The 72,089-nt window shown below is 35.0% G+C and overlaps 3 protein-coding genes across 4 annotated transcripts; all 3 read left to right on the top strand.

Annotated features, from left to right (window-relative positions):
* The first annotated feature begins 25,416 nt into the window (after window positions 1-25,416).
* LOC141721010 (transcription factor bHLH113-like) lies at window positions 25,417-28,625 on the top strand. Its single transcript, XM_074523741.1, has 5 exons — window positions 25,417-25,866; window positions 26,033-26,152; window positions 26,322-26,393; window positions 26,703-26,825; window positions 28,297-28,625. Exons 1-5 carry the CDS (start codon window positions 25,615-25,617, stop codon window positions 28,462-28,464), a joined length of 735 nt encoding a protein of 244 aa, XP_074379842.1. The 5' UTR covers window positions 25,417-25,614; the 3' UTR covers window positions 28,465-28,625.
* A 2,836-nt stretch (window positions 28,626-31,461) lies between these two features.
* LOC141667503 (DNA repair protein REV1) lies at window positions 31,462-44,947 on the top strand. Of its 2 annotated transcripts, none has more exons than XM_074474030.1 (27): window positions 31,462-31,754; window positions 33,018-33,162; window positions 33,373-33,488; window positions 33,608-33,684; window positions 33,935-34,569; window positions 34,955-35,098; window positions 35,230-35,362; window positions 35,448-35,536; window positions 35,652-35,702; window positions 35,787-35,990; window positions 36,419-36,538; window positions 38,088-38,180; window positions 38,404-38,463; window positions 38,571-38,657; window positions 38,761-38,844; window positions 38,957-39,029; window positions 39,260-39,328; window positions 39,522-39,623; window positions 40,048-40,299; window positions 40,417-40,490; window positions 41,009-41,586; window positions 41,966-42,026; window positions 42,676-42,776; window positions 43,118-43,296; window positions 43,383-43,457; window positions 43,563-43,668; window positions 44,532-44,947. In XM_074474030.1, the coding sequence occupies exons 1-23, from the start codon at window positions 31,600-31,602 to the stop codon at window positions 42,715-42,717; spliced, it is 3,444 nt and encodes a 1,147-aa protein (XP_074330131.1). In that variant the 5' UTR covers window positions 31,462-31,599; the 3' UTR covers window positions 42,718-42,776; window positions 43,118-43,296; window positions 43,383-43,457; window positions 43,563-43,668; window positions 44,532-44,947. The 2 variants fall into 2 exon arrangements, with proteins under 2 accessions (XP_074330131.1, XP_074330136.1); XM_074474035.1 differs by having other exon boundaries at window positions 43,118-43,255.
* Window positions 44,948-46,831: 1,884 nt separating this feature from the next.
* LOC141707585 (protein FAR1-RELATED SEQUENCE 5-like) lies at window positions 46,832-48,136 on the top strand. The gene has a single exon (XM_074510818.1). The coding sequence runs from the start codon at window positions 46,832-46,834 to the stop codon at window positions 48,134-48,136; it is 1,305 nt and encodes a 434-aa protein (XP_074366919.1).
* The last annotated feature ends 23,953 nt before the right edge of the window (window positions 48,137-72,089 follow it).

Consider the following 72,089-nt stretch of genomic DNA (forward strand, 5'->3'; position numbering starts at 1 on the left):
GGTAGGCTTCTGGGAATGCAGCTTCTTGAGCCTTCTTCAACTCTGCTAATAGCATTTTCTCTTCATTGTTGATTATCCTGACTTTGTTAATCAGAATGTCTACTTCAGATGCTCTTCTGGAAATTAGATAATTAAAGTTGACTTGCATACATCTGTCTACACCAGAATCATTAAGATTGATCACTATCCTTTTCTCCAAAAACTGGTCCTTGACTGGGATCTGTAGCACCCTGATATAATTGATAGTCTTTTCCAAGGTCTTTCTGTAAGTGAAGAAATTGTTGTTGAGAGAGTTCCTTAATCCAGTGAGCAGGTTGTCAAACTCTTGTGTCATTCCTGGACCTTGAGCAGCCATAAGGAGCCTCTCTTGTTCTAGCCCTTGTTCTTGACTTTTGAGTGTTGATTGTGCTAGCCTTGCATCTATCTCCCCCTTAGTCTTGGTGATAGGCATGAGTAGGGGAGTAGGAATCTCAGGTCTAACAGCTTCAGGCAATGCTGGCAGTGGTATGTTGAGTTTTCCCATAATGGCTCCCAAAGCAACTGTATTCTGCATTTGTAGATGCTTATGGGACTCCACTAGGGCCTGAATATCATGTTGTTGACTCTCAACCAATGTAGTTAGAGCTCTGACTTGTGAAGATAAATCTGAGTTGGAAGCTTGAAGTGAAGAAATTTGATCTTGAAATTCTCTTATTTGAGGAGTAGAGGTTTTGGTGGAAAAGGACTCAAAGTGTTCATCAACAGCTTTTCTGACACCTTCCATGAGAAGAAATGAAGGCTCATACCTAGTAGAATGAATTTGATCTAGCTTGACCCTGGTATCATTTGAATTTGTGATATGAGCTTGAATTTGATCAAACGGGGCCTTGAAAGAGCTCTTCATTTTTGAGACTTCCTTCTCTATGGAGGCCAGATCCATCCTTGACATTTGCTCAGAGAAAGACTGGAATTGATTTTTGATGTCCTTTTGAGAAGGCACAATGTCATCCATCTTTTCCTTGATCAACCTCCTGACTTTATCTTCATGTCCAATCAGTTTTACTTCAAGGGCCTTTCCAAAGAGATGGAAAGCCTTGAGTTGAGCTTTATGCACATCTATAATGGCATCATAGACTTCAAGAGGAGTGATAGTTTTAACATTGCTTCCCAAGATAGTTATGTATTCTCTCCTGAATCTTGCCAAAACTTCATCCATTTCTGCCACATGGTCACCAGACACCCAGGCATCTACATTTCCATCTTCTTCAGCCTCTTCTAATATCTTCTCCTTCTGTTGTTCAACCTCTTCATTGAAGCATAGCAGTATAGCTTGATAGTCCTGGTTCCCCATATCTGAAGTGAGCAATTGCTGAGAAAGATTGGCCAAGCCTGATATTTGATCTACCAACATATCATCAACTGTAGAAGGCCGAGCTTCCATATCTTGTAGCCATTGAGCCATGACATGTGGTTGGCTGGATTGAGATGTTGATGGCTGCTGAGAAATGTCCAAAGAACCACCTGTGACTGAAGTCACAGTTTGACTCACAGATAAATCTGTGATTTTGACAGTTTGTTGTTCACCACATATAGTAGGAACCTCCATTGGAATTGGATAGGATTTGATTGGGTTACTGTCATGTACACCAGCCTCAAACCTTTGTGCACCTTGCAGAGCACTGTCACATAAATGTGATGAACTTGCCTCTCCCATAACAGGGTCATTGGCAATTGTACTCCTAGCTTCAACTGTCAAGGCAATTTCAGCTAGGGTTTTGAGGGGAGTTGTTCCTTCTAGAGGAACCTCCAATTGAATTGGAGAGGATTTAGATAGCTCTCCCTCAAGAGTACTACCCTCAAACCTATTCATCTGTGAAGATGATTGTGCACATGAAGGTGCAAGAGTGACCATGGGGTCTTCAGTAAAAATTGATGAAACCCCCATATTTGTGATGGTGTCAGCAAGGTCTACCCCAGCTAGTAGCCTCTCACCATCTAGATGTTGGTTCTGAGTGGTGAGCACAGTTTCATGAACCATGTCACTTGAGTGTTGGTGCACTTGAGAATCAGATTCAAGTGCTCTATATGATGAAGAAATTTGAGAGATTAGAGAAGTTTGCTCAGTTGTGAGTGTTGGCAACTCCCCTTGAATGGATGAGGGAGCTTCAAGTGATGTGCCCTCACTGTGTGTGCCATCCTTATTTCTTCTACCATACACTCTATGTGCAGGTTATGCTGACTCAGTACAGGATGCATTGGGGTGAATGCTCTTTTCAATAGATACACCCTGTTGAGAGGATGCATCTAGTGACTGTTTACTCCCCATTTGTTCAATTGTGCCCTTTTGGGAGGACACAGAGGTGTTTTGAGTGGTCAACTCAGGTAACTTACTCTTCTTTGGTTTCTTGACCAAGGGTGACTCTAGTTCAGTTTGAATTGTTTCACTCTCATTTACAACAACAAGGGTTGGTTTCTTTCTCTTCTTTTTACTCACTTCAGTCTTTTGAGAAACTAAAGTGGTTGGTTTGCTAACATCTAGTGATTTAGAAGAGGAAGCTGCAGCTTTGGAAGGTCCCTGTTGGTGTGTCTGTGTTTGTGCTTCCACAGGCTCAGGAACCATAGCAGAACTAGAAAAATTAGGAGCCCTCATGTCTGGCATAGGGTAAGGATAAGTCCTGAATCTTTCCAACATAAATGGAGTGATTCTAAGACTTACACTCACCTTATTCTTTGAAGTAAGTGAGCCAAATATTATTTTGGACACTTACTTATAATTGCCAATTCTACTACTATCAATACCAGCTAACAAATGTATGTCATTTACTTTATGAGCTAAAGTAGACATAATAAACCTTGGCAAAAAGATTTCTTTACCTCTATTCTTCAAAGGCATAGTAAGTCTGGTAGCCAGCTCCTCTATAATTAGAGCCCCAACATTCAGATGCCTGTTGTGAGCTATTGAGAACACTAGCTTCTGCACCACACTTGAGATGTTGTCAAAGCCAGTTTTTTTGCAAGTGAAAGCTCTCACTACAGAATCAAACACAAAGGACCATTCCTTCCTAAGGTTTGTCCTGTTCAGGCTTGCCAAGTTGATTGAGCCACTGTAGTTGATGAAGTCCATGAATTCACTCAGCTCATCTGCAATTGGCATCTCTCCATAATTCTCAGTTGGCAATCCCAGGTCTATATTCACATCAGCAGCTAAAAACTCAATTTCCTGGCCTCCAATTATGCATGTGACCACCATAGAAGTGAATCAGCTCCTCCTGCATAGCATATATCCAATCAGGATCCAATAGGGCTTCTTCAGTTTTCTTGGGCTCTACTTGAGATGGAAAACATGCATGTAGGCATTCATTAGCAGTTACACTCCTAGTTCTCACACCAGCTGAGGGATCACCAATAATAGCTTCTACTGTATGACTCATATCCCACTTTCTAGTGTGTGTCTTTTGACTAGTGCCTTCATCATTTTCTTCAATATTACCATGACTGTCATTTCCATTCTCTTCTTCTCCCCCTGAGTTTGTGCCATCAAATTCAGGTGTCTGAAGAGAGCTTTCATTCCCATGATTTTGTTCAGAGGTCTTTTCATTTGTCACTTGTTGTGCCACAACTTCATCTTTCTCATCAGAATCACTATCAATGGTTAGATTTTCAAATGCAAGGGTTTCAGCATCATTTACATCAAGGCATTCCAAGCCTGGACACTTGTCATCATCAAAAGTCACATATGTACTTTCCATAATTTTCTTTTGATCAATCACATAAACTTTGTAGGCTGTTCTTTCCAATGAATATCCCAGAAAAATTGCTCAAAAACTTTAGAGTCAAATTTTCCCACATATTCAGAGTTGTCTTTTAGAATATAACACTTGCTTCCAAACACATGTAGATGCTTCACTGTAGGCTTCCTGTTAGACATGATTGAGTAAGGTGATTTGCCATGAGCTTTGTTTATGAGATATCTGTTTTGAGTGTAGCATGCAGTATTAACAGCCTCTTCCCAAAAACTAGTTGGCAACTGAGCATCTTGTAGCAAGGTTCTAGCAGCTTCAACCAATGTTCTATTTTTCCTCTCAACTACTCCATTCTGTTGAGGTGTTCTAGCTGCTGAGAATTCTTGAACAATAACTTTGCTTTTGCAGAATTCACTTAATGTTGAGTTTCTGAATTCTGTTCCATTATAACTCCTCAATCTTTTCACACTAACTTCTCATTCAGCTTTCTTCTCAATCTTCTTGATGTGCTCAATTATAATGTTTGGAGTTTCATCTTTAGAGTACATGAACTCAACCCAAGTGTATCTTGAAAAATCATCAACCATGACAAGGGCATATTTGTTCCTTGAAATGGACAAGACATTTACTGGCCCAAACAAGTCCATGTGAATAAGTTGCAGAGGTGCACTTATGGAATTCACAGTTTTTGACTTGTGACTAGATCTTTTCATCTTTCCTTTTCTGACAAGCTTCACAAACTTCCAGTTAAGCAAATTCCAGACTGGGCATGTCTCTCACAAGCTCCTTCTTGACTAAGGTGTTGATTGCTTTGAAATTCAAGTGAGATAGCTTCTTATGCCATAATTTGCTTTACTCTTCTGATGCCTTGGTGTAGAAACAACACACTCCATCCTTATGTGTTGAGTCTAATTCTGCAACAAACAAGCTTCCCTTTCTTACTCCTTTAAGAGCAATTTCACCAGTCTTTTTGCTAATAAAAGCACAATCTTCTTTGTTGAAAGTAACTTGAAAACCTTTGTCTGCAAATTGACTAACACTTAGGAGATTTACTTCTAATCCAGCAACTAGTGCTACATCTTCAATGACAACATTTTCAGAAACAATCTTGCCATATCTCATTGTGAATCATTTGTTGTTGTCTCCAAAGGTCACCAAAGGGCCACCCATCTCCTCAAATTATGGTAGCAGGGCCTTATCACCTGTCATATGCCTGGAACATCCACTATCAATGATCCACATGACCTTCTTTCCTTTGCCCTGCATACAATGAGGATTAATTGTGTTTAGTTACCCAAGCTGTGTTGGGAACTTTCTTCTTGTTAACTGATTTTGCAGAAGTAGAATGAGAATTTTTAGATAAAATGGAATTCGTAGACTGTTGAGCATTTTCCCTTTTAGATATAGAACCAACTTTTGATTCTATGAGATCAATTCTCAATTTGTGGCAACTCTTCATCACTTTGATGTTGCAGGGAATGCAATCAAACTTGTCACAGAATGAATAGGGATCATTAGCCTTAGCTTCATTGTACTTACAGACTCCTTTAGGTGGATTGCTAACAATCTCTTTACAAAGATGAGTTGGGTGATTCATTGATTCACAATTCTCACACCTCTTTCTAGGAGCATTTGCAACATAAGCAAAATTATTGCTTTTGTTTATCCCAGTCTTTCCATTTCTATTCTTCTTTTTTCTTTTTGACCTGCTCAGCTTTAATCTCCTTCACAGACTCCTTAGTTTCTTGATTGGCTTTTGCTGTTTCAACAGAGATGGAAGACTGAGTTGTCTCATCATTTTTCTTTTCTTTGTCCTCATCAGCTATCTCTTATTTGATGATCAACTCTTCTTCACTGAAGTTCACTTCACATGCCTTGAACAAAGGTGATTTAACTTTTTTCAGAATAATTGGAACATCCTCAGTTTCAGTTGATTTTCCTTTATCACTGACATACTTCTTTTTGTTGTTCAAACCCTCATAATCAAGACCAATAGAAATGTTTGCACATGGCTTGTTCTTTTCATGATATTGGCCAATCAAATCAGAGGCATTTTTGAAGAATTTCAACTTCACTTCATTCTTCTCCAGCTTTTCTCTCAATACTGCTTCAATTTCACTTGCACACTTCAATTTGTTCCTTTAGTATGCATTTTCTTGCTTAACAGTATCAAGCTCAACCAGCAACAATTCAATCTCTTGTTTTTCACTCTCAAGTTTTTCATTGATCTTTTTCAATCTGCTAACTTCCTCATTTGTAGCAACCATGCTTGTATGAATGTGGAACATTTCTGTGCTCATCTTTTCAACAGTTTCCTTATATTGACTCACATTTAAATCAATTGTGGTAAGAGTTGGTACCTGTGATTTAGATGATGAAGAGTCTCCTTGCTCCAAGGCCATGAGTGCATAGTTTCCAACTTCTTCATCTTCATCATTATATGAATCATCCCAGCTCTTGCCCTCAGCAATATAAGCTTTCCCTTGTTGCTTCTTTAAAAAAGCATCATACTTTGCTTCCAATTCAAGATAGGCTTTATCTTTCTTTGCCTTCTTGGGGTTCCTACATTCTGTAGCAAAATGGCCCAACTCATCACAGTTAAAGCACCTTATTTTTGATCTATCAACAGATCCAATTTTGTAGCCAGTTTTGCTATCAGGAGTGTACTTCCCTTTTCCTTTCCAGCTGCTGTCTTTGTTGAAGGACTGTCCTTTGCTCTTGAAAAATCTTGGTTTCTTCACTCTAATGTTAGAGAATTTTCTAGCCAAGTAAGTCATTGATTTATCTAGCTCATCAAGCTCATCAAGAGTGTAGAACTCATCTTCTTCATCCAATTCTAGTATGACTTGCTCTTTAGTGTCATTGGCTCTTTTCTCACTTGTAGAAACTTCTGTAGTTTGAGATCTTTACTCATCATTGGAGGTCTGGCCATCATTCACAATTAGTGCACTTGAGCCGTCCAGTACATATCCTTGACCAGCCCTTAATGATTTCTTTTGAATCATTTCAAGTTCATAAGTTTTCAGAACCCCATAAAGCACTTCCAGTGTGATTCTACTCAAATCCCTTCCTTCTCTGATTGCAGAGATCTTTTGTTCCAAATGGTCAGGGAGAGTAAGCAAGAACTTCAAATTCACTTCTTCAACATCATAAAATTTATCATGAAGCTGCAAGTCATTTATCAGCTTATTAAACCTTTCAAACACATCAGTAATACCCTCCTTTGGTTTAGCCATAAAACCCTCATACTGAGAAATCAATATCCTTCTTTGATTTGACCTAACCTCCCCAGTTCCTTCACAAAGTATTTCAATCTTTTCCCAGATCTGTTTAGCAGTGTCACAGTTGATAATGTTATTATACATTACATTATCAAGTGACTCAATTAGTATCAGTTGCAAAGCACTGTCTAGGGAAACTTTCTCTCTTTCAGGTTCAGTATACTCAGAGGGATCCTTGGGAGCATAATGAGCTGGAATAACCATATCTCCATCTGTGGTTTCCTCAAATCTAACCACATAAGTGAAGGGCCCATTCTTGAGGATACCAATGTAAAGGTGATTGGCCATTCTTATAAACAACAACATTTTCTTTTTCCATAAAGTGTAGTTGGCCTTATCAAAGGGAGGAATCTTGATACTACTAATTTTCTGTGTATTCATTTTTCCAAGATCTAATCTGTTTACTTTCAGATTTTGCTCTGATACCACTTGTTAGGTATGAATACAACATAGAGGGGGGTGAATGTGTTTTGGCTTAAATGTTTGATTTTGTTCAACTTTGGCTTTAGCAGTTGGTTGTGAACAATGATTTAGTAGAGTAGATGTTAAACATAAATAACTGTGCAAATATGTAAAACAAAGATCTTCAAAACTCACTTAATTTTATATTAAAAATCAAGCAGTGTTTTGCTACAAAATCTCTATGTTCTTGTTTTAGAACTTAACTTCTTTCTTGAGAGAGAACTCACAATTTTCTATCTTGATTGTTCTATTTGACTAAAGGACCAGTGTTAACTTTATAACTCAGTTAACTGTTGGTTTACACAGAGGATAATAAACATGCTATTAGCTTTTCTAAACTGTCACTTGTCATTTCTATTTATAGAATAGCAAATCTTCCATTTCTGGCTTAGCATATCTTTAGCATCCCGTGATTACTTTAATCTCCCCTGTCAGTTAATCTTTTCCATTGATCTTGCACATCTCTCAAGCTGCTTTTTGTAGACTTGTCAATCCAGCTATGTGAATTGTTTGTTGATTTGCAACCTTGGATATTGAACTGTTCTGCAATTCTGTACTTAGAGAAATTTCTTCACTTCGAGATCTCCAATTAAGCTGTAGAGAACTCGACATCTCGATAGGCATGTTGGCTTGTTGATATCTTTGAAACTTCATTGTTGACTTGACTTATCGACAACTCTGAGTTCTCTAGTGAATTTTGGTTTATCGATAACTCAGAGTTCTCTAATGGACTTTGGCTTATCGATAACTCAGAGTTCTCTAATGAATGTAAACTTGTCGATATCTCTGAGTTCTCGAATGGGTATCTGACTTATCGATATCTCCAATAGCATTTCCTGAGTTCTCGATAGACAATTCCTGAGTTCTCGATAGGTCTTTCTGAGTTCTCGAATGACTTCTCTATAACACTAATTCTGTGACTTGTAGAGATCATGACTTAAAATGTTTTACACCAAACAGATTTATTCAACTCCAAGCTTCTTCATAATTCTTATGAGGCATGATCTTCTTGATCTTCTTCCAGATAGAATTCTTAGGCTTGACACTGTTTAGAGAAAAATGCTCCAGACTGCTTCATTTACATTTTACAGATATTAAGTGTTACAAGTATGAATTACAGATTGAGGTTACAATACAACTAATCTTAGGGTTATCAATATGACTTAGTCTTGTTATGATACAGGCATGTCTTGTACAACAGAAGGCGTTATCAGTCAGAGCTATTGATCATCTTTAGGGTGATCTCTTAAGGTGTGGAAACACCCTCAAAGGAAAACTCAACTGCTTGAAACTCCGAAAAAAGCAATGAGGATTTTCTTGTTTTAAGAATCACTTGGACAAACATTTTAAATAATGAATATGCTTGCCGAAATAGACGCTCCTTTTTGCAGAGGATGTGCACTCCAAGGATGGAGCCACGACAAGATCAAAGAAGTTCTGATTCAGAGAAAGAGGATGACAGTGTCAGGAGATTAATAACTCAGATATTCGAGTTATAATAGAAAGTTGGTTCAACAACTTTTATTGGGTGATGAAGACTTTCATAGGTATGCATAATATTGAAGAACTTTGGAGTAATCCTACACCTTGCACTCATAAGCTAAGGATGCATCTGATACTTGAGGTGAACCATGGTTATCCTACATTCATAATCAAAGGAAATAGCTAGTAGCGGAATGTTATCCTTAACCAAGGAGGTGCATTATTTATGAGGTCTTGTGATTACGGACGAGCCATGGGCCTTTGCGGTTGAACCTCATAGTTGGACGCCTCTAAAGCTAGAAGAAGATCGCACCATAGAAGAATGAGTTCAATTGAAGAAGACGAGAAGAAGAGAGGTGAACACCACTCTTACAAATATCGCTTTAAAAAGAAGGCAACTGATGGTGGATCCAAAAGAAAGTCAAGACGACCCAAAGTGGTCGCTCCCCTAATGAGGGAAGGCTCCAGGCGCACCCCAAAGCGTGATACTCCCTAGGGCACGCCCAGAAGCTTGCTAGAGGAAGTCGAGAGATTTTTTTGATGATCTCTTCATCTGCAACCCGAATCTTCTTGACAGAAACTCAATCTGTGAATACTAAACTTAGAGGTGGAACTTACATTAGGGATGAAAATCCCAATCTTCTTCAAGTTTATTTTCCATGACGAGAGTTATCATTATGGAGAAGCATTATGGCATCCGCTCTCTTTACGATCGTATTCAACTTCTACAAGGAATAAAGTAGTATGATTAAGAAGATAAGGAATCAATGCAAGAGATTATAAATGAAGAGATAAAAAAGAGCTTGATCCAAGTTTGTGTATGTCATTTAGTTTATACAATGCTGAATTTATGAATGAGAAATGAGAAGTCCTCATGGGCTTCGACCCCTTACTCGCTTACATATATTATAGTTGATTCAAGTATAGCTTATCATGAATAGCAGACTAGTAGAAATAAAATTACTCCTAGCTTAGGGGGTAGTGTATACACTAGAACGCGTTAAGCTAAAGTGTATTGCGCATCGTTGATGGAATTTTAAAGTTTTTTATTTTATAACATGAAGATCAATTTTTGTCTTTATGTTTATTTTAAGACATGAAGTGCAAAAGACAGTTTCCGAACACGGAAAGATAAGTACATCATTCAAGCAAACTAGAGGACGCAAAGCTTCCCAGGAAGCTGCATGCCTCCCAGGGCGCGGTTGCGGGGTATTCACCCTAGGAAGAAATTTGAGAAATTCATGTTTATGTTTTATTGACCAGTATCTTATTTTTAATTTGTCAAAAAAATGAAACAATTCAAGGAAGGTAACTTTCAAGCAAGAAAAGAGAAGTGAAGACTCCCCAAGTAGTCTTTCACCTTACAGAGAGGCCCAGGTGGGTCTCATCCCAAGAAGAAGATTTTCTGGGTTACGACTTTGTTCACAAGTCCATTTGCGATTTTTTTTCAGTCATCAAAAGATTATAAAAGTTAATAGAATAGCGTCCAAACACACAAGAAAGCACGAAGACTCCTGGAGGAGCCTTACACCCTTTAGGGAGCGCCCGTGGGGGGGCTCCCCTAATATGGAGATTTTTCCATCATATAATTTTGTTCACAAGTCTACTTGTTATTTTATTATTGATCTTTAAAAAGATTAACAAGGATAAGAGAATAATGTTCAAGTACGAAAGGAGATGCGAAGCTTCCCAAGGAAGCTCCACCACCCATAGGGCGCGCCCTAAGGGGTCCTCCAACATTGAAGTTTTTAATTCAAGTTTTCTAATCTATGAGTTCACTTCTCTTCTCGTTTTAATTTCAGATTTCAAGATTATCAAGAATAACTTTCGGGCATGCAAGGAGGAACAGGGCATTCCGGAGGAGCCGTATACTTTCCAGGGTGCACCCGAAGAGGTTTTTCCCTCATGGGAAGAAATTTTGGAGTTACTTCATTTTAGTTACAAGTTCCTTGATAGTTATTATAAGACAAAAATGTTTTGAGGCAAAAGTAAAGTGATAACATGTGACATGATACACAATATGGAGTCTACATGTAAAGTGCGATAACTAAACGAGTTCATACAAATTGCAGGGATTTAACAGAGGCCCGCAACTCGAATAAAAGTCCTAGAAATATTCACAATGTAGCAAAATATATGGAAAGCGGCAAAAGATGTAAAAGGCATAAATGGCACACCCCCATAAAGACGGGGGCCTAACAAGAGCAGCCTTACTCTCGGGGGGTGGACTAAAGATAGTCTGTGTAGGGAGAACCATAGTGGGAGGAACATCACTCACGAGGATAACATCGTCATTCGAAGCAATATCATCCTGAGGAGCACCACCTCTTACACCAACTCTCGTACGCTTAGGAGAAGGAACTGGGAGCGCATAAACAACCTCCACGGAATGAGGACTAGGGTACACCTTGTGCCGAGAAGAAGACTCAATACGTTCATCTTGGGAACCACCTTCTTAGAAGCCAAATCAAGCCTGAAGCATTTCAAAATCTGAGATGTCATACTTGAGAGATAAACATAAATGACTCAGCATGATATACACAAGTAAGGCATGACGTATGAAAGGAATATGTGAAGTAAAGATATGTGTGTGAAGGCGTGAGCAAAAGTGAAGATGAAGGTGACACATGTGCGTATGAAGAAATAAATAAAAAGTGTAGCATATAAGGGTGTGAAAAAATAGTTAAGGCAAAAAACCAAAGGGAGACTACTCCTAACGGCCGCACCCCTAAGAGATTACACCTTTCAGGGCGCGCCCTGAGGGTGCGTACTATCTAAGGCACACCCAGGACATAGCGGAGGAAGAAGGGAAGCCCTTCTCGGAATTTGCATCACCTTTCTTCTTGCGTTTGAACCCACATCATGATGGAGAACACCAATCTTCTTCGGGTTATCTTCCGTAACTAGAGTCTCAAGAACAAAGGAAGTAATGTCGAAAAAAGAAGGAAATATTGATACAATGCTAATGAAATACAAGTTAGAGAGACGTACGAACATCCAAGTTAAATTGACAACTTGTGTTGAAGATGAAACAATAAAGATAACTAAAGGAGATGGTGACCGAAGCAGGGTGGTGAAAATCCCCAACTTACTGTTGAATTCCGCAAACGGATGGAAGGGAGTAGGCGAGTTGTCGTCCACTTTTGGTAAAGAAAAAAATGATTAGGACGCACCACAACACCAACCAAAATCAAAATATATTTTGAAGAAGCAAAGGCATGCCCCAACAAAGAAACAAGGTCACAACCTGAGCTCCGAATAAGCTTCGGGCGCGCCCCGTGAAGGAAAATTTGGTGTAATCGATGTCCTAATTTTCAAATTCAAGCTATGAACAAATATGATTGGAGGACAATGTGAAGATTCTATAAGATCTACAAGTTATGCATATTTAACATGCAAGTCAATGGGAAAGCATATGAAGATGAAGAAGAGATGTAAGCCTGGAAGCAAATTTTGAAATTCGTTAAAGTTTTAACCCCGAAACTAACTCTGGGGGGTAGGCGCGCCCCGCAAGGTCTCGATGACATAGAGGAAGAAAATTTTTTGCAGAAGATATTTGCGGAAATTATTTGCGGAAGATATTTACGGAAAATATATGTAGAAATAAAAATAAGTACTTATTATGAAAGTTCAGAAGAAGAAAAATTTACGATGAAGGAGTATCAACTAAATCATTTTTCTATGAAAGAAAGAATTTACGCATATGGAGAGAATTTTATTAGCAAAAGATGAAGTGAAAACATTGCAGACGATAAAGGTAGAATTATTCACGGAAGACTGAAGGAAGTAGAAGAAGATTTTCCACTTAGTTTTTTAACAAACTAGAAAATCGGGGGGGTAGTTGTTATACCGTAAAATCATTATGGGTATTTTATCAGATTTTAAGGAATTGGGTCAGATCACCACTGAGGAAGAAGATGGACGACCTCCGGAGAATGCGTCTCTGGAGCTTAGGGCTCCCCCTATAGGGCTCTCCCTATATGGTATATGAGAGTCGCTTACGACGAATATTGACAATAAGAAGTTATGATGATTATTGGTGAGGTTGTGTATGAAGGTTTACGATGACCATTACGACGAGAAATTACAACGACCATAGTAGAAGATGTGCCTAACGACCGCTACGACGATGATACCACGAGTCCACGACGGTTGCTATAGTAGAAGACGGCGATGAATAACAAGTATTGGTGAGGAGTCTATAAAGAATGATCTTAAGCAAAAGGAGAAAGAGTGAAATGATTAAGAAAGAAAGAACGACTCGGGTTCCAGGTAAATGTCCCCGGATCCTCCAAGGGAGCATCCCATGCTATATGGCCGCATAGTGTGGTCGCTCCACAACGCAAGTGGGACGACAAGGAAGAATTAGCGAGGAGGTTTCCCTCACAACTAAATGGGGAATTAAACACAGATTAAGAATCATACAAGAGAAGAGAAGGAGTCCCCGTGGAGCTCTCCACGCTTATGGCGCATCCTAGGCATGGGAGAGGACTTCGGAGGACTCCAACCCTTCCTAGGGCGCGCCTTATGAAGGAAAAGGGCCTTCCGGGAGCCCAATGTCCCGAAAAAACATAACAAAGGCATCATTCTGTAGTCTTATGGGTTATCCTCATAATGGAACGGTTGTAAACATCTAGTGTGTGCTTTGGGAGCCCTGTCTCCGTATTCGACGGATTATGCTCGAAGGAAGACTCTGGGGTTATCTCGCACTTTGCACTTCTACGCTTGGGATCACTTGTCCTGTAGTCTGGTGGGTTATCCTCATCGGGGGCAAGGATGTGCTTTGGCATTTGCAGTAAGTCATAACCGAGCCTTGGGCCTTTTTTACTAGGCCACATCATCGGGCACCCCTAAATCAAATCAATGTTCGAGTTATAATAGGATGTTGGTTTGACAACTCATATTGGGTCACGGAATGAGAAGCCAAGTTCATTTAGGTTTCTTGTTCTCCTACGCAGGGCTTGATCCTCTATAAAAGGAGGTACGTAGGCACATTGTGGGGGATTGGAAGCGAGATCTATATACGTCACCACTAAACACCCTTGCGATCTCGACCCCCGATTCATCAGACTTACCACACTCCGACGACTTTCATGGCGAAGGACCACCGATGCAGATCTTAATTCCGGCCGCGAACCTCAAATCTTTGTTAACCAATTTCTTCCGTTAACCAGGTTAAGATGCACATATGCAACTATACACTATTATAATATATTATTATGTATATTGTTAGGTCACACAACACTGTAGAAGGGGGTTGAATACAGTGTTACTACAATCAAATCGATTTCGAACACAAGTAACAGAAAACAGATATATTCAATAAGATAAACTCTGTTATAATGGAACTGTTCTCTCTCAGCGATGAACAAATATCACTAAGAGCTGCTAGGTTATAATGTATAATCTTCTCGATAATGATAACACATATAGTGTAAACCCAAAATCTGTGTTTATATAGTACACAGTTACAAGATAATTTCTAATTGATATGGAATATAATTTTGTCTCCTAAAATATATCAATCAGATATCTTCTACAAGTCTTTCAGTCTTCTAACTCTTTCCCTGCATATCTTCTTTTATTTAAGTCTCGATCTTTTACTGTTAATCAGCTTCCTTCCTTAACTATAAGTCCTCCCGCACTTAAGTTCTGATATGACCTTAAGTTCTGATATGAAGTTCTGACTTCCAGTAAGTTCTGATTCCAGTAAATCCTGATATGTCCTATTTGTTAAGATCTGAAAACTAAACATGAAACATATTAGACGTGACATCTCAAATATATCTAACAATCTCCCCCAACTTGTAAATTATGCAAAATATACAAGTTTATAGATTTGATGATGTCAAAAACATTTAAGTACAAATGCAATAAGAGTTTAACTAGATAATTAACTACAACTTACAGTCCTTGTAGCTTTTACCAATCTCACCGAGTCAATCTGAATCCATGATGATTCTTGACAAAGCTTGATATCAGCTTTTCTTCTTTAATCCTCAGGACTTGAGAGAGTGTAGTCTTGACTTGCTTTATCTCTTCATTCTGACTTTCAATCTGGTAGATTACAGTCCTTAAAGTAGAGATATGGTTTCTTTCTAAACCATCATTCAGTCTTATTACCCTAGGATGAGAATAATCTCCATTGTAGCACAGACATTTCTCTTTCAGTATCATTTCAAGCTTAGCATAATTCTTCTTCATTGGAATTTCACTTCCATCATTTTCAACAATATTTGGAATGAATTCTGTAACTCTTGATCCAAAAATTCTTGTTTTATCTCTGATGGTCTTCAATATGAACTTTGACCATCTCCTGGTAATATCAGACTTTACCTCTAAAAGGTAATGAAATATCTGAAGTTCTTTCAGTGATTTATTTAGCATATCTGATTATGTCATTTGATATGTCCTTCCATCTTCAAGAAATATAATCAGATTTTCTTCCACATTGTGCTTGTTATAAACATCCAGTACCACTTGAACAGATATAACTTTATCAAGATATTTATGTGTAACATCTTCAAGAGGTCTGTCAGTCAATAGAAGTGGATCTGTAGTAGCAACTTCAACTCCTATTTTAATCTTAGCTTCATCAGAACCTAATCCAGCCATGTCTCTTGGTTCTCTAGCATTTAACCCAATAGTCATGAATGTAGACAGCAATTGGCTTTTCTTCGGATCTGATGGTTTGACATTTTTCCACAGAAGTTTCTTTTTTATCAGCTACTTCCATTTTGTCTAAATCAACTTGAGCACTGTCAGAGGTTGACTTGATGACTTTATCAAAACTTTTTATTTCTGTTATAGCTTGCTGTTCTTCACTCTGAACAACTTGAACCTTGTCAGAGGTTGTCTTTGATTCGTCAGAAATCTTCTTTCTTTTCAGAGTTTGAACATCTTTATCTTCAGCAAGATTATCATCAGTAATTTGAACCATTTTGCACACTGGCTTTATCAAAATTTGAGGAATTTTCATCTTCAGTGGCTTGGTTGGTTCATCAACTTTTCCTTTCCCTTTATCTTTGGGATCAATCTCATATTGTGATCTAGTCTTGGCTTTAGATGCCTCAGAAATTGACTTCTCCTTGATCACAATGCCTTTTTCCTTAGGCCTTGGAGGTTTCTTTGCAACGGAAGCTTTTGGCTTTAGATTTTTCTTTTCAGCTTTAAATCTAGCTTCTTCCTCCTTGAGATTTTCTGAATCCATTCCTGGATTATGCTTCAGAAATAATCTTCTAGCAATTTCCTCATCAAGTGTCTGAATCTTGGGATCCTTGTAGTAGACTGTTGTCTGCTTCCCTTTGAGCTTCAGAGTTTGCATGAACTTTTGAGAATCTTGACTTCCACCTTATATCAGAACATCAGGATTTGTAAGACTTTGCTCATCAGAACTTGATATCAAATTTTGAGTTTCAGTACTTGCTATCAGATTTTGAGTTTGAGCAGCTTCAGAACTTGTCTTCTTTTGAGTAGAAGATTTGCTTGCATCAGTACTTAGTTTCCTTGAAGAAACCTTGCTGCTCTGCTATTTTGCATCCTGCAAAATCTGTATCTGAGTAACCTATTAGCTTAAAATCTGATTCTCTAGGATACCACAATCCTAGATCAGCTGTACCCTTGAGGTACTTGAAAATTCTTTTCACAACTATTAGATGATGTTCTCTTGGATCAGCCTGAAATCTTGCACCAAGACAGGTAGCATACATGATATCAGGTCTACTAGCAGTTAAATAGAGTAAAGAGCCAATCATACCTCTGTAGTTAGTAATATCTACTGATGAACCAGTATCTTTATCTAACTTGGTTGCAGTGGCCATGGGAGTGGATGCAGTTGAACAATCTTGCATTCCAAATTTCTTGAGTAAACTTCTGGTGTACTTGGATTGACAGATAAAAGCACCTTCTTCATTTTGGCTGACTTGAAATCCCAAAAAATAACTAAGTTCTCCCATCATACACATTTGATATCTTGACTGCATCAGCTTTGCAAACCTTTCACAGAGCTTGGCATTTGTAGAACCAAATATGATATCATCAACATATATCTGTACCAAAAGTAAGTCCTTTCCATAGTTGAGGTAGAACAGTGTTTTATCAATTGTACCTCTGTGAATTCCACTTTCCAGAAGGAATTGAGCTAAAGTCTCATACCATGCTCTAGGAGCTTGCTTAAGGCCATAAAGTGCTTTATCAAGCCTGTAGATATGATTTGGAAATTTTGAATCTACAATGCCTGAAGGTTGTTCCACATAAACCTCTTCTTCCAATTCTCCATTGAGAAAAGCATTTTTCACATCCATTTGAAAGACTTTAAACTTTTTATGAGCAGCATAAGACAAAAAGATTCTTATGGCTTCCAATCTAGCAACTGGTGCAAATGTTTCATCATAATCAATACCCTCATGTTGAGAGTAGCCTTTAGAAACCATCCTTGATTTGTTCCTTGTAATTATGCCATCACTGTCAGTTTTGTTTCTGAACACCCACTTTGTGCCAACAACTGATCTGTTCTTTGGTCTTGGCACTAGGGTCCAGACTTTATTTCTTTCAAATTCATTTAACTCTTTCTGCATTGCTTGCACCCAATCAGCATCTTGAAGAGCTTCTTCCACTTTCTTTGGTTCAATCTGAGATAGAAAAGAATGATAGAGACATTCATTTGATGTTGCAGTTCTAGTTATGACACCTGCTTCAGGATCTCCAATTATTAAGTCAGGTGTATGTGATTTGGTCCACTTCCTTGCAGATGGAAGTTGATTTCTAGAACTGGATCCTCCCCCATGATCCATGCTATCTCCATTAGCATTTTCTGATGCCCCCCCTGTAGTTATGCTCTCTGAAACTTCAAAATTAGAGTGGGTTCCTTCAGGATTTGAAGACTATGAGTTTTCAGAATTATTAGAATTTGGTTCATCAGAACTTGATGAATCAGAACTTGAAGAACCAGTGACAGGTTCTGATGCTTCTTGAGAGTCTTGAGATATGGTATGTTCATCAGCTTGCTCACACTGAACAGGTGCATTTTCCCTTGGAGTAGTTACCACAGTTTCAATGACATCAGAATTTAACCCGTCAGAACTTACAGGATCAGGATTTAGGTCATCGGAATTTACAGGATCAGAATTTAAATCTTCATTTTCAAATCTCAACTGATCATGATCATTGAAATCTTCAAGTCCAGTAATCTTCTTATCATCAAAAGATATATTGATAGATTTCATGACAACCCTTGTTTTTAAATTGTAGACTCTGAAGGCTTTTGAGGAAAGTGGATATCCAACAAAAATTCCTTCATCAGCTTTTAGATCAAATTTGGACAACTGTTCAGGATAAGTCTTAAGAACAAAATACTTACAACCAAATACATAAAAATATTTCATATTTGGCTTCTTTTTCTTTACCATCTCATATGATGTTATTCCATGCTTGTTTATGAGTGTTGCATTCTGTGTGAAACAAACAGTCTGCACAGCTTCAGCCCAAAAGTAGGTTGGTAGCTTTGCTTCATCAAGCATAGTTCTTGCAGCTTCAATGAGAGTCATGTTCTTTCTTTCTACAACTCCATTTTGTTGTGGAGTTCCAGGTATAGAAAATTCATGTTTGATTCCATGCTCTTTGCAGAACTCTTCCATGATTGAATTCTTGAACTCAGTGCTATTATCACTTCTTATAATTTTGAATTTTTTTTTGACCAACTTATCCAGCTGTTTGACATGATCAGTTAGAGTAGATGTAGTTTCATTCTTCTTGTGCAAGAAATACACCCGAATGTACCTTGTGAACTCATCCACTATAACCATAATATATTTCTTCTTTGCAATAGATATGACATTGGCTGGACCAAATAGATCAACATACAGTAGGGTTTTAGGCTCAAGAATTGAAGATTCAGTTTTGCTCTTGAAAGAAGATTTTCTTTGTTTTGCCTTTTGACATGAATCACAAAGGCCATCAGGAGTAAATACTGATTTTGGCAGTCCTCTCACAAGATCTTTCTTTACAAGCTCATTTATGTTGTTGAAATTTAAATGAGAGAGTCTTTTGTGCCAATTCCAGCTTTCTTCAATTGATGCTCTAATCAACAGACAGATTGCAGAACCATCAGAACTTGTTGAAAGTCTAGCTTCATAAATGTTACAATGCCTGTAACCTTTCAGAACCACTTTTCCTGTAGAATTACTTACAACTTTACAGTGTTCTTCAAAGAAATCCACATGATAACCTCTGTCACATATTTGACTCACACTAAGCAGATTGTGTTTAAGTCCTGAGACAAGAGCTACTGTTTCAATGATGACATTCCAAGATTGATATTGCCATATCCCATAGTTTTTCCCATGTTGCCATATCCATAAGAAACTCCTGGGCCAGCTTTCTCCACAAAGTCTGATAGCAGGGCTTTATTTCCAGTCATATGTCCTGAACATCCACTGTCCAAAACTAAGATGTTTTTCCTGTTGCCCTGCGATCACAAAGACCACTAATGGTTAGTTTTAAGGACCCATACTTGCTTGGATCCTTTGGCCTTTTTAAGTTTGTTAGCATTTGCAGCGGATTTAATTTCAGAGTTTATGCTAACTTGCTATTTATCAAAACTTATATCAGACTTTGTATCAGACTTTACACTAGAAGGAATTAAAGTAACTTTCTTCAAAGAAGGTTTTATTTGATAATAATTATAGTACAGACTATGATATTCCTTACAAGTATAAATGGAATGCCCTCAACTACCACAATGAAAACAAGGATTTTGTGGCTTAAACCTAACAGACTGGCTCTTAACTCCTAAACTAGGAGGTAAAGAGTTTATATTCTTATTCTTCCTGCAAAAAGAAGCAAGATGGTTAGTGTTACCACAGTTATAGCATTTCTTTCTAGGAGCATTATGAACAAGCATATAATTATTGCTTTTATTCACACCTTCCTTTCCATTCCTATTTTTCCTAGCTTCCTTTATCTTGTTGACATTCCTAATCTCTTTCAGCTTATGCTTAAACTGCTTCTTTGTCATTAAGCCTATGTTGACTTCAGCTGGTTTATCCTGTTCTAATTTGTCAGAAGTTGACTTCTCCTTAACTTCTATCACAGACTCTTTCATCTTTTCAGAATCAGACTTTACAGTTTTAGCTACAAACTTAACAAGATTTACCTTAGGCTTAGCAGTCTGTTTAACAACCATTAGCTTAATTTTGTTCAGTTCCTTTTTCACTTTTATCATCTCCATAACCTAAGCCCTCTTTCCAGTTTCCATTACTTAATAAATTCTGAGTTGATCTACCAGAGTTAGTCCAAGTTCTGATAATCTCTCTTTCTTTTTCTAAGTCAGCTTTTAGAGATTCATTCAATTTTAACACTTCATCTCTAACATATAAAGCATCATCTTTTTCTTTCTTAGTTTGATAAAGAATAACTAACTCCTTTTCTAAATAATCATTTATCTTTTTATAAGCAGAATTTTCAGATATTAATCTTTCACATGTTAAAGTCTGATCTCTATAACAAATAAACATGGTTTTAAGATATAATCTCAACTCAGTAGTATCATCAGTATGAAAAATATAAGTTATTTGAGGTACCTTCAATTCAGCAGTTTCAGGGCTGCTATCAGCATTTGCCATAAAAGCATAGTTCACCTCATCTTCAGAATCTGAAGTGTCTGTCCAGCTTTTCTTCTTTGTGACAAGTGCCTTGCCTTTGTCACTTGTTCCTTTCTTGCAGTCAGGAGATATGTGGCCTTTTTCACCACAGTTGTAGCATTTGACATTTGAGTTGTCTCCTCTGTCAGACTTTCCTTCCTTGCCTTCATACTTTCTGAACCCTTTCTTATTAGAACTTACACCTTTCTTGGAAAACTTCTTTCCCTTTCTGAATTTCCTGTAGGCTATCTTTGTGATACCCTTCACCATAAGAGCACACAATTTCATCATCTCTTCATCAGCATCCATTGCAGATAAGCTTTCAGTTTTTGAATCATCATCGTTAAAATATGATGACTCTGAATCAGACTGTATGATGAGAGTCTTTCCTTTGCCCTTCTCTGAGCCAACAACTTTTGGAGATTCCTTCTCAGCCTTAAGAGCAACTGTCCTTGACTTTCTTCCATGCCTTTTTGATCCATCTCAAGTTCATAAGTCTTACGCATACCATAAATTTCATCAAGAGTAGTTTCAGTAAGGTCATAGTTGTCTCTTATGGTAGTAGACTTCAAATCCCAATTTTCAGGAAGAGCTAAAAGGAATTTTAGATTTGAATCTTCAAGTTCATATTCCTTGTCCACCAGTGACAGATCATTCAAGAGTTTGACAAACCTGTCATATAAGTCAGTTAAAGACTCATCAACTTTTGAGTCAAAGTGCTCATACTCTTGAGTGAGTATAGTCCTCCTGTTCTTCTTGATTGCATCAGTTCTCTGGCATCTTATCTCCAGAGCTTCCCATATCTCCTTTGCAGTCTTGTAATGTATTACCCTGTTTGACATGACATTATCAATGGCACTATGCAACAAATGCCTTACCTTTGCATCCTTGGCAATAGATGAGATGTCTTCAGCTGTGTACTCACCTTTCTCCTTTGGTATGGTCTTTGCTGGTTGATCAACAACTACAACAGAGAGCTTGGTAGGCTTATGTGATCCTTCATTAATTCTATCAAGGTATTCTGGATCTGTAGCTTCCAGAAACATAGCCATCTTCACTTTCCATATGGGATACTCAGAAGGTCTCAGTATGAGAACCCTAATAGTCTAATATCGACTATGGGTTTGAGTCTTTTGAGTTTCTTCAGTTTTGGTGGGCTTGGTTGGAGTTTGTGCCTTTTCAGACATGATTGTTTGGATCTTTACTGTATGTGTGTTAACAGATAAGCTCTGATACCACTTGTTAGGTCACACAACACTATAGAAGGGGGTTGAATACAGTGTTACTACAATCAAATCGATTTCGAACACAAGTAACAGAAAACAGATATATTCAATAAGATAAACTCTGTTACAATGGAACTGTTCTCTCTCAGTGATGAACAAATATCACTAAGAGCTGCTAGGTTACAATGTATAATCTTCTCGATAATGATAACACATATAGTGTAAACCCAAAGTCTGTGTTTATATAGTACACAATTACAAGTTAACTTCTAATTGATATGAAATATAATTCTGTCTCCTAAAATATATCAATCAGATATCTTCTACAAGTCTTCCAGTATTTTAACTCTTTCCATACATATCTTCTTTTATTTAAGTCTCGATCTTCTACTGTAAATCAGCTTCCTTCCTTAACTGTAAGTCCTCCCGCACTTAAGTTCTGATTTGACTTTAAGTTCTGATATGAAGTTCTGACTTCCAGTAAGTCCTGATTCCAGTAAATCCTGATATGTCTTGTTTGTTAAAATCTGAAAACTAAACATGAAACATATTAAACATGACATCTCAAATATATCTAACATATACCATACAAATACAAAAAATAACCAAACCACCTAAATTTGGTGGAAAAAATGCCAAAATATCATCAAGAACTAGAAATGGCCTTTTATTTTCACCAAATGTGCATCAAATAAATGCATGTAGACTGGAAGTAAAACCCACCCCCTACTGTAGTAGTAACACGTGGTTAGCACTACTGCACTAGGGGAGAGCACGGTTCGGTTATAAAACTAGAACCAAAACCGAAGATCTTAGATTTTAAAAATCGAAAACCGCAACCGGATATTGATTTCCGTTTTGGTTTCAAAAGTCCCGGTTTGGTTATAATTTTTCGACTTCGGTTTTAGAAACCGGCAAAAAAATAAATTACAACTTGAATAAAAAAAAGTTCGCTTAGTTAAAAAAACCAATTATATCATCTAATTTTTACACGAATTAAAGTAGAAAGTGACATATTACAAAATAAACATCCATAAAATAAAAGAAGTTCAATTAAATTCATTATCCATCGTATACTTTCTACATGTTCTTCCCTTCCCTCTCTGTCATCTACCTTCACCGTAAAGTAAACTACCCGACAATATATCAGTTATTCAGTTGGATGCATAAGGTTAATTGGAGAATATTCACATTATAAGTTACCAACTACTAAACCTGAGCCTAAAGTTGCTCACAACAAGTTCTATATGAAATGTCCTAATATTAAAAATACTAAGATGTGAGCACACTACCATAACATTTGTCTACTTATTGACCAAACAAATTAATTGCAAAACATTACAGAAGCAAGATGGCTACATTACAGAAGCATACTAAATTGTTATAAGCAACTGCATGATGAATATTTAAATTATATCTTTATATTATGATATGATAAACACACACATGTATATACGTAAATATAACGTAATTTATATTTTTATTTATTAATATGTTATAATAATCGGTTGGGTTTTGGTTTTTTCGGTTCAGTTTAACTCTAAAATCGAAACCAGACTATTAGTAACGGTTCGGTTTTTTGGTTTCTCGGTTTCAACTCGGTTCGGTTTAAATCGGTCTGGTTTTAGTCGTTTTTTATCGGTTTTGCTTCGATTTCAGTTTCATTTCGGTTTTTCTGCTAAGCCCTAGTTATAACATATGATGTTGTCTAAAAGTATTCTTGCGGGGCCTTCAATAATTATTGCGGGTCATAATTTACATTACTAGTACATAATCCAATAATATATATGTATTTAAAACATGCGTATATTATAAAAGAGATTTACAGTTGGATCTAGATACGCCTTTAGAGAATGCGCATATGATAGAGAAGAATTTAAAACAAATAATGTCTAACATGCAACGTATTTCAAATATGCACATGAAGGCGAGCAAACACACACATATACATACTTGTCATCAAGTATTTTAGGCTGTAATCTCCACCTATAAATATTTAGTAACTCATTTGAAAGAAAGAAAGTATTTATACCTTCACTTATAAATTACAAGTTTTGAAATTTTCAATTCAGAATTGATTTATAAATTAAGCGATATGAACAAAACGGTATATAAGTACATATTCAACGTAATTACACATGACATAATTTTCTTTGAAAATACAAATAAGTATAAAACATGCGTATCTTTGATACGAATTTTATATCGACATTCTAAATTACTTCTTAAAATGATTTATCTTTGAAGTTTAGAAAACGTACTATTTTTGGTATTGTTTACCGATATCAAGCTTCAATTTTTTGCTAAAAATTGGTAAAAAATTAAGATTGACTTTTTCTCAAAAAAATTAATGCCTAAATTTCTTTTTCCGCATATACCTTTTGTTTTTAGAATAAGTTATCTTTTAATAGTTTACAAGTAATATTTTATTGAAGATTTTACCATCGAATATCACTAAAAATATATTTTTTACATTAAATTTCAAGATGTACAAATTTCAAAAATATCACAAATACTCTTTGTGATTTTTACTAAATTTTTTTATCTACATTTTTCTGAAAATTCTAAAATTTTAAATTGTGTTTCCAAATAGAAGGTTGCACATTTTAAATCAGGAAGAAAAAGATAAATTATTTAATAAATAATGAATATTATACTTTTTTAAAAATTAAGAAAAATACTCTAAGATCTCAAATTAGTTGTTCGTTTTTGACTTTTTACACGTAATTTAAGGTGAAAATGACGGTTGGGCTAATAATTTTTTCAAATTCTTCTTCTAGATAAAATTTGAATTCAAAATTTTATTAAAAATTTAATAATTTGTGGATTTATCAGTTTTTGAACACAAATAAGTCAAAATGACACCTAATTTGGACAAATGGAGTATTATTTCTAATAAAACGAACTTTTTTTAAAGAAAACACATATTGATCCCATAAACCTTGATTTTGAAGCGCGATACGAAACGAAACCTTGATAATTTTAAATCACATGTAAAAAGTCAAATCATTCAATTGATAATGAATATTAGAAAATCTAATAATTTGATTATCTTTTTTTAAAGGATTTTTCTAGTGTGTGCTAATGTACGCATGCTAAACACTAAAATTTATAAAGTTTGGAATGTTTTGATTGATATAATTGTTGTGACTATACGGGGATTCATTATTATTAAGAAATGTTGGTCAATCAAAACAAAACAAAATTATATAAATTTGTGTGTGCCATTGAAAAATCGTTTTTTAAAACACATTCATTTTTTTAAATCACATTGATTGCATAAAAAATACTCTCTCCGTCCCAAAATGTTATTTCTCTTTTAAATTTTTGTACTGTTTATGAGAAGCGATTTACTACTAATTTACGTTTAATCTATAATATCAAGCATAGTCATGGCTGATTTTGTTGAATTCGTATTTATGAGTATTTTAATACAATAAAATTTTTATATTTAATACTAATATAAAATTAATAATATTAACAATTAAAAATGTGTATTTGGCAAACGTATTCAATACAAACAAAAAACGTTTTTAAGGATATCGGGAGTATAAAAGTTTTTATGATGACACATATCATGTAAGATGCCACATATCTAGAGTGACAAGCTCAAGATTAGAGAGATGTATGTGAAACAACACAGCCAAAAAACACACACATAGCCATGCTACTTACTAGCTTTGTCCTATCTAAAGAAGCTTCCGTTCTTGTTTAATCTCTCTCATCTCTCTCTCTCTCATACAGTCACTTCACTCTCACTCACTTGCTTCAGTCGCTTGAAAAACGAGTACTATTTCAAAAAATGGCTAATAATTATGGTGACCCTTTAAACCGGCTAATTTTTTCCGATGATGAAATGATAGGTTTTCAAGGTTCTGCTGGAGAAATGTTTGCCGCCGGCGATTTAACCGACGAGTCTCAAAAGATGCTTTGCTTTGGTGATTATGAAAATAAATGTGATTTGACCTTGCCTTTGCAGAGTCAGATTTCTGAAATCACATGCAACAATAACAATTCATCAGCAACCTCCTGTGCAAATAATGGCAAAATCAAAGTCAGTGACATTTATTTTATTTTTTTGTTCATTTTTGGTAAAGAAATCTATGTGGGGTTTGTTTATTAGTTTTGATTATGACAGCTTTAAAGTGAGTTTTTATTATTCATACATATATGTGTATACGTTTTTTTTAGTTTCGAGATTTTTTTTTGTCACTTTGCAGAAAAAGAGAAGCGGTTATGAAGGTGATGGTGAGGGCTCCGGCGCCGGAGCTCCGGCAGGGAAACGCCGTGGTGGCAAGAAGAACAAGGGAGAAAGTTCATCGGGAAATGTGCATGCAAGGGTACAAATTTGTGGATGTGAAGTGTCTTGTTTAAGTGCATATATGTGTTTTCTATATTTTTAATTAATTAATTGGGTACATAAGAGATTTAAACCAAACATACCATATATCTCGCTCGAAAGCGTGATATTTTTTGATTTATTCAATTTTATTTTTGTGTTATGTACAGGGTAAGAAGGGTAAGGAGAAGCTTGGGGACAGAATCAGTGCTTTGCAACACCTTGTCTCGCCCTTTGGCAAGGTGTCTATTAATTTTAATCAATCACTGTTTTATTAATCTTTCATTCTTTCCCCAAAATGAGAATTTAGTTATTTTTAATAACATGATTAGTATTCAATCACCTTCCTATTATAATAACCGATTTTGTTGTTTAATTTGATATGGATGAGGGATTGCCGAGAATCGAGAATTAACGTTAAATTTGAAATACAATTTGTAAATAAATTAGAGATGAGGCTTTGGGTTTGAAACAGAGATGTTGATGTAACATACAATGCAGATGAATAAATGCTGTGTGATGGTGAGTTTTGTTTTGTGTTTTAATGACAGACTGATACAGCATCCGTGCTTCATGAAGCAATGGGATACATCAAGTTTCTGCACGAGCAAGTTCAGGTCTTGTGCTCTCCATATTTACAGACTCCTCTGTCTTCTTCTCCAGCCCTGCTGCATGTAAGGACAATTATCTCTTCTCAAACTATGTTCACATATAAACATATATACCTCCTCCCCCCTTTACACAAACATGCTAGTGTATACATATCTGATCTGCTTGTTTGATTGAAACATGTTTGTGGCTTGCTTGTGACTGTTTTTTTCTATATGTTGCTGTCTGGCATTTTCTTGTTTGTGGGCACATGGTACAGGACTCTGCAATATGTTTAGCATTGCAGTAACCGGTAAAAATGTAAATTTCTACTGAATAGTGTTATGTAACTGTTACACTTTTTTCTTTCCTGCTAATTATTGTCATTTTTGAACTAGGTAGGAATGTGTCAACTATATATATTTACGACCAAAATTTTGATAAAGTTGACAAATTTTTTAGGTGCACTACTGAAACCAAGTCAACTAAGACTGAATTCTGCTTTGTTGGGGTTGTATAATAGTGTTTAATTTTCTTAATTGCTAGCGACAAAAGAATGGAAAGTTTATCATTACATAATACGTTAAAATTGAGATCTTAGATATACAACTCACATTGCGACCTTTAGAGTAGTTTGTTTGTTTCTTGTATTTGACGGTTTCTTATTAATTAGCGACAAAAACAATTAAATTTCATTGTTACATGATACATGAAAATTGATATTTTACGTTTCCATAGTCATATCAAGACTTGTAAAAGAGTAGCTTGTTTGATAATGCGTCATTTTGTTTGTCATTTTTTTTATGCACTGTTCAAGCTAAGGTGTGTCACAGAAACAACTTCTCCACTAGAGAGAAAGTCTTTATACATCATATCCTCCCGGGTCTTGCTCTACGAGTAAGATGCAATGAGTATGTTTTGTTTGGTTTAGGCATTTTTATTTTGGTAAAAGGCATAAACTATAATTCCGAAGGATTCACAAGTTTTTTTTTCAAAACTGTTTTATTCGAATGTGATATATACGTGATTTGTAATAGGTCTCTGACAATAGCGTATAAACTTGATTTGCAGTGAGTGAAACCATCCACCAGCATTGTAATGCATACTTGAAAAATATATATGACATACATTCAATGCTTGAAATTTATGTCAATACAGTTACCTTGGACTTCTAATTGTGTCTGAAACTTTTATACTCGCTCTTTTCTATTAATACATTTATGTGCTTTGTGCCCAGTTTGCTGTTCATAACTTTGTCGTTTCTGCTACCTGACTGAATAACTTTATATATATCTATACTTAATTATAATCATGGTATGACAAGCTGTCAGTGGAAGTAGACTTTGAAATGAAACATACGTTTATATAAATCTAGAGGTGCCCAATCAGTTAGTTATTAATGTTTTGAAAAACGTATAAAATTATATATCAGTAAGACTGTTGCCTGTTGAAATGAATCATGAATGTGCATAGCCTGTAAACTTACATAATGTTGTAGTTAATGTGCTGCTGAAGTAGCAGGACTAACATTAAACACGGCTTTGTAAATTTTGACAGGATGGTGGCAATCCAGGAGAAGACGAGCAGAGCAAGGTTCTAAGGAGCAAGGGGCTGTGTTTAGTTCCAAAGGAGTTGGTGTTGCAATTGGCGAACAGTAATGGTGCTGATCTTTGGTCACCAGCAGCTGCCATGGAAAAGAATGCAGCAGCTTCTAATAAGTATTGAATCCATATATGATCAGTTTCTTCTCTCTTTTATGTACTGAAGTCTCTAGGGTCTTTTGTTTGTACATGGGTGCCTATATGAATGGCCTGTTGACTGTATGGTTTTTAAGTTAAATGTATACTGTTATATATGTGGTCTGTTATGTCTTTCATATTAAGCAGTGGGATAGGATAGTTAACTGAAATAAATAACTGAAAGTTTTTAAAAATAAGTGAACAATTTGGTTCACAATATATATATACTCTTCTTTTTAAAAAAAATAAAAAATCTCAGCACAATTCACAGCATGCATTTGGTCCAGGCTAAGTGGGCCTCTATGAAATATGTGGTTGAGATTGGAATGGGTTCACCTTTCTCTTTATTTGGGTAACATTTGCTCTAATATGAAGATTAGGTGGCCCAAGAGATATGTAGTTTTTGTTTCAATATAATAGAACAAGGGGGCTAACAAATTTGCAATAGTTGTTGTATTTTGCAATTGCAGATGCTTTTAGTATTTCTATGCACGTTGGCTAAGGGCATTGGCCCAAAATACTGTATTCTCACAGTGTCTTTTCCGGGGCCGTGGTACAACTGCTGAATTGGGTGTTACAGTCAAAGTTTAGTCATTTTATGTGAACCTTTTTGGGTGTGGGGAATTGATACTTATAAATGATATTTTTAACATTTTTTTATTTTGTTTAAAAATATAAACTACACTAGAAAAATTAAAAGTTATCTTTCTATAAAAAAAATTGAAAATATTATTGATAGGGATAAATAAATTATGATTGTATAATTAAATACTGCATTAATTGTACAAGCTGTGGGCTGCCAGACCCAATAAAAAGATATATGATACTCAGACCAGAAAGGTTAAGCCTGATGGACCAGATCAGGCCTGATGGAATAAAAAAGGCCCAAAAGCCCTGATTATTAATTAATTTCGTAATTAATTAATAAGGGACAAAACAGATGTTGAAAAAAGTCCCGATAAGGATATAAATCCTTGGAGATTAGCCTCAAGGGGACCTGAAAGGATAAGGAATCAGTTTCCTACTATCTAAGACTCCAAAGTCCATTCTAATTATGAGACTTGCCCACCAAGTCTCCTATACCAAGTCCAATTCAAGGACTCCCAACATCTATATAAGGGGCCTCACCCCACAGATCAGAACTAGGTTTTTTGGCTTGATTCTCTAATTCACAGAGATACGTAGGCATTTCGTAAGGGCAGAATTAAGCTACGAAACACGAGAGCAGCCATTAAAGGCCTTGGGCTCCCGAATCTTAGTAATAAATACAGCAAGTAATAACCTTAGTTTTTTATCCATAACAATTATTTACAAGTAGCTATTCAGAGCACACCGAGAATTATGGAGGGAGTAAGATTTTTTGGGTTTCAAATGTTCAGGATATATTTAATTTAATATTAAAAATTGGAAATATTCGGCAAGATTTTTTAAAACACTTTTGTAAAATATGATCATATTTGATTAAACTTTTAAAAGGTTGAGATATGCCGTTTTTATATAAATGATAAATTTTCATTTAAAATCTGTTGGCTTCAAATTTTTTTATGAAGTAGTGGATATGGTTTAACTTCATATTGTAGTGTTAGACTTCAGCTAAATTTAAGCCAAATTGGGCATCACCTCTACATACCCAAGTCCCAACTCTTTCACAATGACTATCAATTCTATGCTCAGGCTACTTTAAACATCAAATCTGTATAAAATAAGATCCAAGTTAACTAATTTTTTTAAAATTTCAAAAATTATCTCTTCTATATATAATAGCACAACAAGTGGATAATATTTTGAGATTAAAAAGTCTCATTAACATGACTAAACTACCCCTATTTTTAATATTTATATAAAAGGTGTGTTTGATGGGAATCAAACTCGAGTTACTTCATTCTTCTACACAATCTCATACCACTACACCATATTATCACATGTGTTTTTTTATCATACACATAATATGTAAGTGTGCTAAATTAATATTTTATTTAACTTTAACGATAGCTACTTGAATTCCGCAAAAAAATAAATGATAGTTACTTGAATATATGTACAATTAATTTTAAAGAACTGAATTTCAGATATAAAGTTAGGCATAGTACATAAATGAATTATTATCTTATTATTATTAATTTTTAGTTTGAAAATATATCTCATATATTTTTAACATATTTTTTATTATAAAAAGTAATTAAAATGTACATATATAATTTTTAAAGAAAATATTGAAAATAGAATCGGCTATATATAAATAATCTAGATTGGTATTAAATATTTAGATAAGTTCGAATTATAATGAGTCAATGAATTTTACTTTATTTTGAATTTGAAATCTGAATTTGGCCCATTGTTCAAAAAATACTCGAAATTTGACTACATGACTAGCCGAAAAACATTGTCACATTCTACGTTTAGTAAATTTAAATTACAAGTTCGACGAGAATATCTTACCAATAATGTGAAATTTTTTGATATCTTATATTAATATAAATTAATGTGTTTGAGGTATTTATAGGATCAAGTCAATTAATTATTTGTATTAAAATTACTAATTTCACTGGTAGGGCAATAGTGTTTTGGGACTTGTCCCGATTTTAAAAATATTTGAAATTTGATATGAGATCTCATGAGATTTGTTAAAACTACGATGATATATTAAATCGATTTATTTTTCATTTTTCACTTTAAAAAAACTAGCTTGTTAAAAAGAATTCTTTGAGATAAACAATATTTATTAATCAAGATAATATTGTACAAATATTTTGAATTATTCAAATAAAAGTTATATCTATACTATATTATAGCATTTGATTCAATACATTTTATACTATTTAAAAAATATATATTATTCAATAATCTGAAGAAATTATCCGGTTCAATTAATATTTATAAAAAATTCAAAAAATTTTAAACAACCCACTCAAAAAATTCAAACGTTTTAACTTTAAACAAACAACACGTGCCAGCAAATCAGCCATACAAACATACAATACAAACCCAGTATCTATCTCCCCCCTCTTTCAAATCGTTCTCAACAAGTTTCCTTTCATTTCATCACACACACACACACACCTCTACAAATACAAACAAACAAACATCTCACCGATATTCATTTCGAAACCTCCCGCCAAAAATGAATTCGAGATCGAAACGAACACTCAACTCAAATTCAACCAATAAATCAACCAACAAAAAGAAAAAAACCAACCAGAAAACCCTAGGCGTTGCTTGGACCGCTGCAAATTCTCGCTCTGCTTTTAAATCGTCCCCGTTCTCCGATACCGCAAGGTCCGTAAACTCACACACACTTAATACTTGATTATAATTTGTTAATTGTAAAATTTAATTACTGAATTATGTGAATTGATTGTTTTGTAATTATGCCTTTTGATTAGTTGTAATTTGTGGAATTAGGATGAAGCTAAAATGTAATTAGGTAGAAGTGTCCGTACACTCTCTCACACTTTATTGTAGGTAATTTGAGTTGTGAGAATTGATTGATTGTAATTATGCATTCTTATTAGTTGTAGTTGGTCAATTATGAGGATCGAGTTTTGAGGTATGAAATTACAATGAAGCGAAAATGTAATTAGTGTAATCGTAGTTGACATATTTGATTTATTTTGGTTTGTATGTGTTTTATGTTTATATTTATGTGTATAGGTTGTTTTGATTAAGATCATTGCAATTAAGTTTGATTATTTGGACGTATGTGTATAGGTTGTTTTAATTAAGATCGCTGCAATTAAGTTTGATTATTTGGATTTGTGTGTATATGTTGTTGTTATAATTAAGATCGTCACAATTAGGTTTGATTATTTGGTTAGTAGAAGTAAATTGCATTGTATTTTGAGTATTAAGTGATGCTTTTCTTGTTCCTGCTGCGCGAAAGTAATTTGAGTTGTAGTCTTTGATAAGTGATGTTAAAAGTTTTAGGATATAGAAGTTGAGAAAAGTTCTACGGGGACCACTATTTCATTGAGATCATATACGTTCCTCAATCACAACATTCCAAAACTTATTATTTTGCAGAGCATGTCCTATGAAAATCATTCTTTTATTGAAAATCATGGATGTTTTGCAAGCAGCATGTGTTTTCTACTAGCAGAACACAAAACGTTTTTCAGAACAATACATTTTGCAAAGTGATTTTCATAGAACATGAGTTGAAAAGTAATAAGTTTTGCAATGTTTTACTTACAAAACGTATATGGTCTTTAAGGTCTCCTCGTCTCCATAGGACTCAACTCAAGATGAGATTGATGTTGTATTATGGTTAGTTTGATGTGCATGATTTTTTCTTATTTGAATATGAAAAAACAAAGTACAAGGCTTAGGCTATGTTTTAATTCATCTTTTTCGTCAATTAGTTATATTAAATTTAAAAGAACTTGCTGATCTAACTGTAAAAAGTTCGTTTTAATTATTTATGTGAGTGGAGGACATGCTTGATAGCAGTAACGTTTCTGTATCACGCAGGCATTGGCGTTTAATTTATTTATTTATATACTTCATATGCATTATTATAATTGTATGGATATGTTTTTGTAGTTACATGGCAGTAAAGAATCAGAAACTACACGAACAGTTTGATGCTGCCGCTTCCACCTCCGTCCAAGAAGAATTGTCTTCTGGAAAACCTATATTCCATGGGGTGTCTATTTTTGTTGATGGTTTCACGATTCCTTCCAGTCAGGTTAGTGTTGAACTCTGGATGTTGTACTTGCTAATTTAGCAAAATTTTTGTATCATGTCATTTAAAGTGGAAAGCAATAATAGGCTGTTACTTTATTTACATTTGAACTTGGAGAAGAGAGACACTTTGCACACACTTGCATGCGCATGCTCGGAATCCAAGAGTTGCATTGCTACTGCATGTTCTTTATTTGAAAGTGGTTTTGTTCAGGAGCTAAAAGGTTACATGTTGAAATATGGAGGGCGTTTTGAAAATTATTTTTCAAGGCATCGTGTTACTCATATAATCTGCAGTAACCTTCCTGACAGTAAAATGAAGAATTTGAGGTTAGCATGTTTAAAATTACTTTCTGTCATGTTTAAAATTACTTTCTGTTTTTATATTTTTTCTTATATGTTCAGAAAATTAATCCCCTCAAAATTCTTATTGTTGATGCATCATTCAGATCTTTTAGTGCTGGACTTCCTGTACTTAAACCAACATGGGTGTTAGATTCTGTTGCTGCTAAAAAACTCTTGAGTTGTAAGTTATTCCCTCTAGTTGTCTAATAATTCCTCGTTCTTTATCTAGTTACTATAACACGGACCTTGATTCTCTTCAGGGTTTAATCAAAGTGACTCCTAACAGTAAACTTAATGTTTTGGGAAAAAATTAAGAGTTAGAATTATAATTATTGTCTTTTATTTTTCCGCTTTCAATTTTTTTTGTCCTATTGTGATCTTATTCCAGATGATCTTGATCATGGATATAATAATTTATGTTTTTGTTCTAGGGCACTCTTACCAACTTGACCAGCTAGCTACTGAAACTGAGGGACAACCAAAATTGTCTACGTTCTTTCCACTGAAAAGAAGCCCATTCTCTTGTAACTATGCTACTAATGTGATTGGTCAACCAATGTCTAAGATTGAGGATCAAAAGCCAAAGCTAGATGCAGTGGTGACTAAAAACTTGTATGGAGAAGGTCAAATCATAAAAGAGCTAGAACATTGCAGCAACGTATCTGACCTTCCCCTGAAGGTAGATCCAGTGGTGAATAAGAACTCACGTGGAAAAAGTGAATATGTAGAGGAGATAAAGCATACCAATGTAGAAACTGACTCCTCGTTGAACAGAAGTCTCTCTAAAGCAAAAGACGAGGATATAAGATTTAATGATTTAAAACCTTGTGAACCTAACACATCTGAAACAGGTGAACCTAACACATCTGAACCAGGTGATGGTACATCAGACGGTATTCTTGCTGGAAGTAAACTCAAATCTGGTAGTCCGGGTCAGCCTTCTACTTCTAATAGCCGTTATAGGGAGGACAAGCAGAAAATTAGTGAATCCTCAATTTTGAGGGCTGGTATGGGCCCTAGTCATTCTACCCTCGAGGACCCTAATTTCGTGGAAAATTATTTTAAGGTACAAGAGAAGGAATATTGGTGTTTTTTCTATTTAAACTGTAGTGACACATTATTGTAAAATGTGAAACTTGTATCTTTAATCATAAATTTCCATGTGTACTTTGTTTGTCCTGAATTTGGCTATGCGAGAAAAGAAAATTTACAATTGGTTGCTATTCTTTAATTTGCATGCACAACATGTTTACTGTGGTATTTCAATGTTTTGTTGTTGTGATCTTGACTGTTTCTATTTCTAGGTAGAGGGTAAGATGTAGCAGACTGGTCTTATATTGTAACATATTATTAATTTTAACCATGAAGTTCATTCAGAGCTATAAATTTTGATAAATGCATTTATCTTATTATCGGTTTGTGCAATAAATCTGTCTGTTCATTAAATTCAGCATTCAAGGTTGCACTTCATTGGAACATGGAGAAATCGTTACCGCAAGCGTTTTCCCGCCACATATTCTGGAATTAAAGGCACAAATTCCAGTCACCATACTTGTGTGACAGATGAAAAGGCAACTATTATCCATGTAGATATGGTAAAAATGTACTTCAAGGATTGAATTTTTTTGAGTCTGGAATTCTTTTCTTTCTATACATCTTAAAAATCATTCTATTGAAATTATCTTTCATTTTGATTTTTGGAAACTTAACCATGTTTGTGCTGCAGGATTGTTTCTTTGTCTCAGTCATTATAAGAAACCATCCTGAATTACAAGATAAGCCTGTTGCTGTTTGTCACTCTGACAATCCTCGTGGAACTGCTGAAATTTCATCAGCAAATTATCCTGCCAGAGCTTATGGTTGGTGTTGTTATGAACAAATATCTATGCTGCATTGGATACTTTGAAGTTACTTTTTGTGTCATTAAAACTTGTATATGTTCAGGAGTGAGGGCGGGAATTTTTGTTAGGGATGCAAAATCTATCTGCCCAGACCTTGTCATCGTTCCATATAATTTTGAAGCATATGAAGAGGTAGTATCAAAGCACCAACATCTACAATTATATATTTCTTCTTAAGATATATAAACCTATACTTCCTTCTATCTGTCTCACTTTAAAGGTTTTGAGTTTTTTGCATAATTTTCAGGTCGCTGATCAATTTTACGACATACTGCATAAGCACTGCAATAAAGTGCAGGTTGGGCTGGAAGTAAATTTTGTTTTCTAGGACTATGTGGCTGTTTATTATCTTATACCGAATTAACAATTTAGCTATATGCAGGCCGTTAGTTGTGATGAAGCATTCTTAGATGTCTCAGATTCTGAGGTGGAGGATCATCAGCATTTAGCTTCTATTATAAGAAATGAGGTATTTGACACTACAGGTTGCAAAGCAAGTGTTGGCATTTCCGGGAATATGCTTATGGCACGCCTTGCAACTAGAACTGCTAAACCAGATGGTCAGTTCTACATTCCCGCTGATAAGGTATGCGCTTGACTTTGACACACAATGGACTTGAATTTTTTTTTTTGGTGTTCCAGATGCCTTTGACTGTTATGAATTAGATTGTTTTCTATATGTTCAAAGGTAGAGGACTTTAGTTCTTTTCTTACTAGCAGCCTAAAATGTCATGAACACATTCTATTCATTTACTTTCTAACTCAGGAGTGTATTACACTTAGCAGAAGGAAGGACTTGAGGCGAAGTCAATTAAAATATATGTAATAGTAAATGTAGACTGTAGAGTACAACTTCAAGTAGTTTGAGTTTGGAAGTTACGATTTACTGTAAATTGAATAATTCAGTTCTTTTGTATCATATTCCATTGATGTTCTGCACATCTTTATTACTGTTCAACTGCCCTATGTTTTCATTATTCACCTTCCTGATTAGAAGGATATTGGGCGTTTCAGGTGGAAGAGTATTTAAATGAACTTCCAATTAAAGCTCTTCCAGGAATTGGTCATGTCTTGGAGGATAAATTGAAAAGGACAAATGTAAAAACATGCAAACAGCTGCGTCTGCTTTCCAAGGTGTTTGCATGGGCTTTAGCTGTTTCATAATTTTTTCTTTTGTTTTATATCTTTTGTATTTATTGAGTAGCTCTCCCATCCTCTATAAACTAATGAGTTTCTTAAAAGATCATACATCTTGTGAATAATATATATTTATACATAGTACATACACATCTATTGTAAATATATTTTGTTTGAATGTGATGAGATGGCTTTAAGTGTTTCCAAAATCTCTGGGAATTTTGATTGGGAGGGTGGCAGTTTCTTTGTTGTTATATACCTAGTGGCTACTGATTTGGAATTTGTTCAAAATTCATGTAATAGCTGTACAGAAGGTGTCTAACATGGTTGTATATGATCCATACGTTATTACTGTTTGTATTAGTAGAGGTCTTAAGGTTAGTTTGTATATGGTTGTATAAAATCCATACATCTTCTATATGTTTGTATAAGATTAGTTGTTAGTTTCTTATCTTTCATGTTGTTGCTACATGGAACTGCAGTATGTGAATTAGAAAACTTGGGTTTCTAAAAAATATAATTTAGAAAGCTTTTCGAACTACTTTGTGGATTTGCCCTGTTTTTAGGAGATGCATACATAATAATGCCACTTGAAATATGATAAGAATCTCGGTTCATGCTTTCGGGCTACTTGATTTGCAGTTTGCAAATCTTGAGCTTTTATTATGGACATGCTATTAGACAATGTGACCTTCACTAGTTCTTACTAACTACGCGTGGTCAGTTCTAGTACTTGACATCGTAATTGCATAAACGTCTTTATAATGTCCAAGAGAGCTGTCTTACATGGTCCTTGTAGAGCTTCAACCCATACTTGTAAAGACGTAAAGATGAGGCAAGACGACCCTGTACCGTCTAGGCCGCCTAGACGGTCATTAGGCGGATTAGACGTTTATAAATTGGGTATATTTAATATTTACATACATTTAGATGTTATAATAATATAGATTTAGCCATTACATACACTACCAAAGAGTGAATACTATAATTACATATCAAAGTACATACATAAATGTTATACCCAATGATTTATGTTATATGTTTGTAGTTTGTGCATGCATATAATACATATGCATATGTATATATATATATATATGTATGTATCTAACAGATAAGAAGAAAATTAAGAATATTACTAAAAGATTGCTGCCAGGAGATGCTTGTCTTGCTGGTTAATTAGGGTTAAGTGTGAGTAGGTAGTTAGTAGTGTTTATAACTTATATATGGGCTGGCCCATATAAAAGGATACTGGGTTGGACCTGGTCAAAGATAGACTGGGCTAGCCTATGTTAAAATAAGACGGACTTAGGCGGATTTGGAAGGATTTAGACACACACACAATAGTATTCACATGTAATTACTATAATAGACTACTTAAGAGAGAGGAAATGATGGATTCCTATATAATTGATCTTCCTCATTACATGGATGTTTAAAATAAAGCTTTGACTTGTCATCATGAGATATTATTACGAATTAGTAAAATATATATTGTGCTTCTAGAGCCTTTTATATATTAGGTGGACTTATTTTTTGGATTTTGCAGGAATCTCTTCAGAAGGAATTTGGTTTAAAAACCGGTGACATGCTCTGGAATTATAGCAGAGGAATAGACAATCGGTCCGTTGGAGTGTTTCAGGTTAAGGAAAACAAACGACTTAACTTAATAGCTGAATATCATAGTTTATGGTCAGAACCACATAGTGTTATATTCTAATACGTAATAACTGTTCTCTCTTTAAATAAATAAACAAATAAAATGTCTGATCATTTGTACTAAACGCAAGTTCAATCTTTATTCTGTATTGCACTATTACAGATTAGTTGTATTTTTATCTGGCTTACTCTGTTTCTTGTTTCAGGAAAGCAAGTCCATTGGTGCTGAAGTAAACTGGGGAGTGAGGTTCAACAATTTAGAACATGTTAGTATTTTCTTTTATGGTTCAACAATCTGGAAAAAGTTATTATTGTCTTATTATTTATTTCTCACTGTGTTGGAAAACTACGACTTCTGATATTCTGATTGCAGTGCCAACAATTTCTCCTAAATCTTTGCAAAGAGGTCTCTTTGCGTTTGCAAGGAGGTGGAGTGCAAGGCCGCACTTTCACTCTTAAGGTTTCTGTATCTAGCTACCTGATCTTCATTCAGATTGCTGCCATATATGAATTTCTTTTGTGTCTATAAAGTTAAGATTTTCTCCTTTTTTTTTCTGATCTAGGTAAAGAAGAGAAAAAATGATGCTAGAGACCCAGTGAAATATATGGGTTGTGGAGATTGTGAAAACCTTAGTCATTCTATAACGGTAATTCTAGATGAATATATGTTTACATATATATATATGTATGTATTATTTGATATGAACCGTTAACAGCATAAGTATTCTAGTTTAACTTGATTAATTCGTTTTGTTACAGGTTCCAATGGCTACTGATGACGTAGATGCTTTGCAAAGAATAACAATAAAGCTGTTTGATTTATTTCACATAGGTATGTCCTTTATCATGCTATGTCACCATATCTCGGCGGAAGTGTCCAACAAGAATACATGCTCGGTGTAATATTAAACAGTTTACATCTTTTTAACCCAAAAACATGTCTCTGATACGGATGCTCAAAGTGAAGTTAAGAGTTTTGGTGAATGGCTTTCCTACAGTTGTCTTCCATTTGTTGTTGTAATAATATGCTTTCAGTTAATTGTGTACATTTCTATTGGATAGATGTGAAGGAAATTCGAGGGATGGGGTTGCAAGTTTCAAAACTTGGAAATGCAGATAATAGTCATCAAGGTCTGGTTCTGATAATCTGATATACTTGAGTTCACTTAATGTTTATATTATTGAATCTGCTTTATTTTGTTATTTATCTTATGTATCTCTTTGCAACGGCACACTTGATCATTTTTCTCTTTTGATAATGTTTGTTCCAGCTTAACATATGCAATTATTTCTTGTTGAATTTAACAATGGTGTACATTTATAGGGAACCAAAATAATTCTTTGCGTTCTTGGCTTGTTTCTGCGCCCAACACCAACAAAGATCAATGTGAAGTTAGATCTATAGCAGAAGGCAGTTGTGAAAGAGGTATTTCTAATTTTTTATGGTTTCAATTTGACACCCTCTTCTGTAATTTTATAAGTGATAAGACATTAGAGAATAATTGAATCAATCTAGGTGTTAAAGTCATCTTCAGTTTTAAGGTTATAGATATGTTGTTTGCACCTCTAATTTGCTTGCAAATGCTGGGATCCTGTCACTTTTCTTGGTCTGCGTCCATAAGATGCTGGTGGACAATGTGTCCCTATAGTCTTTATTGCGTTGGTATATATCAACTTTAGGACCTTGTGTATTGTTATAGTTTTCTTCTCATCTATCCAGGGACCTCCTTGTCTCTTTTGCTGATAGTCTAATTGGAAAATGATAAATCTTACTACATTTGTAAAAAGCTCTTTGTTGTCACAAGATATTATCACTTACAATGTTATTTAATTTTTCTGTTATGTTTTAGATGTAAAGAATCAGAATGCCTGTGGAAATTTGGGGCAGTCTTGCACCAATACGTTCGTTGGTGGTGATATTTCCAGTAGCGAAGGCCATGCCAATGAAGACTCAGTTCTCCCTGCTTTATGTGATCTTGATATGGGGGTGATAGAGAACCTTCCCCCTGACCTATTTTCTGAACTTAACAATCGGTATGGTGGGAAGCTAATTACGTTTTTGTCAAAGCATAAAGGCAAACGTGCTGAAAGCGACATTGGCGGTATGTGTCCCCACACCTCCTTGGAAGTAGTGGTCTTAAGTGTGGAACCTAATTGCAAGCAAAATATTCTTTGCTATATATATGATGCAATAATATACATGTTTGATCTTAATGTAGGGATGATATTTGAGGACAGGGAAACTCTTTTCTCTTCTGTGGTTCCTTTGAGACCATGCAAGGCTGAAAAAAAGGTGCGCTTACATGCAGCATTTCTTTCTCTTTTTCTCTATCAATAATATTTTTTTTGCTTTCATTGCCTCTTTGTGATTCACTGATTTTTTTTTTTTAAAAAAAAATACTTCTCCTCAATAAGCACAAATGACTTGATATAATTTGACGTGAGCAAAATTATTTTAATTTTACAATCATATTTTTAACCAATCAACTTTACTATTTAATATGTCACACTACAAAAAATGGGACAGGCCTCAGAAGTTACTTTCTTATCTAGAAAACTTAGGACTACTTAAGTCTGCTTTTGAGGATCAGTTGATCAAAACAATTATTTTGCTGTTACGTGATATTTTTTATTTGCGATTGTCAAATTTCCCTTCCGTCTAATCGAGAATTCAGCATAGAAGATTATGTGTTTACAATCTGTCTGTACTGAAAGATTTGCATGTTTGCTTTATAAACTTCAGTTTTAGTGTCAATTTGTCTGTTTTGTCTGCTCTGAGATATTTGATAGCTTCTTTTTGAAAAACAACAGGGTGCAGTTAAGGAAGCCGAGGCAGCGGCTGCTTCTGGGGTGGTAGCAGCAACCATCGATTCTTTATTTTCTGAGAATGACGATGTAATGCCTTATTCTTTAAGCCAAATTGATGTCTCGGTTTTGCATCAACTCCCCGAGGAAATGAGAGCAGACATTCTTGAGCTTCTTCCCGCACACAGGAAACATGAATGTGTTTCAGATTTGGGTCCTGCCAAGTCCTGTTCTCAGCAGTCATTTGATTCAAATAATAGTAAGGATCTGTCTGGACCAAGGGAATCTATTTCAAGCAATGATTTTTGGCTTGGAAATCCACCAACATGGGTTGAAGATTTCAAAAAGAGTGGTTTTCTGGTTTTGAGTGTTTTTGCAGATAGTTATTACAAATCCGGTTCAACAGGTCAATTATCTTCTATACTACAAAGAGCTATGTCAGATTTTGTTCCTAGTCTAGATTCAACACCCGATTGTCTGGATGATGCTATACTTTGCTTGTGTAATCTATTCAAGCAATATATTAAGCTCAAGATAGAAACAGATATTGAAGAGATCTATCTGTGTTTTCGGCTTCTTAAAAGGTATGTTACACATTTAAATGGGATCATTATGCTTGTATTTCCTTGTCATATATTCGGGCCCCCTTTGTCTTGGAATGCAAATTTTATTATAAGGGATACAAGTTTAATTTAAATGCAATGATATAATTCTTACAATTCTTTATGATTTGCTCGGCTTACATAATATACGGGAACAATACTTCATCGAAGTACACAGTGACTTGTTAACGAGCAGTTTCTCGTTTCATGTTGACAGATGTTTTTATTGTTTGAGTTCTTTAGCTGGAATTTGATTTGAATTGTAGTGAAACTTCTTAAGGGTTCAATTATTTTACCACTTCCTTGATAGAGCTCCTATATTGTTCAATCGTAATACTGAGTTGAGTTGGTTACTGACCAGATTATCAAGGAAATCAACATTCTTTCTAGAAGCATACACCATTATTCTTCCTGAAATACAGGTTTGTACACTCATTTATATATGTATCTTTGCGGGTGTATCAATTGTTTAGCTCTGTTCACTCTGTAATTTACTTGACGAGTCTTTGTTGTAAATTGGATGAGTCGTTGGGTAAGTGTTTTGACAAATCGGTAATAAATACTTTTGTTTGCAACTAGTGCTTTAATGCTCCTTTTTTTAAGATCCTTTTTTAAGATCTTTATAATTTCTAAAAGTTAGAAATGGGTGGAGACTGGGAGGGGGGGGGTCATGGAATACAGCCTTATGAGGTGGGTGATGTCTGCGTACATCTAACCGGTCCCGGATCCTGCTTCGTTTGGGAATGTAGGCATGTTTGATTTGGTTTTAAATAGTGTTACTATCTTTTTAGTAGTATGGGGCATACACATGAACAAACAACTGGATTATGAAACTTAAACATTTTCCAGGAAGTTTATTAGTTGTGCTCAAAACTTGGGTATCTTAATCTCAAGTGATCTTATATATATAATTAACATCCCTAATGTTATCAACCTTTTTTTCTTGAAAATATAAACAATATTTTTTCATTTAGTTTTTTTGCTAATCTAATAAGTAATTATATATATTTTTTTAGGCTTCCATATATTCCACTTGTACTATACACTTACACATGTAAATGAACTTTCCAGGCAACTGTTGGTGAAAAGTATGGTGGAAATTTCTTTGCTTAATACTTGAAACTTCTGTTTCATGTCACTTCAGCAGTTACAGCGTATATGGATTCATTGTGGTAATTCTGGTTTTAGAAACCCATACTACAGCTTAAACTCTTTATTCTCAGTGTGCATCATTTCATAACTTGTAAATTAAATTCTGTCTACTATGGGAGAACTTTTTACTTACAGTAGTTAATTGATTGATGTATTGCTGTTCTTGGATATTTAATGTGTTAGTTTGCTGAAGCGGCATGGTTATTATCTCCTTGGATCACATTTGTAGTTTCATAAATATAATGTTGTATGATAAATATACCTTTTGGTCTTGTAATTTGCCACAGTGTTTTGCCTTTTTTTGGATTCTCTCATGCTGCCAACAAATTCTTAACAGATTTATTATTGATTCATACACCAGGCTGACATGATCAGAATTCCAACTGCTGACGTGAAGTCAAACTTTGTTCAGTTGCTCGAAGAGATTTAGAGTACAGAATTTCTGTCAGAGTTCCACTGCTGATGTGTAACCAAATCAAACTATGCCATTAGCTAGACAGTAATGACTTTTATCACCCAGACACCCACTTTGTAAATCTGGTTGGAATGCTACCTCTTGCTCAAGAATTTCAAGTAGTTCAGTTATATGGTTGCTGATGATCAATTTTATTGATCTGCAATTGTAGGTGGCCCGGAATGCTGGAAGCTGGAACTTCTTCCAAGGCTTGTAATGGTTGCTTCATTGTTGGAGCTTTAGAAATGTAATCTGATCTACTTCAAATTCATGCTGTTTTGTAGTTTTTATCTTGTGAATACTTAATCAAATTAACACTATCATTTTCATGCGCATATATTTAACTTTGCAGGCACCTAAATTCCTGGCACATCAAGCATTAGAGGCTCTTGGCACACAGCTTATAATAACTGCAAACAGTTTGCTTAAAGATTACCTGGTTATCTTTTGCATTCAATGTAAGTTGTAACATAGACTTGATTTGATATTATTGCTATTATACATTGGTATGCGAAGGGCTGTGAAGTGTGCACTAGTCTGAAATGAGCTTTGAAGTGTATTCAGTTATGCTGTGGTCTTTGGATAGATAATTTTTTTTAAATCACCGGTAACACTGGCATCAAGAAGCCACTTCAAATTTGCATTTGAAGTAAAAATAATTAATAACTGTACATGTGTAGTTCTCTGCAATGTTAACAATTTAAATTATTATCTTCATACTTCGCTGATGACTCTGAGATTATAGAAGCAACAAGACAAACTTTAAATGGATGCAATTCCCATGTCATTGACGGACATTGATAAAAGGAGAGGGGGATGTAGGTGGACGGCTGCTCCCCCAAAGTCCAATAGTCATGTAATTAGTGCTAAAATGTCTACATATCTATTTACCAATGAACATTTATGCTTACAATCTTAATTCTTTATTAAACTGATGGTCTGTGAATACAAAAATCTACAGCATATTTATTAACAAGTAAATTTTTTATTAAAATATTTTTACATTATAAGTATATATTGCTTGAATTTTTTTGCCCCCTCAACTCCTGTATTCTGGCTCCGTCCCTGCAGATTGAACTCTAGTGAGAAATATAAACACACACTATATTTATCTTGACCTGATGATACATATATCTTGCTCTTGCTCCTAAATACAGATTTTTTTGCTAATTGAGATCAAGTGAGGGGTATCAAGTATCAACACACATTATATCATATCTTCTTCATCCATCCATCCTGATCTTCCTGTTTAAGTACAGATTTTTTTTGTGAAGTATGGTCTTTTATTTAATAAATATAATTTTCTCTTTGTATTTTTCAGGACCAAGGACCATGGGGCATGGACTGTGATGATGCTAGTATCTATGGGCATATGCTCAAAATTTGCTTTCAGATCCAACCATCTGGTTCCTAAGAATTTCAAGCTTTCAACTTAAGAGCCGTTTATTCATCTCAGGTCTTATTAGGATAACCTGACATTGACAAAGAGATGCCCATTTTTTTAATCCCTTTTTTTACTTCTCGAACATATATATTTACGTCTTAGTTTGGATGGAATGAACTCAAGGTTCTTTCTTTTTCATCATTTATATATAATCAAAGTTGTTTTTTTGTTAAACCTAGACAATTCATTCTCTAGTCTTCTTTACTCTTGACTATTTGGACAGGATATGTCAAGATTTGTATACAACGGGTATATGTTGAATAGCATTTTTATTATAGAATGTCATTTTTACCCTTCCTTGGACGAAATTACTTTCCTTTCTTCTACTCAAAAACAAGCCTAAAACACGGGGTTTGGGTCTTTTTATCACATTGAGATGCCGCCTTAGGATTATTTTCGGAGCAATTTTTTTATTTTAAGAACTATTTATTGTGAATGCAGGGCAATATTTCACTTTTTTTTTCTGGACACAAAAGTATTGTTATGGAAATAAAATTTCCTTTATATATATGAGTCAAGTTCTATGAAAATTACATTTTTGTTGGAGACCGCTTATGTTCGCCAATTAAAAACTTGAAAATTACATTGCAAAACGTGCTATTTTGCGAATTGTGTTTTTCAAAAATTATTATTTTATTTAAAATGTTGAACATCATGTATGTATTGTATGTAGACCATTACAAAATGTTTTATTCAACGGAATATGTTTAGTTTGCAAAATATTTGTTCAAATTGCAGAATATATATATTATACTTATTAAATTTAAATCATCTTCAACAATTTTAATGAGTTAATCATATTTGTATAACATACTTCACAAAGTTAAATATTTCATAGTGTTTTGATTGTAGAACATTGGTGGAGACAGATAAAGTTACATTTGTTTCCTGAAAGTTACATTTGTTTCCTGAAAGTAGGTACAGTACTATGTTCTTCCTTTTCAGATTTACTACTTTAAATTCTGTGCAATGCACGAGTTCTGTTAAAATTAAATAAATTTTAAATTTTATTTATCCAAAAAATATATATATATATATTATTTTAATATATTTATATAAATATATAATAATTATAGATTTATAATAAAAATAATAAAAGAAGGGGACAGGTCTTTAGCAACTGTTTGTTGTTTAAAGGTTGTTGACAAACAGTTTATCAGCCGTTGGATGGGGGATTAACGGGAGAGATGGCATCCGGACCGCGGAAATTTTCAGCAGTTGGACTGGACGGACCGCGGAAAATTTTCGCGGTTGGGTACTGTCCCCTTATCCCCAGCATCCCAACAACAGCTCATTTCACCACAAAAACACCAAAATTTCCAAGAAAAATTCTACTCTCTCCAAGTGACCAAATTAGGCGATTTTGGGGCATTTTCATCAAGAAATTCAAGTAGTTTTGTCAATTCAAGTTATATTTCTTCTCTTAAATTTCACATTTTCATGGCGGATAAATTATTTGCTCGTATGTTTCGTCATAAACGTCAAAATGAAAAAAGAGGCTATTGATCATAGTTTACATCTTGATGATTTAAATACTAGTGAAGAACCTAAAACCCCTGTATATGTTGAAGATGATGATTTTGTAGATAGAAATGAGGAATTTATTAATTTAGATGACGATTTGGTTGATGTTGAAGATGAAAATGATGAAAATGAGGTTGAAAACGAGGTTGAAAATGATAGTGATAATGTTGAGGGTGAGGATGAAGATGATAATGTAGAGGATGCAAATTTGTATGAAAATGTTGATGGGGGGGGGAGTTCCATATTTGAATCAAAATTTTCAAAGTGTGGATGAGGCCGGTCATTTTTTTAGGGCTTATGCTTTACGAAATGGATTTGCTATTAAAATTCAAGCTAGCCATCGTAATAAAGACAACGAGATATATGGTCGTTTATATGTTTGTGGGCTTTATGGAAAAAGTGTCGTCGCCGAGAGTAGTCAAAATAAATGGCGTAGAGAGGTTCTTCCTAAAAGCGAGTGCAAGGTGAGGATGTATGTCAATTATCAAAAGAAAAAACGTCACTGAAAGGTAACTAGCCTTGAATTGGTACACAACCATGGTCTTGTTTCCCCTAGTAAGATGAATTCGGTATAATGAGAAAGACATGTCAACACCGCGACCCGTAGTTTGATTAAAACGCTTTATGGTTCGGGGGTTTGTAATTGTCAAGTGATGAATGTGATTGGTAACATTCATGGAGGTGATACCAAAGTTGGTTTCAATGTTCAACATGTTCGGAATGTGTTAAGAGACGAGAGGAAGAAAAAGTTTGAGATTAGTGACGCCCAAGCGGGGTTGGACTTGTTGCATAGGTTGAATGAAGAAAGTGGTTCTAAATATTTTATTAGGACCGAAGTCGATGAAGAGAATCGCTTGAAGTGTCTAGTATGGATTGATCCGAGATGTATAATGGCTTACCAAAATTTTGGCGATGTTATGGCTTTTGATACCACTTATCAGACAAATAGGTATGCAATGCCATTTGTCCCATTTACCGGAGTCAATCATCATTATCAATCGGTAATTTTCGGGTTTACTTTGATGCGGGATGAACACACGTCGACTTTTGAGTGGATTCTTCGTACTTGGCTTGAAGGTGTGGGGAATAATCCTCCATTGACTATAATCACGGATCAAGATCAAGCCATGGCAAGCGCTGTTGAGGTTGTACTCCCGAATACTACCCATTTATTGTGTTCTTGGCACATTAGTCAAAAATTCCCCGAGAAATTAGCTCATTATTATTCGGCTTTTCCGGAATTCAAGACGGACTTCAACAATTGCATTTATAAATCTCTCACCGAATGTGTTTTTGAAGCTAGATGGGCGTCATTTGTGGAAAAATATCACTTGCAAGATCATAAATGGTTAAATGGGTTATATGAGTTGAAGCACAAGTGGATTCCTGCATATACTAGAAATAAATTTTCGGCATTTCAAAATAGTACATCGAGGAGTGAGGGGATGAATTCTTTCTTTGATAAGTTTGTGAGTTCGGCAACGGGTTTGAAGGAATTCATTGAAAATGCCCAAAAAGCATTGGCAAGGAAATTCATGAGGGAGAAGGAAGAAGATTATGTCACCATTAATCTAAAACGTCCCATGAAATTGCATACCACATTGGAGTATCATGCTTCTTGTATCTACACTAAGGAAATGTTTAGAAGATTTCAAGATGAATTGGTTGAGTCTTCAAAATACTTTGTTGAAAAAGACCGACGAGCTAGTGAAGAAGGGGAGGTAATAGGGGATGTTTATGCGTACTATAGTTGTTATAGGCCCATGTCTGAGCCTACGAGAAGAAATGTTTATTTTGTGGCATTCGAGAAAGCAAGATCTTTGGGAATGTGTACGTGTAGAATTCTTGAACATTCGGGGCTACCTTGTAGACACCTGTTGGCGGTCTTCGCTAGGAAACGGGTTTCGGAAATTCCCCCTGTATTAAATAAACCGGAGGTGGACAATGCATGCCAATAGAGTTGATGGTGTGTTGCCTTACAATTTGGATGTTGGACAAAGCCACGAGATGACCTCAACCGATCGATTTAATAGTATGACAATGTTAGCCATGAGTTTTTGTCAAAGTAGCATTGCATCCAAGGAACGGTATGATTATGCCGTTGGAGTGATGAATCGAGAAATACCAATTCTCGAAAGAATGAGCGTTGATGGAATTAAATCTTACAAAAGCAATTCGCATGCTCCAAATGCAAGTGCTCATGAAGAACCAATTCTTGACCCTATTATGTCCCAAACTAAAGGGAGGAAGAAGGACGTTCGTTTCAAAAGTCCCATAGAATCGATTGGTAAAAAGGAGAAACCGCCAAGAAGGTGCACTTATTGTCAAATGGAAGGCCATGATAAAAGAAAGTGTGCTAGTAGACTAGATATCTTAAAAATGTTCAAGAATCGCAATATAATTAGTAGTGTAGCATTTTGTAACCGAATGTTATAATCTTTTAATGGATTTGAATTTTAAGTGTTTAACATTGCTTTCTTTTTTGTTATGTTTTATTGTCATATAATTGCCAATTATTTTCATATAATTGTGTTTTATTGTGATAGGTAACATGACTAGCGAGTATAGTGGTGACAACAACTCCTGTCATAGTTGTGATTCGGTTTCCCACGTTAGCAACACATTATCGGACTCCCTACCAAGCGACTCGTGGTATGAGGAAAATGACGAGGAAGATGTGGTCTCACCAACCTTTAGTGAGATGGAAGATGCATGTGCCGAGTTGATGCCCCTTGTGGACAATGACGAGCCGCCCCATGTGGAGGAAGAGGAAACGGACTTGTACCCACCCGATGAAGAGGCTTATAGGGCCAAAAATTGGATCAAGGCATGCAATTGGATGGAGGGTGTGACGACCTCAATCTCGGGGTTAGGAAATGAGGACTCACACACCTCTAATCTACTAATTAAATATGTATAAACCCCGATTAACTACTAACAGGATCAACAGGATAAAGTATGAGACAAGATTACAACTACCAATCATAGAATATAACTTACAAACCCAAAATATTATTAAATAATCAGTATCGATTCCGGCTGGGAACCGACAGATAACCCATTGTATCTTTAAACACCTCTTACTAGGCGCGAGCTCACTCATAACCTGTACTACCCGCTCTGGCAACTGGAAGCCCTCAACACGGTAGGGACCACCAGGTACACTTTTACGAGCAGTGCGCCTAAGCCTGACCATCTTCTTGCTTAACTGCCATGGTTAGATTAAGACAACACAATGAGTATAAAACTCAGCAAGTAACTAAATAGCAGTTCTACAATAACAATTCTCAATATGCTTTGAACAAACTAGGGCATTCTATTTTAGCTAATCTAGGTGGCAGATTTCCATATATTTATTTTTGTTTTCTTTGAGATAAGGAAAGGGTATCCGAAGAATAGTTGGGCTTTCAAGGAAACAAAGCTCGAAACAGGACAAAAGCCGACATTCATCATAATTTATTATAGGATCAAAATAGATCTTTCGATAGAGGAAAGCAACAGTATTTCAAGATATAGAATCATTCATATGATCAATAATTTCAGGAATCAGGGTTCTGAGCTTTAAGTTCCACAATAACATAATCAACTCTTTTCAAAACAGTATGAACCATTTTCATTTCCAAAAATCAATTTACTGAATAAAAGTTTCAGTTCCCTTTTTAAATAATCATTTAGAACCCATGATTGGATCACTTATCTTTTCATTTCATTATATACGGGTGATCAGCCCGTATCGACCTCCATTCCGGTCTTTAAGGTACCATTCGGCATAATTTCAGCCTTAAATTGGACTAGTCCCACTAGCCTCTTACCATGACTGGACTAGTCCCACTAGCCTCTTACGTCTCAATCCAATCCATCAAGAATTCATTTGGAAAACCTTGAGTTGGAAAACAATAGGTTTTCTAAAATTCATTTTATCATTACCAAGCCTTTGAAATCATTCGGACTCTTTCAAGTCGAAACTCATTCTTAATTCAGATTTTAAAGAAATAAAGTTCAGGGAGTGAATCAAAGATACGCAAGGAACAATTCTCAAGAATTCTGTATCAAGGATAATAAGGTACTAAATTTGAAGGATCAGTAATAACTTAGGGATCATTAGAGAGATCAAGAGAAACAGGGTATCATTAACAGAGTTATCCAAGATAATTTTAAGGTTCAATATGATCATGACATTATAGGAAACTTAAACAGAAAAGCAGATTATCAACGGGTGAAATCAATAGGATTATCAATAACAGGTTATCAAGAACAAAGGGTACTTCAAATCAATATCAGGGTTTCATAAAGCAAGGGTTTCATACTTTAACAGTTCAATACTCTACATGGTATGAACAACATTTCCTTTACAATCATTTATACAAGTAATCAGAGTTACTTGCCTGAAATTGCTTTCCTGAGGGTTGAACTACTGCCACCTAGTATACTTTTCCCTTTCCTAGCCCGAATGCCCTCACGCTCCGAATCTACAATAAAACCAGAAATCTTAATTAGATTCCCAACTCTCGTTCCCGGAACGATCACTCTATACGATAACTCGATTATATTCTTGACTCGAACTATACGAGTATAGCTTATACAAATAAGCACACAGCACATAGCACAATTCTTTCTCAAAGTTTTCATATCCTTATATACCTAGCAATCAAAGCGTACTCGCTTGACCTAGGCTATTTCTCAAATCACACTAACACTACTCTTTTACGAGTACTAGACCCATTTACAACCAAACATTTACGTGCATACTATCACTTATATCAATCGACTTAATTCCCTTTTCTTTTATTCCTTATTTCGAACCAAAACAACAATCCAATCAAGCAAAATCAAAGATTTTCACATATAACACTCAATCATTCTTTCAATTACCAAAATCAAGTTTTGACCTTTATTTCTTATGGCCTATTCGGCCTTATTGCAAATACCCACCATAAAATCAATCAAATACTCACTTTAATTCACATAAACACGTATCTCATTCAACAACCTTTAAAGAACCATTCTCCTTTCTTTTAATCATAAAAATCCGAACCATAATTATACATATACCATCAAATTTCTCAAAAATCACACCATACAACTTTAGTTCTAGCATGATCCAACATTTAAACTAGCACCATTTTCTTTATTAACGAATTTCGAACATAAACACCACTCAATCATGGTCATGCAAGCAAGTTCTCATTAGTCTCTAAGATTTTTTTAGCAAAAATCAACTCAATTCTCTTTTTAAGCCTAAGACCCATTCAGGTTTATCAAGAAAACACACATGCAAAGTTCAATCTTGACATGCAAAGTCTTATATCACATTTTCAACTTGTTTTAAGCCTTAACTTAGTCATTGCTCTCATTTTCATCAAGATTTTCGAAGCACAAAGCCAAACATCACCTAATGACTCAAACCTTAATCAAATTATTCAATCAACATGCATGCATTCACTTAATCACAAATCAATCTCTTCTAAACCCATTTTCTATTCGGCAAAAATTCAAAAACTCACAATCCAAGAACCAAACAATGACATGCATCACTAACTCTTTTTTTTTAAATCAACATGCAACTCTATTTCTTACTAATTAAACTTAGTTCATACCAATATCAAGTCACAAAATTCAATTTCCCTTTTTATTAGCATAAAGCCGAAGCAAAAACTCACATGCAAATCATCAATTTTGATTTTCTAAGTAACCATCACATGCACACATTCATTTTACAATCAAGGAAATCATTTTACCAATCACATACTCAATTTTCAACAAAAGAAACAAAACCCTTTTTCAAGCTTTCAAGAAACCATAACATGCAACATTAAAATCCAACAATCACATCATGGAAAACCCACCGGCTCTCCTTTGGATCATGGCCGGTGGTGGTCGAACTTGAGAGAGTCCATGACGGATCTCCTCTCGAGTTTATGACCTCCAAAACCTCTTAAAATCAGTCTTATAGTTATGCTTCAAGAAATTGTTTTTCTTAAACACAACCATAGTGATCAATCATCAAAACACTTGCAAATACTTACATGCAAATAGGAATCAAGAAGTATACCGAAAATAAAGGCTAAAGGTAGCAATATCTTTGAGTTTGAGTAAGATTTGGGGGTTGCATGCAAGTGAGAGAGATGAGAGGGCCGAGAGGGAGTGAAAGAGAGAGAGAGTGTTCGGGAGAGAGACGAGAGAAAAGAAAGAGAGAAGAGAGAGAAGAGAGAAAAGAGAGAATGAGTGAAAAGAAAGAAAAAGAAAGAGAAGTGGGTTATATATAGCACTTAGAAACAAGGGCAATCTAGTAATTTACCAACTTCCTTTTACTCACTCATTCCTTTTCTTTTTACTTAAATGCGATAAAATTCAAATACAAAATATATCTCTCTCGGAAAGTCGAGAATTATTGAAAATGACATTTTTAACGCGTAGGCCTCGAAATTAGCTTTTTATCCATTACTCATAATAAGAATTTGAGCAAACGGTTGATTTTATATGAATTTTGCAAACTTGCTTTAATAAATACCTTTTCCACTTAAAATCAATTTAAAATGCAAAGATCCACAATTAAATTCACTTATCATTTTTGAAAAGTCTCTAAGACCTCTACGAAGATAACAGAACAAATCCCATGTTTTTATCCATCTCAGATGATTTTATAAAAATGCACGAAGGTTAAATAAACCCTTATGTAAATCACATAATTCCTTAAAATTCACAGAAGTTAACACAGAACATATAACCATGCACGCAGTCAAGCAATCACACGCATATAGTCACATAACGATTCAGGTCTGATCATAGAATCTATCCCTCTTTAATCTTTATCATCTTTTATGCGTACCGGGTCACGTTCAGCCTGACGGCCCGACGCTCAGCGTTTCGAATACGCTTCTCATTACCTTTGCCAATCAACACGTCTCTTAAGACGAATTACTTTATTCATTCACTTCACATATAATTCACATTTTATATTATTTAATTTCCATATTAGGACGGGTTCCGTTCTACCTGACGGCCCGAAACCACAGCTTGACTTCTAAGCTGACTCTTTAAATTGGAACGTTTTTTATCCACGCTCCTTAACTCTAGTATACAGATAAGACAAATAATTACCACTTAATCACATAATTATAATCTCATCACATAACACGTACTTTACTTTCTTAATTACGACGCAAAATTCTCGGTCGTTACAGAGGGTACTGAACCGTGGAGATTGGTGAACTCTCATCCAGATCCGTACTTCCTTCTGATCTTGAATTTGGGCAACAACACGCCCGATGGAAAATGGAAAAAATCTGGATGAAATGGCGGTGAGCTTGTTAAATGTGATCGGATTGCCGATATTGTAAACTTGAGGCCTCGTGAGGGTTGTAATATGGACCAAATACGCATCGAATATGTGAAGGGTTGGGTTTCACACCTAACGGGAGGGACGGAGAGGGAACGCGGGACATGTTTTGCAAGATTTCGTCTCTACGACGGGTCAAATACGATTCCCGTTACCATTTAGAACGACTCCAACCCTTACCCATGGAAACTTACGGAAGGGCATATCCGTGAAGGTTGTGTACTTGTTCTCTACCATATTGTATGCTTCATGGATACTACGCAAGGACTTGCTCAACACCGGTTATCCGGTGGTCTTTCTAATATATTAGGTATTTTTGGTTAGGATCAATAAATTTCGTAAAATTCAGTGGATAATATTGATCGTGTAATTTTCATCCGAACCTATGTATTTTATAATTTTCATTGAATTTGAGCGGCAATTATGTATTTTCTATGAATTAAAGTATGAAATTTGAGATTGAAAGTGTACCTATAAATTTGAGATTGAAAATTAAAATTTACAAGTCGAACTATACATTAGAAATTGTTATAAAATGTATTGAAAAGTTTTTTTTAACATTTGGACAAACGTTGACTTTTGTTGACTTTTTTAAGGAATTTTCAATTTAATGTAAAAAATGAAATTTTTTTTTTGAAAATCACTCATTACCATATTTTAAGACTTTTGAGAGTGGTTTGGAAGTTTGGAAGTTAGTTTAGGACCAACTTCCAAAAATTAAAAAATTTCAACAGAAACTTATTTAGCATACTCTGTTTTCCCCTGTGTTTCCCCTGTGTTCTGCTCTGTTTTTAGGGGCTGAAACTAAACTCACGGACCGCAGAAATTTTCCGCGATTGGGCTGGAGAGGGACCGCGGAAAATTTCCGCGGTTGGGGCCTGTGATTTTTTTTTTACAGATTGAAAACAGAGCAGCCATAACATGCACCATCCCAAAATTCACAACCAAAATCCAGCAACACCTACAACCAAATTCCACAATCCCAACACCTACAACAATCCACCAAAATCCACCAAATTCCACAAAAAATAACCAAAATCCACAACAATCCAAAATGCTCAAAAACAACAAAAATCCAACAAAATTAAATTATGTCAAACCAAACAAACCAAATAAACCAAATAAAACCCGACAATATAAAATGAAATGAAATCCAACTACATAATTCAACAACCTAAAATCAAATGAAATCCAACTACATAATCCGACAACCTAAAATGAAATGAAATCCAACTACATAATCCGACAACCTAAAATCAAATGAAATTCAACTACGAAGCTTCGTGACGTCTACGCATACGAATCCCATGAATCCCCCTTGACTTCCCTAGTTGAAGCTCCCTGGCTATCTGATACTTAAAGGTATACACCTCCTTATGCGACCAATTCGGTACCTCGGCTAAGTCATATCCTTGTGTGAAGTAGTCCATGTACTTCATCACATAAACACCGCAATCATTAGAGTTTCGTTGCTTTGGCCTGGACGGTAGAGCTAGGACCTCGGCTGAAGTAGGGTCACGCCCCTCGACTGGGTGTATCATATGCAATAGCCTCAGCAACAACCATGACTGCAATGAAATTATGATCCGAGAATGAATATAATATACAATTGGTAAGTACTATATAGAATACAGTAATAGTAGAGGAATATACCACCACTCGTATATCCTCACGATAATCCGGCTCGTCATTCATTGAATCTATGATAAGACCTTCAAATCGTCTAGTACCGAACATGAACAAAACCCAATGCACATCTCCGACACAACATGGGATGAATATGTAGTCCGCCTCGAGAACAGAAGGACCAACAGTAGCACTGGAAAAAGCTGTAAAACTACGTAATGCTTTATTCCATGCCCTCTGCAATGTATCTCCACCGACCCTCGATGCTTTTCTGATTTTCTTCACATGTCCTTTCCCAAGAACCATGAAGTAGGGATCCATGAAATAATAGACGGGTTTCCTCTCCCATATACCTCCAGTGTGAATCTCCTCCTCCCGACTCCTTAGCAATCCCTGAAAATATATATGAATGCAATAAGTAAAATAAATGCAACAAGTAAAATGAATACAACAACTAAATGAATGCAACAACTAAAATGAATGCAACAACTAAAATGAATGCAACAACTAAAATGTATTAGACAACTAAAATGTATTAGACAACTAAAATGTATTAGCACCGAGTAACGAATAATACCATATAAGTGTATATGATCCTGTCATCAACCCATGTTCCTGGAGCTAGACTCTGCATAGCTGATGCATGGACGTGATAGTCCTGAACACTAAGACCACCAGGAATCCTCGGCGCCATCCCAAAGCCCCATCCCCAATATGAATATATAGCATTCTTCTTTGTCATGCTGAGACTCTTAGTGAAACTCCACTTCTCCTCTTTCATCCTACGGGATGCAAGCTTCGCGGGCCTACTAGATGAGTCAATAGTCTGGGGTGGCTGAGACACATGCTGGGATGGCTGTGTCATGTCAACGACATCTTGGGCAGGAATGGCTGGAATGTCAAAGTCTTCAGCCGAAGGTGCAATAAAATCTGGTTTTATGTTCTCAAATGTGGGAGGTCTATAGGCGGGACCTTTGATCTTCTTCATCAACAGAGAGAATGGTGTGAGGAAGGTACCAGAAATCCTCCCAAACTCCTCCACAAACTCAGGATGAACCTTAGCATCCAGCTGCTTCAACATATTAAGCCCGACAACCATCTACAAACAAAAACAAGCAAACATGTTTTCATTAATTCCACAAGGATATCATATCATCAAGATGAAATACGTGTGAATGCAAATTTTGTAGTGTGTGGTGGTGTAATGTAAATTATGCAAATTTGTAAAACAATTATAACTTCCTATCCCTCGAGGCTATCATACAACTCCCTCATCTTGTACTGCTGCTGAGGCCGTGGATCGGGCTTCCCTATGCGCATACGAGATATATCAGCATACCACGCCATGTAATCAGCCTCCGAAGCTATGTCTACCGAGTTATTAACAAGTCCATCCATATCTGAACAGAACCTGGCCCATTTGCCAATAACAATAAACCACCGCACTAGCCAATCCTCCCCTGCAAATATGGCATCCTTAGCCCCCTGTAACCAACCATGTTCACCGGTGCCCGTGGAATCTGGGGACTAGAACCAAACTGTCTCGACACCCTGTCCGAATGCTGCCACTCGACCACGTCATAACATACAAGGGGAACTCGATCGCACCCAGCTAACTGTGCCTGTATCATCTCACTGTCCATAACATCCTCGAACCTAGTATACGACCTCCAGACCATCTCATCACCAGCAACACCATCAAACTCACCCCTATAGAACGGTAAGCTGTGGTGAGGACCTGACATCCTGCGCTTCTTCGAAACCCCGACATGAGTATCACTAGAATAGGCCCATCCCTCAGCAACCGGATAATCCTCTTGACCGGGAGATCGTAAAGGCACGCCAATACGAGGAAATCTCTCGTAAGACCAAACCTGTAACACCCAGACACAACAAGCAATGCTCTTGCTGCCCTTCCTTGCAGCAATCTCCAAACCCCGATATATATGAGCTAACACAGCTGCACCCCAAGCATAATAAGGAATCTCCCGCATATTAATCAATGGGTGCATATACCGAACATAAACAAAAGACCGGTTGATGTTGGGGAAGAGGATACAACCCATAAGGAATAGCAGATACGCCTTAGTATGTACAACCGTGGACCTCATATTATTCTTCTCAGGCTTCTGTGCACCATATCTCTCAAACAACCACCCTAACTTGGTATTATTCCGATACAAAGCCTCCTTCACCTCCTCCTCGGTCAAAGGCTCAAACCAGTTATTAGCAAAATATGCAGCCTTGTTCTCTCTCACCCCACAAGTCAGTGCATCCCCCTGAACTGGCAACCCTAGAATAAACCCTACATCCTCCAGTGTAACAGTCATCTCCCCCTGCCTCGTGAAGAAAGTGTTGGTCTCAGGTCTCCAACGCTCTACCAAAGCAGATATCAACCGAGTGTCAGTAGCCAAGACAACAGCAGGGTCTGCAAAAATCCCAAACCCAAGCATGTGTAGCAATTCCAGCTGTGGTCTCCTTAACTTCCACAAGTGCAATGACTTGTTCCCAGAATAACTCTACAACTCATCTCTCCCTGCACCATCCCAAACATCCTCACTAACATGATACCGATTATCCCAAATAACATTATGCGTGTTCGGACCCGACAACATATTCCCGAAATCACCAAAATTATCCATACTGAAAATATTGTCAACATAATTCATCAATCACCACAATAAATACACCACCACGTACACAATAAAAACAATCATCACATATATAAACACCAAGTACACAATACATTCGAAATAACTACCCATAATTTGGAACAAAATAATATGTTAATTACATCCATAATTTTACACTAATATAATTCAAATTTAACACAAATTTTATCATTAAACTTTCGAATTTTACACTAAATTTATCTATCATTACAAATTCGAATTTTACCATACAACTTTATCATTAAAACTTTGAATTTTACAATAACTTAAACTCGAATTTAACACTAAATTTATCATTACAAATTCGAACTCTGACAAAATTATGACGAATTATCCTAAAATTGTAACACTAAAATTTGAATTATAAATAATTTAAGGTTTAATAATTCGAAATATCATAAAAATTATCCTAAAAATTCGAATTTACTATTTAGCACTAAAATTATCACGAATAATCCTAAAAATTATCCTAAATATTCGAATTATCACTAAATTTAACACTAAATTTATCCTAAAAAATTCATCCATATTTTTCATTACATTAAAATTTGAAATTTATAATAAATAAATCTAATTTAATACACAATTATTAAAAAATTCGAATTAAAATTGTAAATATTATTACGTTAATTTGATTTTATATACACTAAATTAATTCTAAATTAACACTAATTTATCCTAAAAATCAAAATAAATCAATTACAAATTATGAACCCTAGAAATTCTAAAATTTTGAATTTAATCATACTACGATTCATATGTTAATTCATTTACAAGGATTCATACATTAATTAACCCTAAATATTTAAATTACATACACAAAATCAGATCTACAACAAGAAAAAATATAAGTTTATATCAATAAAACTGTAAATAATATAAAAGTATCAATTATATACCATGATAACGAAAAAGAAGACTTGATTTTGCTTTGTGTTTTGCTTTGCCGTGGGTGTTGCTCCTGTTGTGATTTGCTTCTGCTGCTGTGGGTGTTTTGATATACTCTGGGTGGCTGCTGTTGTTGTGTTTGTGTATGTTTGTGTTTGAGAGTCTGTGTTTGCTAGGGATTAGGCAAACAAAAAACGACCCCAACCGCTGAAAATTTCCGCGGTCTGTGCGGAGGGATATTTTGGTAATTACTCCGGACCGCTAAAAATTTCCGCGGTCCCCTTGCTGTTATTTTAATTACCAACCGTTAGATCCACCATCCAACGGTGGAAAATTAGTTTGTTGTATACCGGTCTACAACAAACGTTTGTTGTAGACAGGTCCCTATAAAAGAATTAGGAAAAAGATGTGATCGCAGTTTAGTATGGTAGGTTTTGGTCGTTGTTTAGAGATTTAAAGAGATTAAGTAATATAGCAATTTAGTAATTTAGCATGTGTATAATATTATTTATTTTTATATTTAATAATTAAAATAAGGAAATAATCGGTGAATCAAATATATCCCATTCCGGTTATAACATTATAATTTATAGTTTAGATACTAGTAAATCTAACGTTGGAAGTTGGATTTAAAAGGATTTGCTCCCGCAAGTTGCCCTGAAATCTAAAGCGCTTTCTTTTGAAAAACTGTATCATGTTAGAGCAAAGCCAATGGAATAACAAATGGAATCTAGGATGGATTTCGAAAATATCAATTGAAAGTTGCTCGCCAGTGATATTTTATATGTAATTTATAAGTGAAAATGTCAATTAAAATTTGGTGGTTTGGGGATGTCTTATAATATTTTGTTTCCACAAAGCGAGAGGCACGACATGATGCATTAACCACAATTTAACTACATATAAGAATTCTAACTCTTAACAGCTTATAGCCCCCAAATCATACTTGGTTAACTTATAATCAAAGATGATGCGCTGCCTTGGTCTTCCATTCTTTAGTTTCTTTAATTTCGTTTGGAGTTATTGACTAACAGCAGGAAAAATAAATCAGTTATGAATCAAACGGTTGAAACTTCTGAAACGTTTGAATACCGTCCGAAGTTATTCACGGCTTTTACGTACAAAAATAATATAATACTCTTACAAATTAAAATATAAAATGTGTGCCCTTGATGGATGTCGTTCAGATCATGATCACGTAACATAAACTTGGCCCGAGACTCGCGGCCTTTAAATGGAGTCAAAGTTCACTTGTTAGAGAGTATTATCGACCATAATTGATCCATTAATTTTGTATTTTACTAATAAAAAATGGAACAGATCGATTGATGAAAACTGTTGTGGGCTAATTTATGTCCAACATAACACAGTACAATGTTGACTTTAAACTTTTGATTACTATGAACATTTCCCATTTTCACTAAAAAATTTCAATACAAATCTGGTACTCATAAATTATAAAACTCTTGTTGTAGCAACCCTACCTCACCATCCAGAAATGTAAAATAAACATGTTCAACTTATTCAGGTAAACACCCGCCTCCTTCACAACTTTCTATATTTGTATTAATTGTATGTTTTTATTTATAACCATTACTTATACAACCTTCACAACCACATCCAACCCCTGTATAAAAGTCCCAAACATGCACTTATAAGTTACTATAACTCACTATCCTACAAACAATGAGATTCTTTTATAATTTTCGACACTTTACTTTAAGTTTCATTTCCATCCTCATCTTTTCTCTTCTAATTTCTAGCATCATAAGCTCCCGTCCCATAGCTCATAATTCATCATTTTCTTCGTCTTCGTCTTCTCTAACGGAGAGGGCTTATTCGGGGCCTAGTCATCATGGCCGTGGACATTAACTACAAGAAGCTTATGAAGAATAAATGAGAAAACACAAACAGATCATAGTCATCAAAGCTTTAGTAACTATCATGATAATTAGCTTAATTTCTATTAGATAATAGAAATTAAAGAGATGTGTCACGTATGATATGAGTGCATGGTTGCACCCACGTGTACAAAGTAGTGCATGGCCAATAGATAACCATCTTTTCATATATATTATTGGGTATTTCAGGTGATAACAAACACACTCATGTATAATCTGCATCTTATACTTGTTCAGTTTAGGCTTTTAGCATTGTTTTAAAATGGTTTGTTGTATATTGTATTGCAAACTTTAGTATACTTTTGAACACGTAGAAATGAAGACATGGACGGATTTATGGAAATTTATTTGAAAGTTAAAACCGGAGATTCTAATATAATATGAGGGGTCAATTTTAGCAAATATTAAAATTTGACCAATCGAATATCTTAAATTATTAATATGAATCATTTGTCAAATTTGAACCATTATTTTCGAACAAACTAAACAATTGAAATGAAAAATAAACATATAATAACCAACATAATGTAACCTTTTAACTCTTTTTTAGCGTAACCTTTTGTTAGAATAATATAAAATCCTAAAAATGACCATTTCTTTGAGTTTTTAGAGTAACCGGTTCTTTAACATGGTATCAGAGCTCAGGCCGATAGAGTACTCAGGTTCGATCCCTGCCACCCCCAACATTTCTCATAATTTATGAGTGACACGAAAGATAAATTTATGCCCCAAAGATGAGCGCCCGTGATCCACTTTTCGACCCATAAATGGGCTTTGGAGTGAGATTTCCTGAAAAGGGTTATTCTCTAACACATTGAGGTTTTAGAGTAACGGGTTCCTTCGATACCTTTTAACTCACCTTTTCTCTATAGTTTCAAAAAAAAATTCCCAGATGTATGTTTATATATAAATTTTATGGAGTGCACCACTTCATTGAAGTCCTGAGTCCATATTTGTTCTAGAAATAAAATAAAGGAGAGTATATTATTTTGTGAATTATATTTTACAAATATTACTATTTTAATAAAAATCTTTCAAATCTCATATATTTTATAAATAAAATATTGCAAAACATATTATGTTATGCAATGTGAATATGAATTTTCTGTAAACTCTAAGCATGTTCTGCAGAATAATATATTTTGCAATATTTTACTTGTAAAATATACGGGATTTGCAAATTTATCGTTAAAATATTGATATTTGCAGAATATGATTAGCAAAATAATATGTTTTTGCGATATTTTACGTATTATATAACTTGCACAATATATATGGACTACGGGGTTGTAATAAAATAGTGGACTCCATGGAAGTTTATTATATATATAATAAAAAAATTAAAATAATAAATACTCGACAAAGCTCGCGAACCTTACAAGTCAGGTAATTTAAAACTCGAGCTAAGCTCATTAAAGAATTTAAAAAGTTTGAGTTTGAGCTCGACTTAAATATTATCAACCCGAATTTAAATATTTTACGATTCGAGTTTGTATAGCTCACGAATAATTTTACTCATTTAAACTCTTGTGAGGGACTACATGTTGACCCTTTGTCTAAAAATAGGGAACTTTGCCCGCGTGCTAGCCAAAAAAATATATTTTATTATTTTTTACGATTAGCACCAAATAAATTATTTTACCATTTTATTTATGATTTGAATATTTTATTTTTTGATAAAAATCATGGTGTTGAGTTTAGTTAAAAGTCTCTCAAATAATATTGCCACGAATAGTTGCGATAAAATATTAGTTTTATTTTTTTTTGCAAATATATAATAGAAAAATAAAAGTTTCAAATTAGACAATAGCATAAATTAATTAATATGATTTAATTTTATGAAAAAAAGCTATAGATACCAAATTGTGGCCAAATTGAAATATAATCGACTCATCTCCTATTCTTTTATAAGACTTCAGCGCCAAAAAGTTTCGGTTATCATTTTTAGTACAACTACAGAGTAACCTATCACTTGAATAAAAAACAGAGGTAATATTATTATTCACCGGGTTCATTTTGTTACTTCCTCCTCTAAATGTACCATTACATCATTGATTTTTTTTCACATATGGTATTGTATATGATAATTTTGTGTTTATCTTAAGATTTTTTGAATATTAGTAATGATTTTGATTAAGTAATTGTTTAAATCTGATTGTATTCATCCATGAATACTCTTCATATCATAAAATCAAATAGCTATTAAGCAAACATATGCTAATTTAACATTTATAGATGAAAATAAAGCATATTTAAAAGTTGGGGATTGAGTATGAGTTGAGAGAATATTTAGTACCAAATGTTACAATCAGGCATTTGAGCAATCCATATAATAGTTAAACACAAAACAAACATGTTGCAATCCAACTTGTACTTATAATACGCATACAATGTCTGTATTGTGACATTGGTATTTTAAAATAGAGGATACACAACAATTTTAAAATTTGAATAAAATCAATATAAGATATTTATTAATTAACAGTTTCTCCGCATCGTTGGTCGACTCCTTATATCATATAACTAAAATAGAATAAAAGAGGAATTACAATAATTTGGAAATTAGAATAAAATCAAAATATGTTATTAATTAAGTATTTCTCGGCTTCGTTTTCGAGAACGACTCGTATTCTATGACTAAAAAGTATAATAGAGGATATACAATAATTTTAAAATTAGAATAACATCAAAATAAGAAATTTATTGATAGTTTCTCGGCGTCGTCGAATACGACGCCTCGTATTCATCAACTATAAAGGTATAAAAGAGGACGTATAATAATTTGAAATTGGATAAAATAAAAAAAATATTAATTGACTGTTCTCGGCTTTCTTTTCGACGATAGTTCATATTCTATCACTAAAAAGTATAACAAAAAATATACAATAATTTTAAAATTATAATAAAATTAAGATAAGATATTTAATGATAGTTTTCCGAACGAAGAAAATGCCTCGTGTTCAACAACTAAAAAAAATATAAAAGAGGATTTACAATAATTTTTAAATTGGATAAATCGAAATAAGATATTAATCAACTGTTTCTGATCCTCGTATTCGACGATGCTTCGTAATCAATAACTTAAAAGTATAATAGAGGGTATACAATAATTTTAAAATTGTAAGAATATCAAAATAAGATATTTATTGACAGTGTCTCAGAATCGTCGAAAACGACGCCTCGTATTTTGCAACTAAAAAGGTATAAAGATGATATACAATAAATTTGAAATTGAAATAAAATCAAAATAAAATATTCATTAAATATTTCTCGATTTTATTTTCGACGATTTCTCGTATTTTTATAACCAAAAGGTATATTCTAATATATACAATAATTTTAGAATTAGAGTAAAATTAAAATAAGATATTTATTGACAGTTTCTCGAATGACGCCTCGTATTCTACAACTAAAGAGATATAAAAAAGATATAAATAAATTTGAAATTGGAATAAAATCAGTATAAAATATTAATTTACTGTTTCTCAACTTTATTTTGGATGACGCCTCGTTTTCAATCACTAAATATTTTAAGTATAGTGCTAGTTACCCAAAATTGATTTCAAAAATGAGTTCCAAAATGATGTGGTATGAGTGATGTGGCAATTTAGGCTATTTTAATTCGGAGGATTGATATGAATGCATGAGGGTCCATCTTATTTAAATATGCATAACCAATAAACATGTAACACGTTCAATTTTGGAATGGTTTTGGGATTCAATTTTGGGTACATATCATTTCTCATATTACAATATAGGATATAGAATAAGTTTGAAATTGGAATAAAATCAAAATAAGATATTTATTGACAGTATATCGGCGTCATTTTCGATGACGCCTCATCTTCTGCAACTAAAAAAGTGTAAAAAGGATATAAAATAATTTTGTAATTGAAATAAAATTAAATAATATATTAATTTATTGTTTCTCGTCTTCGTATACGACGACGCCTCGTATTCTATAACTAAAAAATATAATAGAGGATATACAATAATGTTTAAATTGGGATAAAATCAAATTAAGATATAATTCGCCTCTTATTCTGCAACTAAAAAGGTATATAAATATAAAAAGTATTTTTTTTAATTTCAAAGTTATTAAATTAGAAATGTAGCATGTGGTATTCTTTTTATGTTGATTTAACAAAAGAATGAATTAAAAAAGAATGTGAAATTAATGATGCACAATTTCGGTCATTATATTTTACAAAAGTAATTTAAATCAATTGTTTGCTTAAATATATATTTATTTCTCAATATATGTATTTAAAATAGAAAAAAATGTGTGTTTTATGAAAAAGTATGAATAAAAAAAGGATTTGAAATTAATGATATACAGTTCCATTTATTATATTTTACAAAAATCAAATCAGATTAGTTTTTTGCCTAAATATATTTCTGAATAATTATAAAATTAGAATAAAATTAAAATAAGATAATTTATTAGCGGTTTCTCGGTGCCTCGTCGTTTATAGCTAAAATGGTGCAATAGAAAATATATATATATATATATATCATATTTTTTTGCATTATATAAACAATACTTTAATATTAAAGAACATAACACAACCGAATTAGTGTAATCTCGTAGTATGTCAAATGAAAAATTATAATTATCGATGAAATAAATATTAAGTTATAAAGAAACAAAATTAGCTATTTTTCCTAATATAAGTATTTATTTCTCAGTCTATATATTCAAAGTGGAGAAATATGTATAATAATAAAAAAGTATCAATTGAAAAGGATGTCAAAATAATAGTGCAGGGTATCATGTAAAATTTTATAAACAATCGGATCATAATATTTTGTTGCTTAAGTTTATTTCTCAATAATTTAGAAATTTAAATCAAATCAAAATAATATTTTTAGTGACAGTATCTATTATGTAATTAAAAAGGTATATTATAGAGGTGTCAATTTAAGTTTCTCTCTAACATGCTATTCTCTTTCTCAAATATAGCCCCCGCGTGGGTTTTCACCGATTTTCTGCGGTGAAAAGCCCCCATCTCTTTATTTTATTTCATTTTTCTTAATCTTGTTATTAGATATTGATTTCTATCATTTTTTGAAAAATAATTCTTTGATAAAAATCATGAGAGTATGCGGATTTTCTAACTTGTCCAATCAAGCATGTGGTTCTTCGTTTTCGAGGGGTCCGCATTTTCTTAAGCAAAAACAATAATATACTCTTATATGTTATATATATATTTATTTATTTATTTAAAAACCGAGCAACGAATTATTTATTTTGTCAAATTTTTATTTACCGACAATTTGCATTATCATAACAACTTTTTAGTTTCCTGTAAATTAAAATGTACTAACAAGGGCGTCAGATGGGATGAAATAGAGATATCACATTACATGTGTATAAAATAAAACCTACCGTTTTGTCGTATGACATGGTTTGAATGTTGAGTATTTTTGTCCCAGTTGAGTTCTTTTAGTCAGAGGTCTGTTCTTAGGTTTTCTATTTTTCTCTCAGTTAATGGCAACACAACAAGATAGCATGAAAAGTTTGGAGGAAGAGTTCGCAATGGTATCCATTGAAGATGAAGAACAGGGAGGCATTATGTATGAGGAGGATGCAGGGGATTTGAATGAAATAGACACACGGTGGTGTTTGGTGGGAAGGTTTTTAACAGAGTCGTCTATAGATTTTCAAGCCATGCAACATAAAATGGCTTCTCTATGGCGTCCAGACAAAGGAATGTATGTTAAGCAACTTGAGGCTAATAGATTTCTGTTTCAATTCTATCATGAGATCGATATAAAAAGAGTTTGTGATGGAAGCCCATGGACTTTTGGTCATTTTCAATCAGTCTTTGCAAGGTTGAAAGAGGGAGATAATCCACGGGCCATCTCAATCAATGATATGGATATCTGGGTTCAACTGCATGATATGAGTACGGGGTTTATGTCGCAACAGGTGGTTACTGACATTGGAAACTACATAGGCAAGTTTGTTGATTCGGATCCTAACAATTTTGTTGGTGTTTAGCGAGAATATTTTAGAGTCAGAGTGACAATACCTCTGCATGTGCCGTTAAAAAGAAGAATGAAATTGAAGAAGAACGAGATGAACTGGTGCTGGGTCAATTTCAAGTACGAGAGTGTCCCGACTTTTTGTTTCGTCTGTAGATTAATAGGACATAGTGACAAATTTTATGAGAAGCTGTTTGACAACCCAGCTGAGATGATAGTGAAGCCATACGGTACCTGGATGCGTGCTGAACCACGGAGAAGAAATTACACGATGGGCAGCAAATGGTTGAGAACAGGTGGAGCTATTCCGGTGAACACATCGAAGGAGGAGGGGGAGGAGAAATCAGATACCGAAAAAAGTGCTGTAGAGATAAGGAAAGGAGTAATGTTAGGGAGGGATAAGGAAAGCAGTTTGAAAGAGTGCGGGAATACTGTTGGAAAAATAGGAATGTTGTCTGTAGTAAGTAACAACCAAATAATGTTGTTACCACAAAGTGAGGAAAATCAATTAATAAATGCAAAAAATATTATAGATGGGGATTGTAATGAAATTATGATGACGGATTCAAAAAGGCGTAGAGTGGGCCTTGAAAATATCAGCCCAGATACAGAAATGGCCGGGCTTTCAGATGAAGATAGTCAGAAATAAAAAAAAACGGATTTTGGCGGGTGCTACTTTGCAGGCCCGCCACTCCTCATGAGTACCATTAGTTGGAACTGCCAAGGTATCGGGCCGCCTTGGAAAATTCGGTTCCTAAAAGACATAATCAGTCAGGAAAGGTCATCTATTGTATTTTTATGTGAAATTTTGAGTGGAAAAAACAAGATGGAGGAGGTTCGTAATAAACTTAATTTTCAAGGCTTACTGGTAGTAGAGGCGCAGGGACGAAGTGGGGGTCTTACTTTACTCTGGAAGGAGTCTGATCAAGTTAAGTTGCTCAGCTTTTCAAATTATCATATTGATGTGGAGGTCAATATTCAAGGCATGAATCCGTGGCATTTAACAGGTTTCTATGGGGAACCCAATAGGAGTCAAAGGAAGAGAACTTGGGATTTATTGCATAATTTAGCAAAAGATTCGAACTTACCGTGGTGTACTATAGGAGACATGAATAACATTGTGGCACAAATTGACAAGAGAGGTGGTGCTTTGTATCCACAATGGCTTTTAGATGGTTTCAACGAAGTGCTTAATGAAATAGGGCTGAAGGACTTAGACTTATATGGTCACCAATACACCTGTGAGAGGGGGAGAAATACTACAACGTGGCTGGAAATCCGTTTGGATAGAGCAATGGCCAACAGCTCATGGTTTGACTTATTTCCTCTAGCAAAGTTATACAATTTAGAGGGTTTACCGAGTGACCATAGTCCAATCTTCATGGAGCCAGTAAGTAGACAGAAGGGAAATTATAGGAAGAAATTTCATTTTGAAAATGCATGGCTAATGGAGCCATTATGCATGCAAATTGTTCGCGATAACTGGTTGGACAACACTTTGAATATTGTTCAGAAAGTGGAGCAGTATGGTGAGATGCTAAGTAAGTGGGGCAAGGAAATTACAGGGTCTTTCGGTAAGAGAATCAGAGAATGTAAGATGAAATTGAAGGACCTCAGGGGTAAAAGGGATGCTGATTCCATTCACAAGTTTAAGGAGGCGAAACAACAACTGTTCTTAATCTTGGATCAGAAAGAGACTTTTTGGCGCCAAAGGTCAAAGCAACTATGGTTGCAAGCGGGGGACAAGAACACTAAATATTTTCACGCAGCTTGCAGCAAGAGACAGCGGACGAATATAATTCAAAAACTAAGAAACGGAAATGGTGATTGGGTGGACTGGAAAAATGGGATTAAACCTCTCATTACTGATTTCTACAAACAGCTGTTCACGGCTGAAGGCACAGACTATACGGAAGTAATAAATTGTGTACCCCAAACTATTTCCCAGGAGCATAATCTCGAGTTAGAAAAAGAGGTGTCAAAGGATGAGGTAAGGAGTGCTTTATTTCAATTGTATCCCGATAAAGCGTCGGGGCCGGATGGTATGACCCCGGCCTTCTTTCAGAAACATTGGGAGGTTGTGGTGGATGATGTGTTTGGGTTAGTTAAAGATTTTTTCAGCAGTGGTGTATTGTTGCAGAGGTTAAACGAAACGAATATTGTCTTAATTCCAAAAAAGAAGAACCCCACAATGGTCGGCGAGCTCAGGCCTATAGCTCTTTGTAACGTCCTCATGAAGGTTATTACTAAGGTGTTGGCTAATAGACTAAAAGGCTTACTAGAGACATTTGTCTCAGAGACACAAAGTGCGTTTATACCAGGACGGTTGATCTCAGATAATATCATGATTTCGTATGAAGTCATGCATTACTTAAAAAAAAGTTTGGCAAAGATGGCTACATGGCCCTTAACTTAGATATATGTAAAGCCTACGATCGTATCGAATGGGATTTTCTTTGGGCTATATTGCGCAAGATGGGCTTTTCAGAATGGTGGGTAAACTTGGTTCTAAGATGCGTTACATCGGCTTCATACACCATCATCCATGGAGATCAGGAAATGGGTCCCTTAATTCCATCTCGAGGCATCAGACAAGGGGACCCCTTGTCCCCCTATCTATTCATCATTTGTGCGGAGGGACTCTTATCTCTGATTCGTAAATATAAGGAGAAGCAGTGGATACATGGGATTTGAATTTGTTGGAAAGCTCCGTTTATCTCTCACATGCTGTTTGCCGATGACAACTATTTATATTGTAAAGCAGATTTGAATGAAGCAAGCCGAGTTTTGGAGCTGCTGAGTGTTTATGAGAAAGCTTCGGGTCAGAAAGTAAACAAGAGTAAGTCGTCTATTTTTTATAGTGTTAATGTGATCCAATATAATAGAGATAATATTTGTCAGCTGTTGCAAATGGCGGAGGCTAATGATCACAGTACGTACTTGGGTCTTCCAAACATCATGGGTAGAAATAAGACGGCTTTGTTGGGGTATTTGAAGGAAAGAGTCAGTACTAGGATAAGAAGCTGGGAGGACAATATTGTTTCAAGGGGTGGTAAAGAGCTGTTGGTGAAAATAGTGGCACAATCTTTGCCATCATATGCGATGAATGTGTTTTTACTCCCTTTAGACATTACTCGAGATATAGAAAAAGCTCTGACTAAATTCTGGTGGAGTTCAAGCTCTAAACAAAGGAATAATGCTCAGAAATCTCAGTTATGTTGGATGTCGTGGGATCGCATGGTAAAATACAAATCTGCAGGAGGACTTGGATTTCAAAATTCCAGGGATTATAACATCGCGATGCTGGGAAAACAGGGCTGGCATTTCATTGTCAATCCTAATAGCCTGGTATCAAGGTTGTACAAAGCAAAATACTTTGCAAATACTAATTTTATAAACTCGAAATTGGGACATAGTCCGAGTTTTATATGGAAGAGTATTAATGAAGCTAAGCAACTTTTGTTCGATGACATTCGGTGGCATATTGGGAATGGTAGAAATATTCAGATTGTGGGTCAGCCTTGGCTTATGGGAGATGCGAATCCGTTTATTTCTACAGTCTCACCCGCTATTGAAAACAAAACAGTGGATGCTTTGTTTTGTACAGAGAGAAAAAAGTGGGACGAGGAGATAGTAAAGGATATTTTTTATCCAAGGGATCAGGAGTGTATCTTTAGTACAACACTTACAGACTCAAATGAAGAAGATGGTGTTTACTGGAGACTGGAAGATAATGGGGAATACTCGGTCAAAAGCGCCTACAATCTTTTGCAAACTCAGAAAGGAGTATGGAGTGCAGATAATAGGGATTGCATCTGGCGTTCACTCTGGAAAATCAAAGCCCCCCCAAAATGTCTAAATTTAGTATGGAGAGCGTTGTCTAAATGCTTACCAACTCGAGAACAACTAAGCACGAAACATGTTCAACTTTCGGTGGTCTGCCCTGTTTGTAATCTGGAGACGGAAACAACAATGCACTGTTTGGTTTCATGCCACTTTGCAAAATAATGTTGGAATATTCTAATGCCTGATATGCAGTGGGAAGATGAGACAGACTTTTCAGATTGGTTGGCTCTAGTTCTGGCATCGACAAGCATAAAAAAGAAGGTCGGAGTAGTAACCCTCTGTTGGCACATTTGGAAGTCAAGGAATGACTTAATCTGGAACAACAAACCTTCATCGGTTAATAAAGTAGTTGCCTCAACAAGGCAGTATCTTACACAATGGACGACAACCCAAAGTAGATTTTTTACGGTTCCTCTCCAGCCACAGGTTGAAGGAGATGGAGCTCCTGTTTAGGTAAAACCTCAAATGAATGAAGTTAAGATATCAGTTGATGCAGCTATGTTTAAAGAACCTGAAGGAGTTGGTTTTGGAATAGTAATTCATGATTCTGATGGTTTACTGGTAGCAGCCAAGACATTGTTTAACTTACAGCTTGTTGCTCCACTTATGACTGAGGCTTTAGGCATTAAGGAAGCTCTGAGTTGGTGTGATCAGGTGTAAGGAGAGAGGATCATAGTGGAAACAGATTGCCTGGCAGCGGCTCAGGCAATTCGAAGTTCATGCCCCATGAGGTCTTATTTTGGTCTAGTTGTTGAGGAGTGTCGTAGTTTGTTGAAATGACTTCAAAAAGTTTCATTATACTTTGTTAAATGATCTGCAAACATGGTAGCCCATAGCCTTGCTAGGGGATCATGTATTTATCCTGATCGTATTTTTGATAAGAGTTTTTTTCTTATTGAAGTTCAAAATTGTATCGAGTTGGATTTACGTCATTAATAATATTCCCAACTTTCCGTAAAAAAACATACTGTTAGGTATGAATACAACACAGAGGGGGGGGTGAATGTGTTTTGGCTTAAATGTTTGATTTTCGATCGACTTAGGCTTTAGCAATTGGTAGTTGTTAATAATTTAGTAGAATGGATGTTAAACATAAATAGCTGTGCAAATATGTAAAACAAAGATCTTCAAAACTCACTTAATTTTATATTAAAAATCAAGCAGTGTTTTTCTACAACATCTCTAAGTTCTTGTTTTAGAATTTAGCTTCTTTCTTGAGAGAGAACACACAAATTTTCTATTCTTATTGTTCTACTTAACTAGAGGACCAGTGTTAACTTTATAACTCAGTTAACTGCTGGTTTACACAGTGGATAATAAACATGCTATTAGCTTTTCTAAACTGTCACTTGTCATTTCTATTTATATAAAAGCAAATCTTCCATTTCTGGCTTAGCATATCTTTAGCATCCCGTGATTACATTAATCTCCTCTGTCAGTTAATCTTTGTCGATGATCTTGCACATCTCTCAAGCTACTTTTTGTAGACTTGTCAATCCAGCTGTGTGAATTGTTTGTTGATTTGCAACATTGGATATTGAACTGTGTCTAGCAATTCTATACTTAGAGAAATTTCTTCACTTCTAGATCTCCAATTAAGCTGTAGAGAACTCGACATCTCGATAGGCATGTTGGCTTGTTGATATCTCTG

This window comes from Apium graveolens, chromosome 1 (genome assembly GCF_009905375.1).
Source record: "Apium graveolens cultivar Ventura chromosome 1, ASM990537v1, whole genome shotgun sequence".
Classification (NCBI taxonomy): domain Eukaryota; kingdom Viridiplantae; phylum Streptophyta; class Magnoliopsida; order Apiales; family Apiaceae; genus Apium; species Apium graveolens.

Excerpts from the sequence above, each read along its gene's own strand:
- LOC141667503 (XM_074474030.1), top strand. The coding sequence starts at position 31,600 with ATGAATTCGAGATCGAAACGAACACTCAACTCAAATTCAACCAATAAA. Across the intron at positions 31,755-33,017 it reads CCGTTCTCCGATACCGCAAG|TTACATGGCAGTAAAGAATC; the intron begins GTCCGTAAACTC and ends ATGTTTTTGTAG. Across the intron at positions 41,587-41,965 it reads TGTTTTCGGCTTCTTAAAAG|ATTATCAAGGAAATCAACAT; the intron begins GTATGTTACACA and ends GTTACTGACCAG.
- LOC141721010 (XM_074523741.1), top strand. The coding sequence starts at position 25,615 with ATGGCTAATAATTATGGTGACCCTTTAAACCGGCTAATTTTTTCCGAT. Across the intron at positions 26,153-26,321 it reads CGGGAAATGTGCATGCAAGG|GGTAAGAAGGGTAAGGAGAA; the intron begins GTACAAATTTGT and ends TGTTATGTACAG. Across the intron at positions 26,394-26,702 it reads TTGTCTCGCCCTTTGGCAAG|ACTGATACAGCATCCGTGCT; the intron begins GTGTCTATTAAT and ends TTTTAATGACAG.
- LOC141707585 (XM_074510818.1), top strand. The coding sequence starts at position 46,832 with ATGAATGTGATTGGTAACATTCATGGAGGTGATACCAAAGTTGGTTTC.